The sequence below is a fragment of the Rhinolophus sinicus genome, linkage group LG02 (genome assembly GCF_036562045.2).
Source record: "Rhinolophus sinicus isolate RSC01 linkage group LG02, ASM3656204v1, whole genome shotgun sequence".
NCBI lineage: Eukaryota > Metazoa > Chordata > Mammalia > Chiroptera > Rhinolophidae > Rhinolophus > Rhinolophus sinicus.
The window spans coordinates 148,448,510-148,518,143 of NC_133752.1; the positions used below are offsets into that span (position 1 = coordinate 148,448,510).

Below are 69,634 nucleotides of genomic sequence, written 5' to 3' on the forward strand. Positions count from 1 at the left end.
GTCCTCCGACTATCTAGGTTCGAATCCATCACTGATAAATTGCATGACCTTAGACAGGCATTCAACCCCTCTGAGCTTCCATTTTCTCCTCTGTAAATCGAGGCTGATGAGAATTAAAGCATCTACCTCAAATGGCAGTTGTCATAAGGATTAAGGGAGCTAATTTGTGTAAAGCCTTTAGAACATACCTGACGTGCCGGCTGTTATTTTGTCACTGGCTGGGGCCACATGCCATTGCCTGCCCCCCCCCCCAGAGTACACAGGGGTAGCTGGGGGGAAGGCAGGGTGCTGAGTCTGACCACATGTCATCCAGATACCAGTTCAGAGAGACTAGAGTAGGCCACGCAAGTGGGTGCCGAATGGCAGAGGAGGCAGCACATGTCAGAAGTGGAAACAAACACCAGTGCAGTGACCCGGTCACCCAGAAGTACCTCACCAGCCTACCCCAGCATCACAGCCTGGGACCCAGCTTCAGGATGGACTCATGGCTGCGGTACAGGTTCCTGTGCCCAAGTGAATCAGAAATACCCACTGTGTGGGGTAAGAGGTCTAGCCTGGGAAGCAGGAGGCCTGGAATGGGCAACGCAACCCCGGCAATGGCTCTGGTCTCCAGCCTGTCTCTTCCTCCAGTCCCAGAGGGCACTGAGATCTCTTCCATCTCTGATTACCTGAGTCTCTCCCAGACACTCTCCTCTCCCTGTGACCCCAGCACCCAGAGCGGTGTGCCAGTTCCAGGGAGGACACACAGAGCCAGACAGCCAGGGCAAGAACATCTAGGGCCATCAGGCCAGTGAAGAAGGAAGAGGCAGGCCCAGGAGAGCTGGCAGCTCCCTGGAAGTGTTAAGAGTGGGGCCTTCTGAACTTCAGGAAGGTGAGAGGGAGTGCCCTGAGCCAGCTGAGCCTTTTGCCGCCCCTCAGAGGCTCTGTGGGAGCAAATTGGTGTTTTTCTATTTCTACTTCATATTCAAGATGAAACAGGGGAAGGAGGTAGAGAAGAGAGGAAGGAGGAATGGGGAAAAGGGAGAGGGGGAGGCAGAGGCACATTTTCATAGCCCTTGAGGCAGGGCTACATTTGGTCATGGTCATGTCCCCCACCAGACTAAGCTCTCGGAAGGTGGGCACTGGTCTTAGCAACCATTTACTGAGGGCTTTGTGCTGGCCTTCCACTAAGTTCTCTGTATTCACCACCTCCTGGGCGTTGGTAGTTTCATCCCCATTTTCTACATGAGATTAGAATTCAAGTAATCAGGGTCACACCAGTGGTGAGCAGCCAAGCTGAGTCTTAAACCCACGTCTCACTTCTCCAAAGCCAAGAGCTCTTGGACTTAGCCATCTATTTCCACTCCAGCTTCTGAGATGGTAAAATACACATAGTAGGTGCTCAATAAATGGTAGATGGAAGGAAAAGAGGGAAGGAAGGAAGGAAGGAAGGAAGGAAGGAAGGAAGGAAGGAAGGAAGGAAGGCTGGGAAGGAAAGGAAAAGGGAAAAAGAAAGGAAGAAGAGAAGATAAGCCAGGGATACTCTTGGATAGCTGAAAAATAATAAAGGTGCTGTTTCCAATGCCAGGCTGGCACTGCGCCCCGGACAGCAGCTCTACCCTCGAGGAGCTCAGGGTTGGCGCTTGCCTCATCTTTTCCAGAAGTATGTGAGCCCACATACGTCAGCCTTCAGGTATGCAGTGAGGTCTGCGGTGAGAGGCAAGCGCTCCTCTGTCTCCTCTCTTTCTTTGTTGAATAGCCCTTCCTCTTGCTGTGCCTCCGCCCCCAGCCAGCCAGCCCAGCCTTGCCCCCCTCCCTGGAGCCAGGCCCAGCTAGATTGGGGGGCCTGTGAACAGCCCCCTCAGCAAGGCAGATCCCAGCCCTGGGAGGAGATGGTGCGTGGTGCTGGGGGAGGAGCGGGAGTGCCACATCATCTAACAGGTTGGTCAGGCTGGGAGCAGCCCCGCCCTCCCGAGCTAATGAGCACTGTACGACAGGTGTTTGCGCCTCAGTGCCCAGCTTGCCCTGCCTGTGACTGGAGCTAGCTGCCGCCGTCCCACCCCACGAAGGCTCCCTCGCTCATCTCTGTGCTCTCCCTGTTCCCAGGGCCCGGGGGCCCAGGATGGCCTGCCGCTCCTGCGTAGTTGGCTTCAGCAGCCTTAGCAGCTGTGAGGTGACCCCTGCAGGTGGCCCCCAGCCTGGGACCTTGAAATGGGACAGCTGTGGGACCCCTCGGCCAGGCTTCAGCTCCTGCAGCCTCACAGGCTGCTGGCCAGCTGGCACCATTCCCAAAGTGACCGTGAACCCCAGCCTGCTGATGCCCCTAGACCTCACAGTGGACCCAGCTATCCAGCAGCAGAAGAACCAGGAAAAGGAGGAGATGAAGGTCCTCAATGATAAATTTGCCTCCCTGATTGGCAAGGTGAGCAGAAGTGGGAGGGGGGCTCCTGAAAACTAAGGACTATCAAGAGGGGGCAGGTGGCTGAATTCTGTATTTCCTGAGCATCATGCCCCACCCCGGCCCCCAGCCAATGGGGATCTGGCATTGCTAACTCTAAAGGCTGGCTCTGAGCAGAGAAGTGGAGGGAAATCCCTGAGCCATCCTGGCACGGCGGGGAGAAAGGGACCTAGGATGGCCTCTGAGGTATGACTGGATAATAACATGCTGTGTGGCCTGGGGTCACGCTCCCCTCAGGCATGGACGAGGGAGGAGCTCTACGTGTGGCCAAGAGGGTGCCCCCTCGTTGGAATGGCTGATGAGAGCATGGCCTGTAGTCCTACCCCAAAGCAGTGGTCCACCCTCCTGTCCCCGCCTCTGGCCCTGTTCAGCTTCCCGTAGTCAGGAGCCAAGGGGACTGTGGGGCATCTGGAAGGAAGGAGGCTTCAGAGTGAAGATGCAGCTATGGCACATCCAGAGATAGGAATGCAGGAGACGGATGCCACGAGTCAGAAGCAGGCAGCTAGCCAGGCACCCACTTAAGCGGAGGCACTTCACACATTCTGACTTTCTGGAGGCACTTCACACATTCTGACTTTCTGGAGCCACTGCCGTGGCCAGGATGCTGGTCTGAGCATTCATGTCTACCTTTGCCCTCGGGCAAGAGCTTCAAGAGCTCCGAGAAAGTCCTATCTGCCTCCCAAACCTGCTCCTCACTCACTTCCTTCAAGCAACCTCTGCTGACCAGACCTCTCCGCTCTGCTCCCTCCCGCCCTGCCCAAGAATAAGAGTCACAATAGTACGAGCAGCTGTTAGTGAATCTCTTCCTATGGGCCAGGCACTGTGCTCGGTACTTCCATAGTTATCTCTGTTTCCCTCAACAACCTTGGGAAAGAAGTCATTCTATGCCCATTTTACAGATGATGAAAACAACCTTCTTGCCCTGCCCCCCAGTAAACCAGAGCCTCATCCCTCTGGCCTGGCTCAGCCCTTGTCTGCACCTTGCTGTCCCTGCTTCTGTGTTCCTCTGCACATTGCTAGTGTTCCCGCGAGGTGGGTGCTCCCAGAGAGGGGCAGAGGGAAGAAAAGAACACGTTTTGAGCAGCTGCGTGTGCCTGGCTCTGTGCGGGAACTTTGCAGACGCACGTTATCTAGCCCACACAGCAACATCCTGCAGTGGCTTGTCCCCCTACCATGCCCCTGAGGAGAAGCATGTACCATGCACTGTACATGCAGAAGTTAAGTGCCTGGACCAAGGTCACACAACCAGCAAGTCTACAGGCTGGATTTGATCTCAGGTCTGGGGGATACAAAGCCAGTAGTCTCTGAGATGGGAACCATTCCTTCCCCCCATTCATGTGCCCAGACCAGCATTCCTACACCCACACCTGGAGTGCCCGGGTAGGGGGGTGTGGAGGGGAAGTAACAACTGGAGGACATCATCCACTGAGGTGGAACGTCCCCTGCCCAAGCCCTTGCCAGTGGGAGAGCCCTGTATTGCTGGGCTGTTGGCCCTAGGAGACTAGCCCACTGCCCTGGGGAGGCAGGTCCCTGCAGAGCCACCTCCACTCCAAACCTGGGTTAATCCCTTAAAAGGAATGCTTCCTGAGCTATGTCATTTGGCTCAGATGGGTGGCTTTCCTCCCTGAACACCAGGGCTGATATTACCCTCTGCCTCTGCCATGGGGATGGAAGGTTGTATAGGCACAGGTTGGGGGCCCCAGAGGTCAGGATTCTGTCCCCAGGGGCCAGGGTGATGCCCTCTAAGGTCTTTAGCAGAACTGGAGCCCCCCAACTTTCAAGCCTGTGCCTTGAGAACCATGCTCTTCAGCATGGATGCAGGGAGCTGCAGAAGCCAGCCCACTGGGGGCTCTGATCGCTAGGGCTCTGCCCAAGGAGTCCCAGCTAACCCACCAACTCTATGGAAAAGGTCTGTTAGCTCATATCCCTCCCTGTCTCCTTGTAAAGGACGCAAGGGCCTGAGTGGACCCAGGCAGTGGTTAAGAGTACGAAATCTGGAGCTTCCTGGGTAGGGGTGCAGCACAGGGCTTGAAAGAGATGTATGAGCCCAGGGATTAGATACAAAACCAGTGCAGGGGTGGGGTCTCTAGGCAAAGAGAAGCGACAGGCAGGGGCAGGCCTGCTCCCCATCCCCTTCTGGCCCTCTAAGGCATGGAGAAAAGAGCACAGAGAAGGGGGAGGGGGAGGAGGACAGTTATTGGGGGAGACCACCAAGAGTTGGTGAGAGGCCCTGGAACAGTATTGGCTCTTCCACTTGCAGGCTGTGTTTCCTGGGGCAAGCCACTTGCCTTCTCTGTGCTTCACGTATCCTTCTGCTCTGCGGGTGGGCGTGAGCTCATGGCAGTGGAAGGACTGGTACAGCAGCAGCCATGAGAGCAGCAGGGACGAGCAGAAGCAGCAGCAGGAGAGGAAGCTGAGAGAGGCAGGGAGAGGGCAATGTGGGCACCCAGCAGAGGCTGCTGGCTGGGTCCTCTCACCTTCACATGCAGACAGCAGTAGGGATGGAGGTAGGACAAGCAGCAGGACTGCCAGCAGTCAGCTTAAGTGGGCTGTAGAGAGGGCGGTGAAATGCCTGGAGACAGAGACATGGGTACAATGTCTTCCCCTGGGCCTATGTGGCCTCTGGAAGTCCCCCTGCCCGCACGCAGGAAGGCACAAACCAACCCTTCCTGACAAGGAGACCCTGAGGCTCCCTGGGCAAAGCCAACTTCTGGGTTTGACACCCCTCCCCTCACCTGAGGAATAGGACCTGCAGGCCCCAGGGGCACCATCCTGTACGTTCATCTGCCTGGACTGTGGGCCCATAGGTTGGGGACCTGGGCTGCTCAGTTCCCTACAAAAAAACACATCTATCCCACCCTGGTCTGGGGCTCAGTACCATGGAGTTGCGTCACAGTGAGTTCTGTGCTTCTGGGCCTCAGTTTTCTCACCTGACAATGGAAGGCACGTAGACCAGGGGTTTGCTCTCTGAGGCCCCTCCTAGAATGACCGCCATGGGATCTAGGGTCAGGAGGGGTCAGCCAGATTGGGGGAGAAGGAGAATGAGAGGTAAGCGCTCAGCAGCCTTGGCAGGTTGGTGGCAATTAACCTGGCACCTCCCTAGGCCTTTGTTCCAAGAGAGAGGAGGTTTTCTGCAGTAAAGGTCCTAGGTTGGGGTTCAATTCCATCTCCATCCACTGAGATAACAGGTAGCTCCCCCAAGGGCAGCAGGGGAAAGGGGATGCCCAGATATCCCACAATCAAAATGCCCTGTGGCTGGACTGGCTGGCCAAATGCACTCCATCTCCCAGCAGGCTAGTGCTACAGCACAGGGTGTTGAGGTTAGACTAGGGGAAGGACTTCCTTGTGTAAAGGGTTTTTTGTTGCTTATGGGTGGAGGAAGCAGCCTCGCATCTCTCCTCTCACCCCACCCTCAGTGTAAACACGGGCTCCTGCTTGTCAAAACGGAGGGAAGGTGGGGCGAGCAGCTACCTCCCCCCATAAGCCCTCTCACACACACAAGACAGAAACCCTCTTGACTTCCATCCCTACTGAACCTGTTTGGCTGTGACTACAGCTGACTGTACACTTAGGTCAGCTTCAAGCAGAACTTACCAGTACAAATGGGAGTTGAGCAGAGGAATGACAGCCCACAAAGGCCATCGTCCAATAGTCTTGCTGATGGTTTCACTGCGAATGTCAAGGGGGACTTCCCAAGGGCATCAGAGTGTCTCAGGCAAAGGTGAGGATGTGGGCAGGGTAGAGAGACGAGGGCCCACGTAGCACCCAAATTTGGAAGGAACAGGAAGCCCATGAAGGTCCAGAGTAGGCAGCAGCCAGCAGATGGGCCTGGATGGGAAATCTGGCTACCCAGTTGCTGTGTGACAATGGACAAATCACTTGACTGCCCTGGGCCCCCATCTCCTCCTCTGTAAATGAAGAGTACAGACCAGCTGATCCGAAAGGCTCCTGGCTGTGATTCTGGTTCTTTCAGACTATGATTCTGGGCGCTGGTGCCAGCAATGGGCGGGAAGAGGCCCAGCTACTTGCCTGGGATCACAGGGGACATCACTGGACTGGTTATGACAACGTCCTCATGACAACAGCCCGCACTGCCCAGAAGCCAGGCTCCAGCCATCCTCCTCCTTTAGTAACCTAGCCCTGCCCTGAGCACCAAGGGGTTAGGGACCCCAAAAGGGGAGCAGATGGCTCTCAGTCTGAGAGGGAAGGTGGTAGGTCAGGACAAGGGAGGAGCAGATAAACGAGGGCCTCCTCCTGGAGGGCAACGGGGAGGCTTCCTGCAGGAGGGGCGCTGTGGCACACCTGGGGAGGGCCTGGGATGGTGGAAAGGGTGATGCCCGAGAGAGGTGGATCCTGGAGAGGACAGGCAGTGTGGGGAAGAGGAGGGGAGCCCCAACAGGAGGGAAGGATGGGACCCAAGGGTCCCTGACAGCCGCCGGTGGCTGGGATGGGAGCTAAGGACCTTGGGAGCCCGTGCAGCAGTCTGCACAGGAGAGCGTGAAGGAGGCAGTTTGAGAGGAACAGCTAAGCCCAGAAGGCTTGGGCCCCGTCATTATCTTCGAGGCAAAACAGGCCCGAACTACAGGCAAAAGCCAGCCAGGAAGGGCAGGTGGGCTCCAGAGCCCACGGTGACCCCAGCAGCAGATGGGGGTATATGTTGCAGTGGTTAAAAGATTCTAAATCCAAACGAATAGGATTCCACATCTGGCTCTTCCATTTGCTAATTTTGTGACCTTGGGCAAGTTATTTAAGCTCCCAGTGCCTTATTTCCTCATCTGTAAAGTGTAGCTGATAACAATACCTACCCCATGGGGTTGTTGTAGGGATTTCATGACTTAAAGATGTCAAGCTCTAGGGCAGGCCTGACGCCCAGTAGGGGCCACAGAAGCATTTGCTATTATTACTATAATATTCCAAAGTGCATCCCAGGCTCTTCTCCCAACAGCCCTCAGAGGTGGGCAGGGCAGGGGGCAGGGGATATCATCCCCAACTTTAGCTGGGGAAACTGAGGATTGGAGAGGCTGGAAGTCCATGGGTGCTGGGAGGATTAGCATGTAAGTACTAACCAGGCCCTACCCTGCTGAGTTTCCAAGGGAAGATGCGACCAGGCTTGTCGAGGGGGTGGCAGATAAGCCTCTGACACCTCGGGTTCCCTAGGGTCTCCCACCCAAGCCCCAGGCGGGCACTGAGTGCCTGTCACAGTCGCCCTAGTTACCCCTTCCCTCACCCAGTAGCTGGCCCTGCTCCTCCCCTAGGAAACGCTTGCTAATTGGCTCCACCTCTCTGATTCCCTCCTTATCGCACTGATCTTCCCCTGATCTTCAGTTTGAACAATCAGTAATTGGAGATGTCCTCTGAATGCGCTGAGTGAGGGTGGAAAGCAGATGAGCTGCCACTTCCCAGGGAAGCCCCTGTGTGGGCGTGATGGCTGTCCTGGGGCCCCTGTACCCCACCAGTCCGCACCTTGCCCTCTCACCGAAGCCTTCCTGCTCTCCCAGGTGCAGGCCCTGGAGCAGCGTAACCAGCTGCTGGAGACCCGCTGGAGCTTCCTGCAGGGCCAGGGCTCCGCTGCCTTTGACCTTGGGCACGTCTATGAGAAGTATCAGGCCCGGCTGCAGGAGGAACTGTGCAAAGTGAGCCAGGAGCGGGGACAGCTGGAATCCAACTTGCTGCAGGTGCTCGAGAAGGTGGAGGAGTTTCGAATCAGGTAGCATGCGCCCCACAGGGGCTGTGGGCAGGGACTGCGGGTGGGGGCCAGCCTGTACTCAGGGGCAAGGTCTGGGGCACCCAAGCCAAAAAAAGAGGAAACTTCTTTAAAGAACATTTCTTGACTTCAGACATACTTATTGAGGACTTATTCTGTGCCAGGCAGTCTTCTAGATATTGGAGGGATATAGTGGTGAATCCACAGCTCCCCCCACACCCCCAAATAGTGATTCTTACAACAAAGTCAGCTTTGTGGTGTCTGACAGCTAAGTCCTGCACTTGCTGGCCCCTGGGCACCATCGCAGCCACCATCTCCTATCCCCTCCTCTCGCGCCCATAGATATGTTTGCTCTTGTCCACATGTCCTGCTGGCAATGGGAAGTTCTGTCACCACCTAGAGTGACCGATGGGCTCCTGCTTAGGATATGGCTTGGCGTTTCAATCTCAATTAGGCTGGAAGGAGAAGCGGAAGGGTTAGGCAAAGGACAGAAGCAGTGGGTTTTGTTAGAATAAAGCCATCCCCTTTGGTAGTGCGTGCTGAACTCAGTGGCCAACTTGGGATGCAGAGAGATGAGGGAAACACAGCCCCAGCCTGCACATGCTTTTACAGCTTAGCAGGACAGACAGACGGGGACAAGCTGGCGGGCAGTACAGCCCAGGTTAAGAGCCCAGGCTTGCGCAGAGACTGATAGGGGTTTACTCCCTGCCCCATCTCTCCCTAGCTTTGTGACCTCGGTTAAGTTGCTTAACATGCAAACCTCAGTTTCCTGCTGTGTGCATTGGGAAGGATGATGGTTGATACCAACTAAAGCTGGTACGAGGAGGAAGTCAAGAGTTTAGTATGGCTGTAAATGACCACTCGTCTATCCCCTAGAAGACGGAAGTGCTCAGCACACAGTGCGGCCTTTGACACAGGTTTGCTGAACTGAATGGGCCAGTCTAGAAGGCAGCCAAGCACTTGGGTGGTTCAGCGAGGTGACCCTCTCTGACCACTCAGTGGCCAGGGCTTCAAGGACAAGGAGGCTTTGCTCCTACACCCCCTCCTTGGGTCTGGTCTCCTTGCAAGGAGGCCCCCAGCCTGGGTGAGGGAAGACAGGGTATGGCTGAACCCCACTCTCCTCCTCCAGGGCTTGAGCTCTGCCCTAAGTCCTGCTGACCTGAGGTGAGGCCTGTTGTCTCCAGAACAGCTAGGCAGGTAGGGCTGGAGGGTGAGGGCAGCCTGTCGGGTGTCCAGGGACCTGGGCTGGGGCTCAGCTTGCCCACCACGTCTGCATGACCTCCCTCCTCTACCCAGGCCGCATTCAGAGGGGATGGTCACACAGGAAACTCTCTCCACTCTGGGGCCTCAGTTTCCTTATCTGTGCATCTGGCTGGAACTTTCCATCCAACAGGCATGATCTGCAGCCCTGACCTGGGCAGTTCCTCATGGCGGGGCCCTTCCCTGGCCTGGGGCCACCTCTCCCCCAGCCCTGCCCTCCCAGGAACTAGGAAACACGTAGGGATTCTGATTGCCCATTCTGATCATGATGAGGGAAATTCATATTGGTACAGCAGAATCTGTGACTCATTGCACCGATATTTACTATCACTTTAGCCTTCAAAGGATCAGCAAATGGCAGAGCTGGAGGGGAGCCTCGGACCATCCTTTCATGGGGAAGGAAACACAGGTCCAGAGAAGGCAGGGACTTGCTGCCCTCAGTCACACCGCCACACGTCACACAGCCACGCGTGCTAAATCCCATCCCTCACCTCAGCCATCCACTGTGACAGGCTGCTCCTGTGAGCCCAGCCAGATCACATCCGTGGAGACACTTTGTAACTGGAAGTTCTGTACAAACACTACTTCATGTTCTAATCTGTCTCAACCCCCTCATTTGGCCTGCTGCCTCGTTTCCATCTGCTGCCCAACCTTACTATTTAGGTTAAGAGTCTCTCTTCCCCTCTCTGGGTAGGGAACCCACCTGAGTTGGGGGAAGCAAGGCTGGAGGGCTTCTGGGTCTGCAGGCCATAGCTGGGAAAGCTGCAGCCTGGCTGCGCGGAGCCTGGGCAGAGCAGAGGGGCCCCAGGAACCAGGAGACTCCAGGCCAAGCCCTGACAGGGAGGGGCGTGCCCCGCCTCTTTAAGGCTGATGAGATCAGCTTCACTCCTAGAAATAAACAAGTTGGGGGTGGGGGGGTGCGGGTGTGACAGGCTGAAAAGGGCTGAGAACGGGTTTGGGAGCTGGTGGCTGGCAGACTGACAGAGGCTTGGGGGTGAAGTAGGGAGATGGCATCATCTAAGCCTCTATAGGGATGGAGACTTTTCAAAGCTTTGATGTAGCCGGGACCCCAAGGATCAGTTAGCTGACTCTTCTGTTTACTAAGACCGAAGCAGAAGCCCAGCTAGGGGGAACTGCTTGCCCAGTGCCACACAGCGAGTGACTCAGGAACGCTGCATACAGTTGTACACGATGTTCACTGCACAAGAGCATCTGGTTGAAGGGGTGAACTGGGGCTGAAATCCAGTGGAGTCGATAAGAAGGGAGGAGGGAAGGCTGCACAAAAGGATGGGAAAGTAAGGAAGAGTAAGGAGTGAGGAGTAAGGAGGAGTTTGGCACCTCAAAGGACCTCCCCACTGGACAGCTCTCCCCAAGGTCCTGCCCCCAGGCAGGCAGCCATCCAGAGGGGAGGGGAGAAGGCGAAGTTTAACCACAAGGCTCATGTGGGGACGGCCAGTCCATCCACAAGGGACTTCTCAGGTTGGGGCTCCCCAGGTCCCTATCCCTAGGGCAGGGAATTCCTCAGAGGCCCCCAGATTCCAGAGGGAAGCCTGTTCAAGGCAGTCTAGCCATGAGGATTTGTGAAAGATGTGCAGAGAACCAGCCTCTCTCTCTCTCTCTCTCTCTCTCTCTCTCTGCAATTAGGCTTCCCATAGTTTCTCTCTTTGAAATTGTTAGAGGCCAAGGCACAGAGGCTGAGGGCCTGGGCCTGGTGTTGGGAGCACAGCGCTCAGGCGATTATAGCAGCAATAGGGTTAGTGGGCGCCACGCACTGTTGGAAGCACTTCATGTATTAACTTATTTCATCCTCACCATGATCACTATTATCAAACTGAGGCACACAAGTAGCTCATCCAAGACCATAGAGCTGACTAGCAAGGAAGCAGGATTAGAGCCAACTAGTCTGGCTCTACAGCCCCTGCTTCACCAGCCCACCACACGAGCCTCTTAGCCCTTCTTTGAGTCTCTATTTCCTCATCTGTGAAATGGGACCAACAGGACCTCCCTCGCTGGGGGCTCTGACGGTCACAGGAGAGGGTGCAGGTAAAGCTTCTCAGGCATTTTGTTCACCCTGGCAGGCCCCAATCTGAAGAACAGTCTCCTTGGCCCACCCCTCTGCACCCCCACCCCCGTGACCTGCACCATCACTTTGCAGACTCTTGGAAGCCAAGGCCATGGCCAGAGACAGTGTACATACTCGGCACACTGCGTTTCAAAGTCCCAGGTGCCTGCAGGCACTCGCTCCCCTGGGTCTGCTCCCCTCAGCTTCTCAGATAGGCTAGTGGAAAAGAAGGCCTGAGGGGTGGCGGGTCCGGCCAGCTGACGTGGGCGACATGACGCGGCCCCTGCCGTGAGGTCAGGGTCTGGGGCAGGCAGGCGGCTGTAATTAGAGCCGCCAGTGATTCAGGCATTCCTTGGAGAGGAGGGAAGGAAACAGGAAGCCACAGAATCCCCACATCCGCTGGGGCAGGCAAGGCTGAGGCAGGGAAGTCTGTGTCTGGCAGACCCCCATGCTGGGGGTGGGGTGGGGGGCCAAGACAGAAGTCTTGACTAGAGGAACAGGGTAAGGTCAGGGATCCAGGAATCCCATCTCCCCATCCAACAGTGTCCTTGTTCCAGATACGAGTGGACTTAAGGAGGAAGCAATTCTGAGAAGAGAGGGGACCCACCTTAGTTAAGTACTGACTGTACAAATCTGTCTGCACCAGGGTGGACTTCATCAGCCCCCACACACACATGCACACATGCACACAAATGCACGTGCAGACACACACACCCCTGGGCGACAGAGTCAGGAAGGAGGGGAGGAGTTACCTGCCCAAAACTGCACTCGGGGTCCGTCTGCCTGTTAAGTCCACACTCTTCCTCTCCTCCCTCTGGAGGGAACATGACGGAATGGTGTCCTACCATCCAATAGAGGAGAGAAGGGTGGGGTTGTGAGGTGGGTGGAGGTGGGAGAGGGCGAAGGGCGAGCAGGATGCTTGGCACAGACTTGATCAAAAGCTTATTTGAAACTGAGACTCCTAGGGAACAAAAGATGAGGGAACAAAATGACAGGGTGAAAAGACTGCACGATCAGGAGAGGCTTGGTGGAGGAGGTGACTGTGGAGCAGAGCCAGGGAGGGGACAGGTGCCACAGGGAGACGACTAGCTGATAATCAGGAAAGAGAAGAGGTTTGCCTGCTTCCCCAGCGCCAACACTAGGGTTTCACGTGGGAGAGGGGATATGTCATAGAAGACGGGGGGCTCCATCCCCCTGACGGAAGAGCCACTTTTTTCTAATAGGCACAGGGCACCAAATGAGACAGCAGAGGCCCTGAGCCCCACCCAAGGAGGGTTAACCAAACCCCAAGCTCCCATCACACCCAGCTGAGCAGGCTCCCTCTCTGTTTCTCTCTCTGTTTCTCTCTCCCTCCTCACCTCCCAGGTATGAAGATGAGATCTCCAAACGCACAGACATGGAGTTTACCTTCGTCCAGCTAAAAAAGGTAGCCTGCCCAGCCTGCCCCAGGGGCTCCTTCCTCATGGACCCTCTGCCCGCTTTCCCTCAGGATCCCCAAGCAAAGCCGTCAGAGGCTTGAGTCCCAGGAGCACAGACAGACAGACAGATACCTATCCCCACCCTGCTCGTGCTCCCAGGCTCTGAGCCAGGTCTCCTCTGGAAATCACCCCCATCTCACCCAGGAAGCAAAGCCCTCATACCCCACGCCTGCCCTGTGACCCCTCGACTTCCTCTCCCATCACTCACCAGTGCTCCCACCCGCAGGACTTGGATACAGAGTGTCTTCGTCGGACTGAACTGGAGACCAAGTTAAAAGGCCTGCAGAGCTTCGTGGAGCTGATGAAAACCATCTACGAGCAGGTAAGATGGGGCCAGTGTCCTGCTGAGCCAAGAGCTGACTGGTCCACGGCTAAGGGGTGCAGGGGCGGGAAGGCATACAGTGGGGTGTGGAACCATCGCAGTCACTCGCTACTTCTGGCCACAGTTGTAACGCTTTCCTAAACCCTTTCCTGCACGGCCGTCAATAATCCGACACTTCCCTTCATCACTCATTTCGTGGAGCGTGGGCAGGTTCCCAAAAGGCTACTCTCAGCCGTTCTTATTGAACGAATCTATCCCGGTAGACTAAGCACAGGCACCCACAGTTCCAGCTCTGATAGTCGTACACTTCACCCTTCCCTGTTTGGGAAAGGTGGGAAGATCTGTAATCGGATTATCTGGTTCCCAGACAATCCGAGCTTCTGCCGAACAAAAATGACACAGCAAATGCAGACAGAGGAGCCTCCACACACATTCTCATTTATCCCTAAGTCCTCAGCTGAGCCTGGTGGGGGATAGTGGCCCAGCAAGGCCTAGTGCGCTACAGGGGCAGTCAGCAGATGGGCCTGGCTGCTGGCTGCTGGACGCCACCCCTCTGCTCCTCTCTGCCTCCTGGGCATCCTTGGGGATCTGTGTTCCCCTCTCCACACCACCTGTTCCAGGGGTGAAGAGGTTTGTGGTGATGCTTCAATTCAGCTGGGAGCAGGCAGAACCATTGTTGGAGATGACAGGCCTTGGCAGCCTATGTGCTGCAAACAGTGGGTACCAAGCTATGGCAGAGCAGGGATCAAAGTCACCAATGCCATCAAAAAATTCTGCTACGATGGCCCTCGGGACTGCTGACCACAGCTTCATGGCCTCTTCCTGTGGAGAGGGAGATTGGGTCTCGTGGCTGCACATGGGCCACACTCCTTTCCAGTAAACTCAGCCCCAGAGGGGCTTTCGTGGGCCTGAGATCTGTTTGTGGCCCTGGGAGGTAGCAGAGCAGAGAATATACCATGGCCCTTTGGGAACAGCAGGGAGGCCGCCCTCCCAGGCAGACCACCCTCATCAGCCACCTGGCAGAGCTTCATGTCCCTGGCAGAGCCCTCCACAGGAAGGCCAAGCCCTATGTGGATGACCAGGGGCACCACTGATTGGCTTGAGAAGTGAGTTAGGGGTTCCTCTGCCCAAACTCACTGCGGGTGCCACCCAGGCAGACAGCCGGACCAATGTTTCGGAATCTACCCTCCGCTCTGCTCACCCACATCTCAGCAAGCCCGGGGCCCAAGCTCTAAGCTAGGACAGAGGTCCTCGCTATGGAGATAGACTAGAGGAAGGCCTGGCACAACCAGCACTATACCTGAGCATTGCCAGAGTCACAGCTACACAACTTGGTGTCCCGTGCTCCATTTAGATTTTGCAGCCCTTGGACCCCAATCTGACTCTACCTTTTTTACCATTTCTGTGACATTGGGCAAGTTACGTCTCCACTCTGTGCCTGAGTTTCCTCATCTGTAAAATGGGGAGAGTAGTATTACCAGGCTCACAGGGTTGTGATGAGGACTAAATCCATGCATCCATTTCACATATGTTTACTGCGTGCCGGCCAGGTACCAGGCCCTGACCTCACAGCAGTAAGCCAAAGCTCCTGATCTCAGGAGGGTACAGCTTAGCTCAGGGGGGACAGGTAATTAGCGGGTAAACATACATCTGAACAAGATCTTTTAGGAGGGTGAAAAGTGCTGGGCTACAGAGAAACCAGGTGATGCGATATTGCTGGAGAGAGGGCAAAGCTTCAGACCCCAAGGTCCGGGGGTATCTCAGAAGAGGTGCAAGCGAGAGAAGGCTCAAACTGGGAAGATCCAGCCCAGTGGAGGCTTGAGGAGGCTTTGGGCAGAAGAAGAGCTGTGCTAAGCACCCACAGCAGGAGTGGGTTTGGTGATGAAAGGGAGAGAAAGGAGCAGCTGTGGCTAGGGCAGAGCAGACAGGGGCCATGGGCACTGGACTGGGCTTTGCACCTTATTCTAAGTGTTCCGGGCTGCCCCTGGTGGGTACTGGTGAGGGGTACTGCCGAGGGGGTGAAGGGTATGGCTTGTGCTGGTGTAAGATGGCTGTGGAGAAGGGACTGCAGTGAATGCTGTAGGTGCTCAGGGCTTTCGACCAGTTACTATTACTTTGGGTGGCAGCAAGATGTTAGGATGTGAGGTTTGCCTTTCTCTCCATGTACTGCTGCAGGCTGAGAAGGCAATTCTGGCCCTTTGCTACGATTCCCCACACCAGTGGGTCTCTAAGCCGGCACTAATAGAAATATAATGTGAGCCACATATGTCATGTATTTTAAGTAATGTTATGCATAATTGTGTAATTTAATAATATGTGATTTTAAGTTTTCTGGTATCTACATTTTTCAAAAAGGAAAGAAACAGAAAGAACTCATTTTAATAATATATTCTATTTAGCTCAATATATCCAAAATATGATTATTCAGCATGCAATCAATACTTAAAAAAATGAATGGGCTATTTTACATTCTTTTGCTCATACTAAGTCTTCAAATTCTGATGTGTATTTTACACTTACAGCTCACCTCAGTTTTGACTAGCCACATTTCAAAGTGCCTACAACCATATATGGCTAGAGGCTACCGCATCAGACAGAGCAGGTCTAAGCAAAGGAAGGTGCCAGCCATGGCCACCCAGGTGGAAGAAAAACATGTCAGATGTGAGTAGCCCCAGGAGGGCTGGACACATTGATTTCAACTTTAGAGCAGACACTAGATCAGAAAAGCATGGCTGTGCAGGCCCACCTCTGTGTCCCAGGAAACAGCTCTCCCTCCTGTACACATATGCACATTTGCAGGGATAAAGCCTAAAAGCCTTTCCCAGGAGCTCAAGGCCCTGGATTGCTCAGGGCCTCATCTATACACTACAGCCTCCCAAGCAACCGCCTGCTCCCCATTTCCAGGGACACAGGGTTTTAAGAGAAGCCTAGGCTAGCTAGCAGAGGCTCACGTTCCCCCTCAGCTTCCAAGGTACTCTCCAGCTCCCAAGTGCATTTCGGGCCTGGCTGCTTCCAGCCAGAGCGCCACCTGCCCCACCTATAAATACTGGTTCCAGGGAGATTAGCTACGCAATCTGCTGACACCCCCCTGCAGCCTGACACACCTCCTGGGATGCAGAGTTCTGCAAAGAGAACCTGCTGTGCCTAAGCCACTTTGGCGCCTGCCCTGGTGGTGCCTCGGGGAGGCTGCTCCAGGAATAGGCTGCTCTGCCTGTGGACACTGCACCCCGTTTCCATCACTGTCACCAGTTAAGATAGTATCCCTAGCTATTGTTTATTGCGGGCCTACTATATGCCAGGCAATGTGCTAAGTGCTCTCCAGACATAATCTCATTTAATCCTCACAACCCTATGAAGTAGGGATAATCATTAGGAGAACACAGACTTTAGAGCAGCTTGGATTTGAATCCTGGCTCAGTAATTACATAAACTCAGCAGGTTCTTTTATCTCTCCATGCCTCAATTTCCCCATCTGTCAAATAGGAAAAATAATAGTGCCTCGCTCACTGACCTGTTGTGAGGATTTATTTTGTTAATATATCCTAAAGCCCTTAGAGCAGTGTCTGACACATGGTAAGTTTTTGTAAACATTCGCTGTTTTCAGTTCTATATTTATACCCATTTTTCAGGAAAAAAACTGAGGCTCAGAGAGGTTTAAAAACTTGGCCAGGGTTACCCAGCTCATAAAAGGTAGTGGCATTCAGAGCCCAGTGCCATTACACACTGCATTTTACCAAGTAGCATTAAGTTTTCCCCTCAGTGTCACCATCTACCCTGACCTTGGGGGACCACAGGGAGAGTAGTCACACACGTGGTAGTGTCTTCAGGCTCTGGTTCCCTAGAGAAGCTCTAAATTGCACCTCAGCTTAATTCTTGCCAACTTGGAGGTGTACATCACGTTAGCACTTCCACGCCACACAAGGCAGCATTGTTGAACCCTCTGCAGTTCCGCGGGGCTGGCATGTCTGAACAGGTCTGCAGTTGTTCTAAACCCTCCATTTCCTGCTTCTGTTTACTGAGCTCATGCTTACCCTACCACTTTCCAGAAGGGATCTGAGGCTGCTCCACCAGCTGTGTTTTGCCAATTCCTTCACCCTGATGAGGGAAGCCCTCCTCTAGTGTGTTCTGACAGTGCCCTGGCCGTTTCCTGGCCCGTAACAAATGCCAGCTTAGGCCTGGGCTAGAAGGGCCAATGGAGGGTTTTATCTGGAACTCCCTATACTCACTGACCCCCGCAATATGTTGACCAAGGAAGCCCCAAAGTTTCTGAAACTGTCCACAGCCAAGCAGCCCTGGTCAATATGTTGCGTCTGTGTGGGAAATGTCAGTCTCCGATGATGACAGAGGTGGGGCGTGAGTCTGTAGACACCATTACCTTATTCTGGCATGGGTGGGGCCCGCCCCTGCTTTTGCCCAGAGATCGCTGTTAAATTTACTTGAAGATCAACCGAAATCCCTGGTCGGGAGTCCCCCAAGGGGCAGCTAGCTGGCCACTAGGTTCAGGGTCCTATTGGCTCCAGGGCAGAGACAGGTTGTCCCTGGAGGGGCTCCAGGACTCCCATCACTGCTCAGGCTTCCTTTCCCTCAGCACCAGGGATGCTAAGTGGGCGGGGTGGGCAGTGAGCAAACGGGAGAGGTGGCCTCCCCCAGCTGGCCTTCCAGCTGCCCACGTGGCTCTAGCTGACCCACCCCAGCCCTGCAGCCTATAGCTACAGGGGTACAAGCTGTTGGTCAGAAGTACCCGCCTCTGTAGGTACAGACTCCAGCGGCTCCACCACAACCTCTCTGAGCATCAATATGGACTGAGGGTCAGGAGGGGCCCAGAGTCAGGAACCAGGATCAGAATGTAGTCATGAGCCAAAGAACAAACCCGGATCCAAGGAGGCTTTCAGATCCACCTGCCTGTTTTCAGGAATGCAGAGGGCAGAGGCGCTTGTTAAACACTAGCCCATGGAGCAATCAGTAAAATCTAGACTGTGGGGAATGTTCCAAAGCAAATAACCGGATGTTTTCAATTAAAAACAACAACAATAGCAAGAAAAAAACAGAGACAGAGAAAGATGGAGAGAGTCTCTATAGATTAAGAGACACTTAGCGACATACAGACCTTGTTTGCATCCTGATTCAAACAAACAAGTTAAATAAATATATATATACATAAATGGGAACACTGACCAAGATTTGATGATGGAAATAGGGGCCCAGGGGGGACTGTGAATACCAGTAGAAGTAACTTACATCCACGCCCCGCACCTTCCTCCTCCCAGTGAGCTCCACCCCCCTTCCCAAGGGTACCTGGCCCCCCACCCTGCCTTCAGAGTCCTGACCACCTGACTCACTCTGTACAAAGTTGGCCTCAGACAGCTGCTTCCACCCACTCCTCCTCCTCCCCGCTGGGGCCCCTATCAGCCCCTGACAATTGTTTAGCACCTCCAGGGAAAGCAGCCCAGGGCCCCAGAGGTGACACCTTGTAGCACCTTATGAAGACCCCTATTCCCCACCTGCCTCTCTACACACTCATGAGCATTCAGGCCAGAAGCTGTCAGGCATGATAGAAAGCCAACCTGGGGTAGAAAGACAGACAGAGGCTTCAGCTCCTGTCTCCGCCCCTCTAAGGGAGCTGAGCTGGAACAGCAAGGGCCCTGCACTCACAGCTGCTTCCATACACTCTTGGTGCCGCAGTTCCTTTCCCGCGTCTGAGAGGGGCTAACGCACATGCCAGCCTGGGGAGGATGAAATGTGAGGCTGCCTGGAAAGCACTCAGCTGACAGCCGGGCCCAGAATGAGCCCCAAGAAAATGAGAGGCTTTACCACTTCCAGGGGTCTCTGAGGATGGGGGCTGGCACTTTCTAAGCAGAGAAGAGGGACCCTAAAGCATAGGGAGAAGATCAAAATATTGAGGCGAAGCCCTATTTTTGCCAGGCAAGCCCTCAGCTAGATGGAGAGGGTGCAGTGAGTCTCAGGGTGACCCTGCAGTCACCTCAGCCTGCCTCTGGCAGCAAGTAGGGTACAGACGTGTCAGCCTCTAGGTCAGCTCCTGCCCCTCATCATTTACGGGCTTTCATTCCAACACTTAGACGCTCCCTTGCCAGATGTGGGGGTCTGGAGATGAAAATGGCTCTGCCAGACCCTCAGGCGGCTTCCCAACCAGAGGGGAGGCCGAGCTGCACCCCACTGAGCCATAATGGTGCAACAATGAACAGAGGGGACAACTCCCCCAGGTCCCCTCATCAGCCGGGAGGAAGCTGTCCCACAGTGTAGACAGTGGGAACAGTGAAGAGGAATAAGGCTTGCGGGGTGAGCCTCTGGAGCCAGGAGGCCTCCCTGCGCCCCTTCCCTCCGCTCAGAGAGGGAGGCCAAAGGCGGGGTGAGAGGGGCTGCGAGCTGCTTCCTGAGTCCAAGCCCTAAGCCCCCCACTTATGTGCCTGGCCAGGAGCTCAAGGACCTGGCAGCCCAAGTGAAGGACGTGTCGGTGACCATGGGCATGGACAGCCGCTGCCACATCGACCTGAGTGGCATCGTGGAGGAGGTGAAGGCCCAGTATGACGCCATCGCCGCTCGCAGCCTGGAGGAGGCCGAGGCATACTCCCGGAGCCAGGTGTGAGGCTGAAAGCGCACAGTAGAGGGAAGCAGCCAGGACAGGAGGGGCTGCACTCAACGCTGAGGTTGCCTTCGGCTATGTGCTGAGATTCGGAGAGGGGAGTGGGGAAGCACAGGGCAGGAGACCACAGCAGCTGGCTCACAGGCCGGTATAGAGAACTTGAGAGCCCAGCACTGTACTGGGCCCCGAGGGGTGACGGGAGCAGGGCAAATCTGCACCCTCCAGAAGCTCAACAGTGTTGCTGCTCCCAGCAATGCCAGGCCACGTGTGGGCACAGCCCATGGGGCTCAGTCTAGGGCAGGAGGACTTGGTGAGGACGGGAGAGGGAGGTAGGAAGGAGAGGCTGGCCTGCAGTGGTGGCTGCAGAGAAGGAGGTGGGGCTGGGGAGTGAGAGAAAAAGGAGCAGCAAGGGGCGAGGCACAGGGGGAACCGGGAGGGACACAGTGAGTGTCCTCTCACCAACACCTCCTCCGCGCCCTCCAGCTGGAGGAGCGGGCTGCCTGCTCCGCTGAGTTTGGGAACAGCCTCCACAGCAGCCGCAGCGAGATCGCGGACCTGAACGTGCGCATCCAGAAGCTGCGATCCCAGATCCTCTCCATCAAGAGCCACGTGAGTTCTGGAGGACCCACCCGGAGGGGGAGGGGCGGGAACTCCAACTCTCATACTCTTGCATGCCGAGCACATGCAAGACCTGACCCAGTGACCTGGGCAGGTCACTTAGCAGCTCTGGGCCTGAGTTTCCTCACCTGTCCACCTACGATAGCTGAGGATCACATGAGCTTTGTATGTGAACGTGCTCTGTAAACTGGCTGGGGCTGTGGGAACACTAGACCGCCCCACTACCACTCACACCCAGAGCCCATGGCCTCCCGACAACTATACAGAGAGTAGGGAGTGGAGACCTGAGCCCCAGCTTCCAGCCAGGATGAGCCTTCAGACGACGCTGCCCTGTCAGGACAGCTGGGACAGGCTCCTGTGGGGGCTTATGGGACTTCCCTCTTTGGGGGCCTTGGGGAAGTGTCTCCTAGGTCTATTTGGACTCCCTCTTGCTACAATGCAACCCAATACCGTACCCGGAAATGCGTTGCTTAGCCCTCCCTCCACCAAGGACAGAGGTGAGCTCCTGGCCCTGGCCCGCTCTCTCCCTCCCACACCTGCTCCCTGACTCCTTCCTCTGTCCTCCTGGCTGCAGTGCCTGAAACTGGAGGAGAACATCAAGGAGGCCGAGGAGCAGGGTGAGCTGGCTTTCCAGGACGCCAAGGCCAAGCTGGCCCAGCTGGAGGACGCCCTGCAGCAGGCCAAGAAGGACATGGCCCGGCAGCTGCGCCAGTACCAGGAGCTTATGAACACCAAGCTGGCCCTGGATATTGAGATCGCCACCTACTGCAAGCTGGTGGAGGGCGAGGAGAGCCGGTAAGGGGCCGCAGCAGCAGGGGCGGGGGGAGGGGAGGAAGGCCTGAAGGACCAGCCCCACACAAAGCCATCCTCCCCTCCCAGCAGGATACTGTGAGCTAGCAGGCCCGGGTTCCTGTCCCGGCTCAGCTACTTATTACAAACTGGGATCTTGGCCCAAGTTCATTTAATTCTGTTTTTCCTTCTGGAAAATGGTCTGATCATAAACACGGCCTACCTGTGGTGGGAAGGATTAATACGATTCTGCATGCAAATGCCTGTCACGAAGAATGGCTCAGGAAATGTTAGCCATTTATACAGGGAGAAGGGACAGAGGCCCAGCGAGTACAAGCCGGCTAGCCAGGGTCACAGAGCAGGGCAGTCCAGGACTGGGAGTGACAACCAAGAATTGCCCTCTACCTACCAGTCCTCAGACCCCCAATCCCAGGGGCACATAAGCCACAGGCTCCCTTCACATCCCACCATTTCCCACCTTTCCCAGGATGGACTTGCCTTCAGCCGCTATGGTCAGCACTATGCAATCCAGATCTAGAAGCGGTGAGTCTACTTGCCCCAAGAAGCCATGCTGGGGAGGGGGCAGGTTGGGGTTTTGACCCTCAAGGCATCATTTTAAGTAGCTCTCACACCTCCAGCCCCTCCCCTCCCCCACCGCTTCTGTTCCCTGTAGTTGCTTCCAAGTCCCACCTCACAAGCGCCCCCTCCCGGAAGAAGAAGAACTGCAGAGGCCCTGTGATCCAAATCACCGAAATGTCAGAGAAGCTCTTCTTGCAGGAGTCGGAGGCCTCAGATTGAGGCAGCTGGACCCCAGGGGCCCCACGTCACTCCACTGCAGCAAGAGGCATTTAAGCTAAACTCAAGAAAGCAACTTGGGGCCTCCAGGTTGGGAGGGGAGGCAAACCTGATCCTGAACTGAAAGTTCAAAACAATGACTTTTTTGTGGGTGCCAGGGGTGGGACAGGACTGTCACCAGCTGTTCAGAGTCACTCCACTCCATATCAATATGTCACAATCCCACCCTTCCAACCTTCTGGCCAGTGGTTTCCCAACTGGGTAAACTGGATTTGGGGTAAGTTTTGTCTCCACCTCCTTGCTTTCCTGAGACTCCTCCCCCAACAGAGGGCTCTGAACAAGGTCCCTTGGACCCTTTTGCCCAACCCTAGCTCTAAACTCATATCTCAAGGCTTGCCTTGCCTGTGCCTTGGCACCGAGGCCAGTGCCCTCGCTTGCCCAGCCCAGCGAGCAATGGACCAGGGACTGATGGGGACTACTTGGGCCCCTCCCCATATCTGGAGTTCCTGGGGAGAGGGGGGCGAGGTGCTGAGTATCCCTGGCTTTCCTGTACCACTTGGGCTCCCCAGACACCTGACAGTATTAGAGAGCGAGGGGAAGAGGCTCCCCTCAGGTTTAAGACCTGAGTCTGGATCTCTGAGATCAACCCAGACACCTGTGCTCCTTCCCTCCTCCTGTGGGCTCCTCCTAGCAGGTCACAGTCAGAATTAGACAGGCTGCCCAACCAGCTACAAGCACCTTCCCCAGAAGCTATTCTTGCCATGAAAAATTCCCTTGGGGAAAGGCCGGATGGCAGTCTGAGACCAGGCAGGAGAATCATACCCTCCCTTCTCCTCCCTGCCATCCTGGGGTTCACCACCCTCCAGGGGATCTCAGCTCCCTGCCCCCGCCTAGGTGTTTCCCAGCCTGAAACCTGACTTTGGTGTACCAGGCCCTGGAGACCCCTAGCCCCACCCCTGCCATGAAACCCCAGTCCATTTCCCATGAATCCCTTCTCAGGATCTCTGTTCTCCCCAGCAGGCCAAACAACCTGGCCCTGCTCTCCTTTGCATTCATTCATTGAGGAGCCCAGAAACACCCCACACCTGTGGGGTTATAGCTCCTGCTTTTCTTCCCCCTCTGCCCTCCTCCCTCCTTGCCCGCTCCCCTGCCTCCAGCAGGGCCATGAAGAAGGCATGGTCCAGGCAGGTCTGAGAGCTTCTGAGCCCTTGAGGTCAGGCTGGGGAGCCCCAATGACAACCAAAGAGAAATTCTGCATCCAAAAAGATTTGAGGCTGAGAGAACCGCTCTTCTTTTTTCCTCTGGGCTCTTACTTTGGGGCTTGCAGGGGGTCCTGACAGCTCTAGCCTCTCACTGCACAAGCCACCTCCTCTCCTTCCCTCTTTTCTCCCTGCCTGCTCCTTGCCACCCCTCCTCTTCTGGCCCCAGCCTTTGATTCATTCATCTCCTTTTCCAGGAGGCGTTGGCCCCCGTAGGCCTCAAGGTCCTCCTGGCCTGTGGGGGACGCTGAAAGGCTACTGACTCTCAGGCTGCAGGGAACTCAGACATATATGTACTCAGCCCTGAAGTCCCAGAAGGGTGCTAATTGCTGCTTTTTCTCTGCCTATTTATTGGTTTCCAAGGGAGCAAGTCCTCAGTGGGGATACAAGATATATAAAATATATATATTATTTTTCATAACTTATGTGGCTTTTAACTTATTGCTTCCCTTCCTGTTTCTGCGTAATCAGTGTAACATACTATACTAACTGGATAGACAGCACATATCCCAGCCACCCCACTTGACTGGCTGACTCTTTGGGGGCAAGGCCCCTTCTCCCTGCTCAGGGATGAATAAATGCTGAGATTTGTTCATAGATAAAGCTGTGTGTCTGTGTTTATCTCTCCTCTTGGTATTGGTCAGTCACTGGTCAAACAGTTTGACCACAGGACTTTGGGAATTCTTTCGGGGAAAGGGGGCTAGGGACTTAGTTACACTTTCAGACCAAAGCAACTAGGACACGAAAAGGTCTCCTGCCCACTATCCTACAAGGAAACTGTACCACTGTTGACCTATGTTCCCAGTGCCTCCTGACATGTCCAGGCACCATGTGGACGCCTTAGCAAGCATAGCCACAGGGGATTCCCCCAAGTGGTGGCAGGTTCCTTCTCAAGCACAACTGTGGGGGTTGGCACAGCCCAGAATATATTCTGATGGGTACAGGCCTAATCCTGCCAAATCAAATTCCAGATCAACAAACAAGGACTGAGGACATTCTCCAAGCCCAGCCCTGCACTAGGACACCTACGATTGTTCCCCACCCCTCCACCTCAGGAAACCCACAGTCAGGTTGAGAGAGAAGCAATCAACCCCCGAGAGCCATCCTGGACTTCCTAGCCAAGTGACGAAGGTCAAAGAAAAGGGGGCCTTGTGCAAGGCACTCGGGAATCAACACAGGCTGCTTGGAAGTAGTGGCTAGATAGACTGAAGGAAGAATAGGTGTTTCAAGGACAGAAATCTTGAGGGAAAAGAAGGGACTTTGAAGCACTGAGACCTCAGACAAATGAGCCTCAGTTTCCTCATCTGTATAATGGAGCACACACCTTCCCTACTTACCTAATACGGTGTTTGGGAATCTGATGTTTGTTCCTATCAAGGATACCACACCTCTTGCTTCTGGCACTCTGAACTGTAACAGTTCAACAAATATAAAGGATTGTTAGTTATGTGTTATTGTTATTACAGCATATATTATGGATTAAAGACAACCCACTAGTCAGTAGACCAAATTCAGGCAAATGGGCCTGCTAGCTCTCTCAAGACTCAGGAGAGATGATAGATAAACCACATTCCCATCCAGGAGGGGCCTGGAGCCAAGACCAACTTCTACTTATTTTATGTTTGTTTTCTATTCTGTTAATTTCTGAATTATGACTTTCTGAGTACTAACTTGAATTTCTGAATATGAATATGAATGTCATAGTCAAAAATATATAACACATTTGTTATTTCCTGCCTTCTACTTTCTTTGAATTTATTATTTTTATCATTGTCCAACTTCTTGAGTTGAATGCTTTAATTCTCCATCTTTCTGCTTTTTCAATATACGATTCTCTGAAAACCATGAATTTCCTTCTAAGTACCATTTTGACTGCCTCCGATCATCTTCATAGGCTAGTTTAGTGACAATGATTTTCTCCTTTGACTCATAAGTTATTTAGAAATTTCTCCACACATGGCTCATTCATGTCACAAACATTCATTGAGCACATATTTAGTCTGTGCCTGGCCCTACGCTGAAAGCTTAGGAAGACATTAAATTCACCCCAGACTCCCTAATCCTCTGCTTTAGCTGTGCCTCAGTTGCCTACTTTTGTGCCCTCTAGCCCCAGAAGACTCTAAACTCCATGGGGGCAAGAATTGCATCCCATTACATCCCAGGGATGTAATGGTGCATAGTAGGTTTTCAATAAATGTCAAATTAATGAAAGAATGAATGAATGACGTACCTCCCTGACTGAGGTCACCTAGCTTAAATGTCCCATAAAAATGAAGGCAGATCTCCTTGACCTTTGTATCTCCAGTGTTAATGCAATGCCTGACACATTGAAGCAGCAGTCAGTGCATGCAGAATTAAAGGAAGGAAGGAAGGAAGGAAGGAAGGAAGGAAGGAAGGAAGGAAGGAAGGAAGGAAGGAAGGAAGGAAACAATTTATCTACCTAAACAAGGAAACTCTCCTGCCCCTTTCCTATGGCAGATCCTGAACAATTCTCTGGAAGGCTTGGAGTCTGATTCCCACTCCTTGTACAAGGTCCTTCTTTCCTCCTCTTTCCCACGCCTGCCCTCTGGAGTGACTCAGTGAACATCTGGCCAGGGGTGCCACCCCTGCTCTGAGTACAACAACAAAAATAAGCCCCTACCTGGGTTTGTTTTGTGTTTTTCTCTTTGATCTCTGGTCCTACTGAGATGGGTAGGACAGATATCATTAGCTGAAGCCCAGAGAAGCCAAGCACTGTAACTTTGGTCACCCAGCAGTTAAGGGGATGCATTTTGGTTCCACAGAACCATTTTTAACCTGCAGACTGCCTGTCATAGGGGCAGTAAAAATGACCAAACCCAGGAGTTGGTGAAGTGGAGACTGAAGGTCCCCACCTTCAAACACAAAGGGCAGTGGGGTTGAGTAGGTACCCAGCAGTGAGCTAGTGCGGCCTGATTCCCCCAGGCTCAGCGTGAAAGATCGGCACTCAGAGATTTTTAGGCCAGGACTGGCAAGTCTGCACCCTGTGGCTCCAGAGAAACCTTCCACTAAGAGGGTCCCGGGGCCAGAGCCCAAGGAAGGCCCTGTGTGCTGGGGGTTGACTGCACAACCTCCCTTCCTGCCTCTTCTCCTGGACTATTTAGGCCGGAGGAAAGACAGCTACTGTGTTTCCCCAAAAATAAGACCTACCCCAAAAATAAGCCTCAGTTGAGAGTGTCAGCCAAACGGATGCATTTAGTACGTTATGACGATGTTCCAGAAGAAGAGGACATGACTGTGTTTGAATAAATATAGATTGTTGTACATGAAAAAATAAGACTTCCCCTGAAAATAAGCCCCAATGCGTCTTTTGGAGCAAAAATTAATATAAGACCTGGTCTCATTTTCAGGGAAACACGGTAAAAGGGAGGTGGTCCCTGTGTTTGGGAAGCTCTAGATGCTGATGGGGGGAGGGACCCACACAAAAACAGAGATACACAGAACCAGAGATACTTGGGCAGAACTCAAGACCTCAGCACTGGGGCGTTCGGAGCAGCTGGGGGACCTTCGTCAAAGAGGGCTTCCTCAAGGAGGGGAGGGAGGAAGCTTGGAAGGAGGTGGTGTTAGGCTGGCAAAGAAGCAGGGAGTGGAAATGGCTTTGGGGAGGAGAGGGAAGCAGATTTGCTCAGCTTCCAGCCTGGGCAGAGAGCAGGTTGCAAGTTACCAGACTCAAGCAGAGGAAGCCTGAGTTGAGAATGAGGAAAACTATGGGAGCATATGTTGTCATGTGGAGTTACCCCAAGCCCCCAGGACAGAAGCTAAGCCAGCCACGTGCAGGGGCAATGTCTTATTCACTATGCATCCCTGTCTCTAGCAGGAGGCCACGCCCACAGTTGGTGCTTACTAAATGCTGGATAAATGAATGAAGACATGAATGGCAGGTGATTGCAGCTACTGAGGGGTGAAAGCTGCACCCATTATGAAGGATTTTTGGGGCACCTGCTCTGTGCTGCACCCTCTGCTAGGCACAATGGGGAGGGGGGAGGGGATAAATGGTACAATGAGACCCTTGCTCTCCAGGAGCTTCTGGCTTCTGGCCAGGATCCAGCTCACGGTCCCCTGTGGGGCAAAAGTCACTTCTGTTATGGTGGCGTATGTGCTCTCTGTGGGACCTTGGGTAGGGCATGTCCCCTCTCTACAGTTGTTTCTTCATCTGTAAAATAAAGGGGTTAGATGAGTGGTCCTGCAGATTTCTGCTACGTCAACACATTGATGGCCTGCCGTCCCCTCCCTGCTCACCTCGATTCCCTGGGCAACGGTGCCCTCCTGCTTCTAGCTGTGTGGTCTGGGCAACATCTGGAAGACACGGCACCTGCCTCATAGATCTGTTGTAAAGTTTTAAAGAGGTGATGATTGATAAAAGAATGATCACAGTGCCTGGCACAAGTTAAGTGCTTTAAAATAACAATAATAGCAAACAGGCTAATTGTGAGAGCCTTGCCCCTTATATCAGTGGAGTGGTTAGGGAAGGTCCCCACCACCTGTCCAAGCTCACTGGCACCTCCTCCTACCCCATCCCCTCCAGGAGAGGCTAGGGCTCAGAGACTCACTTGAGGGCAGCTGAAGATTAGAGAGGGTAAAGGAAGTGGCCCTACCCTCCTGTGCCCTGGGGAGCTGACAGCCCACATTCCTTTAGGGAACAGACAGTGCCGGCCTGGCCAGCCTACACCACAGCAACCACTGCCCTCTGCCGGCCACAGCAAGACCAGCGCTTCTTAGGAGCCTGAGCCCCGTGGGACTTCACCTCCCTTAGAGAGGAGGCAGGGCTGCGTTTCCAAGTGATAAACCCAGAACTCAGATGCCCACACTCTTAGCTCTAATATCAACCTAACCGTTCAGAGGCTCCCAGGGCTGAGCCCCCAGAGCTGGGGCCACAGTCTGAGCCATCTGCCCTCCCGCTCCCCCCTCACCTCAGCAGGAGCAAGCTCAGCGCCTGCCACTGAGGGGTCTGCCACGGCCCACAGGCTGCAGAGACGCGGACCCCACCTGGAATACTCCCCGCAACCCCCAGCTCTGGGTCCTTCTCATGTGTCAGCTCACATGTCACCTCCTCAGAGAGACCTGCCCATCTAAAAGAGCCCCCTACTACCTCCACACTATTTATTTCTACTGTGGGGGCTAAAAATAATAAAATTAAGATTTTCCTCCCCCTTCTAAGTTCTTCTAGCTGGGCTAATAATCCAATTAGTAGAGACAGATTGTGGGGGCAGAGCCCCAGAAAGTAGTTTCCAGGCTCTCGGCCTCACATAGACAGGTGCTGGCTCAGGTAGTAAATGGCCAACTGTGATTGCATGGTCATCAGCTGTGGCTAGTTGGCCGTCAGCTGTAACCAGTGAGCCATTGGCCACAATATAACTGCTGTGGCTATGCTAGCAGAGAGAGGGAGGAGAGTGAAAGAGAGACGAGGGAGAGAGGAGAAGAATGGGGGCTAGCAAGAAGATGGCGGCTGGGCTGGCAAGTGTGGATGGCGGTTTGCGGACAGTGTGGATCCAGCCTCCAGTGAGAGTATAGTGCCGCCAGAGAGAATATAGTGGTATGACTCCCCTACCTATGGCTCCGTGGGTGTTCCTTTTTGGCCTCACCATATCCTGCGTTCTTGTGTGGGGAGCGGGAGCAGAGACCCCGCCGGACGCCCTGCATGACAAATGGCGCAGCGAGCAGGGTCTCCCGCATGACACAGATTAACAGGAGAAAAATCAAAATTTTAATACATGAGCATGGAGAACTCACATAAGCGTGAAAATTCCAAAGACAGTGAGGCTAAGACATTTTGGACAAAGGAGAAAAGAGGGGGAATGGGGTGTTCGATTTCAGAAGTGAGAATGGGTGATTTACAGGTAGTTGAGGGAGAGTGGAACATAAGTGGCAGGAAAATTCTTTCTGGGCAACTCAGAAACCATGGGACACAGTGGGTATCCAGCTAACAGGCTCCTGCCTGATGTCCTCTTACTTACCAGACTTAATTCAAATTAGGCGAAGACAGCATTCTAAGATTTCCTTCCTGAAGCACATTTCTCTGAATCTCCTGTGCAGGAAAGGGGTTGGGGAGGAGAAGTGGGGGGAAGGCTCAGAGTTTCTTTCCGAGTCTTGTTTCTTAATAAACAGCTTAAAGTCAATATCCCAAAAGGCAGCTTCAGGGTGGCAAAAGTTTGCTTCCCTTCACTACTTTGTTATTACCCTGTCTTGTGTTCTTCATAGCACTTAGCACAACCTGCTTTGTCTTGTTGATTTTTCCTTCTCTAGTGTTACCAGTTGGATCCAGTCAGGAAAAGAGAAACCAGACTAGGTATTTCAAACAGAGGGGATTTGATGTAAGGAACTGATAGTGTGAGTATTGAAAGCAACAGGGGAATGCTGAGGTGTTCTAGAGACTGGTAAACACAGGAAGCAGTACCACCTCCAGGGCTGAGAGAGCGGCCTTACCCAAACCCAGAAGGTCAGGTGAGGGCCCCAGGGGGCTGGTTCTTGGACATGGGGCAGGGAGATTGGACAGAGTAAAATCTTTTCCTTCTACTGAGAACAGTTGGGACTTAAAGATTGGGAAATTGTTCTGACAAGGTGGCGAAGGCCCATGTAGGCTTCCCAAAGGTGGACTAGACATGTGCCCCAGGTGAGAATGTGTAACACCTGCAAATCCCCTGCTGGAACCCCTGTTCAGAAACAACAAACATCCCCCAAAAAATAAATAAGTGGAACTAAGTTAAACTAAAAAGCTTCTGTTGGGGTCGGCCCGGTGGCTCAGGCAATTGGAGCTCTGTGCTCCTAATGCCGAAGGCTGCCGGTTTGATTCCCACATGGGCCAGTGGGCTCTCAACCACAAGGTTGATGGCTCGATTCTCACAAGGGATGGTGGGCTCCGCCTCCCGCAACTAAGATTGAACACGGAACCTTGAGCTGAGCTGCCGCTGAGCTCCCGGATAGCTCAGTTGGTTGGAGCACGTCCTCTCAACCACAAGGTTGCCAGTTCGACTCCTGCAAGGGACGGTGGGCTGTGCCCCCTGCAACTAACAACAGCAACTGGACCTGGAGCTGAGCTGTGCCTTCCATAACTAAGATTGAAAGGACAACAACTTGACTTGGAAAAAGCCCTGGAAATACACACTGTTCCCCAATAAAGCCCTGTTCCCCTTCCCCAATTAAAAAATATTTATATAAAAAGCTTCTGCATAGCAAAGCAAGCCATCAACAAAATGAAAAGGCAATCTACCAAATGGGAGAAAATATTTGCCAATCATATATCTGATAAGGGGTTAATATCCAAAATATATAAAGAACTCATACAATTGAATAGCAAAAAAAAATCCAGTTTAAAAATGAGCAGAGGAACTGAATAGACATTTTTCCAAAGATACATACATTCCCAATAGGTACATGAAAAGGTCTTCAACATCACTAGTTATTAGAGAATGCAAATCAAAACCACAGTGAAATATCACCTCACACTGTGAGTATGGCTACCATAAAAAAGACAAGAAATAACAAGCATTGGCGAGGATGTGGAGAAAAGGGAACCTTTGTGCACTGTTGGTGGGCATGTAAATTGGTGCAGCCACTGCGGAAAAAAGTGTGGAAGTTCCGCCGAAAATTCAAAGTAGCACTTCCTTATGACCCAGTAATGCCACTTCTGGGTAGTTTCTGAAGGAAACTAAATCGCTCTCTCTAAAAAATATCTTCACCCCCATGTTCATTGCAACATTATTCACAATAGCCAAGATATGGAAACAACCTAAGTGTCCATGTATGGATGCACGGATAAAAAAGTTGTTGAATAAATATATATACAGAGGGTGCCAAAAAATGTACACACATTTTAAGAAAGGAAAAACTATACTAAAATTGTAATATTCAATATTACCGATAACAAAAGATGAATACAAGTCACGTTTGACTTTTGACTTCTGCAGTTACAAGAGGTGCTCAAAGTGTTACCATCAGCATCCAGACACTTCTGATTACAGCAAACTACTGCTTGAGCAACGTTGACCAAAGTGGCCACTTGTATACATTTTTTGGCACCCCCAATATATATATGTATATATGTATATGTATACACACAAACACTCACATATATAAAATGGAATACTAGTCAGCCATGAAAACAAGGAAATCCTGCCATTGACAACAACATGGAAGGACCTTGAGGGTATTACGTTAAGTGAAATAAGTCAGAGAAAGACAAATACTGTATGATATCACTTACATGTGGAATTCAAAACAAAAGGGAACTCAAAGAAACAGAGAACAGCCCGGTGGCTGTCAGAGATAGAGGTTGGTGGGGGAAATGGGAAAGGAAAAAGAGAGAGAGAGAGAGAGAGTGAGAGAGAAAGGGGGAGAGGAAGGGAGGGAGGCAGGGGGGCAGGGCAGGAGGGAGGGAGGAAAGAAGGGGAGAAAAAAACACATCTCCCTCTTTTGATTGCTAGATTTTTTACATTTTTAAATTTTTTCTAAGGGAGAAAACTGCCTCTCCTGTCCCAACTAAGGCATGTGAGTTTGGTGGATGTTACTATAGTTACTCAACTTCTGTCCCAAAGAGAACAAGAAAGAACCAGACTCCTCCTGCCTTCTCCTCCTCCCCCACCCCACAACCCCCCCCCTCACAGGTTTGTGCCACCTGTGGCTCAGCTGCAGCCTCAAAGTTGGGCACCTCCAACACCAAGATGGGTGCCACCTCAGAGCCCGCACTCAGCATTCATTCAACAACTGTGTATTGATGTGCCAGGCTCCGGGGATGCAACATAAACAAATCTGCCCAACGCCCTGCTCACATGGAGTTTACAATCTCATGGGGAAACAGAAAAAGAAAGAAATGTGTTGTACACAATATAGTCATCCAGATGGCAATAATAAATGCGATGGAGAAAAATAAAGGAGACACATGCGTGGGTGTTTTGGGGGAGGTCGAAGACAGCTTCACTGAGAAGGGGACATCTCATCAAAACCCAGGAGGAGATGAAGAAGCAGGCCACGCGGATGCCTGGGGACCAGCATTCCAGCAGAGGAAACAGCAGAGGCAAAGGCCCTGAGGCAGGACCCTGCCTACCGTGTTTGAGGATCTGCAAGGCGGCCAGTGTGACTGCAGTGGAAGGACGAGGGGAGAGTGAGGAGACTGGTCACAGGTGGTGGCCGGACTGTGCCAGGCCTCACAGGCCATCGCTGGACTCCAGCTTTGACTGGGATGGAGGATTTGGAGTGGAGCATGAGTGGATCTGACTTCTGCAGTGAGAGGCAGAGGGCCAGAACAGAACAGTAAGATCTGGAATTTTCCCAGCCCGACTTTTGACAAGAAATAAAAGAGTGAAAGGGCCTTCTCTGCCAGTCTTTCTTTTACCCCATAATTTCCATCTCAAAGAATCAAAGGGGGATTAGTTTTCATTTGGACAAACCCTAGGACACCCCCCCCCCATTAGAATGTTAGCTCCTTAAGGCAGGTGCCACCCTGTGCGATTTGCTCATTATTGTGCCCCCAGTGCCTCACAAGGGGCTGGAACTTAGCGGGTGCTTGTTAAATATTTGTTGAAGAAGAGTGCAGACGTAACCGTGAGGGCGGCTCCAGCAGCTCGTAATAACCTCCACTGCCACTTCCCATGTCAAGGCCTGCGCGGGGCCCCTAGCAGACATCGTCATTTCAGGAGAGCTTGAATGACTTGCCCAGGGTCAGCCCAAGGCACAGCTGGAATCAGACCTCAAGCCTGTCTGACTCCAAGGCCTTGGCCCCCTTCTCACTGTCACAAAGGCCCAGCCCCTGTCAGGCCAGTGCAGTCCCTCCCACTTCCATCCAGCTCACCCAGAGCCCTCAAACACCAGCCCAGAATGTTCCAGAAGGGGAGGGTCTGCACTGTGCCAGTCCCTCTGAGGGTGTGTGAGTCTATTAGTGGGGTCTTGGGAATCTGTCCCTCTGGGAAGAGGGTGTATACCTGTCCCTCTTGGTGTCTGCCTCTCTTGGTGCAAAGCCCATGCTTCCACTCCCACTCCCAAGCCACCTGTAGGTGGGTGCGTCTGTACCTGTGTTTCAGCCCCACCGCCCAGATTACTACACTGCCTGCGTGCAACCCTTCTCCCCTCCATCCGCGGGCCCCGAGCGCCCCCTGCTGACCGCTGCTCCTCCTGCACCTCCATACGCAGCAAGAGTAGGGCGTGCCCGTGCAAACAGTACAATGAGCAGTTCCCCGGGCTAGACCTCAGTCCTTCCCCCCACACCCACGAACCACAGAGGATTCCCATCTTGGGCCCCTCTCACCCCTGTGTTCCCTCAGGTGTTGCAGGGGGTTGCCTGGCACACATAAATGTGGAAACAGGGCACAAGCACATCCTCCAGAGCCTGGAACCCTCCTGCAAGAGCCCTGGGGGAGTTTCCTAGGCGGTGGAGGCTGAGCCTTGAGAGAGGTGGGTAGAGGAGACAGTGGCAGGACCGGGCTCCCTGGGCCAGTCCACAGTGGGTCCTCTGCCCCTGCTTGAAGAACACCCAGGCCACTCCCCACCCCCATCCTTAATCCCTCTCTTCCCATCTGCCTTCCTCTTATTCAACCCCCATCCCTGCCAATCCTATCCCTCCCCAAAATGCCCTTCCTTCAAATCTCCCAAAGTCCCTGTGCCATCAACAAGGCCATCACACATCCTGCCATGGCACTGACCCATGTGCTCAGTCAGGAGCCTGAAAAGGGAACTGGACAGCAAGATCGGCCTGTGGAGAGGACCACATATGCGCAAGCACACGGCTATGTGAAGACATCCATGTACACACATGCACAGCATGTGCACATATGAATGCCAGTGAGCTCACTGTGTACATGCGAACACACATGCACAAATATACACACGTGTACACACTGTGTGCCACATGCTCACACATGAGCATGTGTGCACACCTCCATGCGTGGGCACATATATTCACACCTACCAGTAGGCATCCTGAGACAGATACAGACCTACCCAGGCCCACCATGAAAGCCCACAGCTACATACACACCCATCGGTCATGCTCACGTCCACACACATCACACACGTCCACACCTGCCTGGTGGTAAAGCCACTCTCTGGAGTCAGACAGACGTCAGTTTGAACTGTGGCTTGGCTTTACCACTCACTTGCTCTATGACCTTGGGTATGCGCAACTTTTCAGAGCCTCAGTTTCCCTATCTATGAGAGTGGGTAATCAGGGTTGCCATGATCAAAGGAGCTAATGAATGGATCAGGACTGGTACATAGTAAACACTCAGCAAGTGCCAGCAGGCAGAACCCCCACCCTCAGGCCTGCGTGTGACTGAGTATAAAGTAAGGAGAAGGGCTCCCATCCACGGTTTGACGCAATGAGTCCCCTGAGCCTAGAGGCCTCGGCACAGGCGCACACATGTGCATGCACACAGGGGGTGCTCGGTGTGTTTCTGCTGTTTGCACAGGCTGCTTAGCTACGAGCTGAGCATGAGCACGTGAGCCCAGCCCTCCCACCCCAGCCTGTTGGGACAGGGCCTGGCCAAGATTCCTGCATTCCTGCTGCCTTCCCTCTCCTTCTTGGCCACAGACAGTAGGATACAAAATGGAGGATGAGGGAGCCTCCAAGCCACTATAGGCTTGTCCTGCCTGCAGTGACTTGCGGGTTCTTTAGGGGGTCCTCCCTGAGACTGGGAGGACCCAGGGGTCCTCCTGGGGACTCTCCAGCATACCTGATAGCCCCCTCCCCAACTTCACCTCTCCACAAGCCCGAGGCTCCTCAGACTATATTCTAACAGTGTGAGAGGTGGGAGGCGCGGCAGGCCTGTTGTGCTCTGCCACCAGCCACCCCACACACACCCATGGCCTCCTGGGAAAAAGCCGGTCAATAGCCCCAAGGCCTGCTCTCCTCAGGACCCTGAGTGCCCTCATAAAACCTGCCCCGCCAGGCCACTGCCCCCGACCCCCAACCATGGCCACCCCAGTGCCTGGGCCTGAAGGGAGAGGAGCTCCCTGTCCTGGTCCAGGGCACAGTACAACCTGGACTAATAAGCTACCTCTTAAGAACTTCCCAGGGATCAGGGACAGCCACGTGGCAGGTCACGTGCCTTTCAGTCACCAAGCCCCCAACCCATGATCTGGGACTCTTCCCCTACCTATCCTCACCCTCAGGTGGGCAGGGAACACCTGGCAGGAGCTGCTGCCACACTTAGCAGACATGAGAGCCCGTTTTTGTCCTCTGGAAACTAAACCAGCCCAAAAACAGCTGGTGCAAACACTTAGGCCCTTCCCCTTCCAGGTCCCTTCAAAATAGGTCAGGGCCACCTCATACCTCAGGTATGAGGGTAGAGAGGGGTAGCACAGGGACCCCAGGGGCAACATCCCAGCACATGAAAAGAGTTTACCACCTCATTCTACAGATGGAGAAACTGAGGCCCAGAAGCAGGGCCTTGCTCTTTGGGCCAGGACCTGGGCCTCCTGACCCCTCCCCACCCTCTTTGGAAACAGTCAGGTCCCCAGCAAATCTCTCGCTCTGACCTCTGCTTGTTTCCTGGATTGTCCACCTGGTGGGATAGAAAGGGCAAGAGGGGGCACACACACCAAAATCAGCTGATGTCCTGTTGAGAGGAGAGGCTACAAGGAGACTTCTTCCCAAGGCCCAGCCTTTGGGCTAATAGGATTAACATTGCCCAGACAGGGTCCCTTCTGGAACTCTGGGGCCTGGACCATGGCCAGAATGAAAGGCTCAGTGGTGTGACCACAGACAGGACTGGGTTTGGGAAAGGGAATGCTGAACATATTCTGAGACCCACACCCTTTTCACCACTATGGCTTTAAACCAATCCCAAAAGTGTGGGGACAAGGGCATGAAGGAGCACTGGACTGGGAGTTAAGGACCCTGGTTCTGGTTCTGCTTCTGCCACTAACTCACGGGAGGAACTTGAACCTCAGTTTACCCATCTGTCAAATGGGGTTTGTCCTCTCCCTGTCCTCCACCACCCCATGCTGCCAGAGACTGCCCTTCACAGTTTGAGTCCCTCCCACTAAGCCATGAATGTGCCTCCCCATTCCCGTCTTGGCCCAACAGGCCAAGGGCAGGGTCAGCAGAAGTGAGGGGCTGAGCCACTCAGGCTCCATGTGCCTCGGCTTCCACTCAGAGGCAGCAGACAGGAGCTGTTACCAGCACAGGCCAAAGCTTGCATTGCACTTCTCTGTCACTGTGCCTGCCCGGCTACCCCATCATCCACTCCCAACCTGAGGGCCACCACCAGCTATGAAATGGGGTGGGGGACCATGAGGCCCCTTTCTGAGGAGTCTTGCCTTGGGAAAGCTGCCAGACTGATGGGGAAGGTAGTCAGGAGGTGTCCTTTGACACTGTGGCCACTGTCCATGAGGCTGTCCTATGGGTCAGTGCTCACAACAGCACTGCGAGATAGGGTCATTGCCCTCTTTTAGCACATGAGGAAACTGAGGCCTGGAGCCAGGACTCCAGCACAGTGCCCACTGCCTCCAGCAGGACAAGTAGGAGACCACTGAAGAGGAGGCTAGGGGCCTGGCCCCCCAGCCACCCACCCACAGGACAGGTGTGTGTCATGCTGCTGCCCGCGGAGGGTCCCCTGGACTCCAAAACTCAGGAATTCCGGGCCTGTGTCCCTGGCAGCCATTCCCTTGCCTACCCCCCAACCCGCAGCGCCCAGACGGGGGTTGGGCCGGGTGTGGCGCCAGGTCCCGGGGCGGAGCTCGGAAGCCTCTGTTCCTGCTGCACCAACACCTGGTCTCCACCCGCCCGACAAGCCTGGGCAGGGAGGCCGCTCAGGGCAGCCCAGACCGGACGGGACAGGACGGGACGCGGGCGGCGCCGCCACATCTGAGCTGGGCTGCATTCCCGGACGCCCCGCCCGGGGTAGGGTGGGGAGGAGGAGCCCCCAAAAAACCGGTCGGGCACTGCCCCCTGCCGGCCGCCGTGAGCTGCTGCAGGTCCCCAGAAAGTGGCAGCAAGTACTGCCCTGGGGGGGCCTCCCACGGCCCCACCACCCCCATCAGTCACACATCAAACACTTCCTGCCTGTGCCTAGGGCAGGGGAACTTCAGAAGGACAAAGCCAGAGCCTTGTAGAGGCCCTCTACCCTCTTTGACCCACCAAGGCTCTGAGCCTCACTGTCAACACCCCCTGGAGCACACCAGCCACACCCTCACAGCCTGCAACCAGGCTGCAGAAGTGGCCCCCACTTTCTGGACTCTCCTCCATCAGGTCAGGCTCAGTACCTGGCCCTCACCCTGTCCTCTCCCAGCTGGGCCATCAGGGTGCACTCACCAAGCAGAACCCAACACCCCTCAGGCCCAGGCCCGGACAGACGGGGAGGGAGAGGAAGCTCACGCAGTCTGCCCCCAGGAAACAGGGCAGGCCTGGGGGTCATGAGTCCTGGGGTCTAGTCCCAGCTCGGGGCCTCAGTTCCCACGCTCTGCATTTGGAGCCTCGTTGTCTCCCTGACTCTGATCTGCTCACATGTCTTCCAAGCCCACCTGTCGTGCCACCTTCGGTGCCCACCCCTCCTCTTGCCCACAACCCAGCCAGGCATGCCCACCGGGTCCTTGCCTGCCTACTCTAAGACCCCTCAAAGTATCAACAGCAAAATGTTTATGCAGCACTTATTAGGGACAAACACTGGTCTTCCTGCTTTATGAACATTCACACACTTCACACCCCTGCCCAGAACAAACAGTGGTTGGCGGCCCCTGCCACACACACATGTGCCTAGGGCTGGGCTTCTGTGGACTTCCTGTCTGGGCCCCCCACTGCTGGCAGCTGCGTTTCAGAACATGGGGCACACCTGTCCTTCCCTCCACCATTATACCCAGTACTCAGGCAGCCCTGTGGGCAGCAGATGCGGGGGAAGGAGTATGGACTCTAGTCCCAACCACCATGCACTGCTGTGCGTCCCAAGGCAGCACGTGTCCCTCGGCAAGCCCCAGGATTCTGAGCTGGTTGGAGAGGCCATTTCTAAGGCCATGTCAGACCTGCCCATCTGGGGTTCAGGGTGGGCCCTGGCTTTTTCACTTCACAATGTGCTCTCTTCTCCCAGAGTCATGGTGCTGTGTATACAGTAGGTACTCACTAAATGCATGAACTAACTAACAGTTGTTCGCTGCCTCTGACCCTACTCTCAGCCCCACTCTCAGCCTGGTACCTGGGAGAAACCATAGTCTCTATCTCTCATGCCCTGGCCCTCCTGGCTTCCGGAACCTTCTAATGGATCCTGGTCCAGGCCAGGAAAGTCAATGACGTGGAGAAGGGGATGATCTGTAAACAGGCCAGGCAGTCTCCTCCTCCCTCTAAGCCTCTCCAGGGCCTAACACCAGCCTACAGGCAAGGAGAAACAGATAATTCAAGTTCAGAGGTATCAGATACCCTCATTAGAGCACTATGAACCAAAGGTCCCCGTGGGTTCAACCTACGGGGTCAACCCTGGAGTTTTCCATTTGGAGAGTCAGGAAGAGTCTGCTGACCATGGTTTTCAGCATTTACTTGAAGAGCTGCCCTTAACAAACCCGTAACAGACACTTACAGAGCACCAACTCATGTTAGGCACTGCCCAAGGCACTGGGAACACAGGCAGCACAGGACACAGAAAAGATGCCGGAAACCAGCTCAGATGCAGGGTCAAGGACAGCATCAGGGGCAGCAGGCAGCACTTCCTGGAGAAGTGAGCGTGCGTAAGGTGGGGAGGCCAGGCCAGGGCCAGCAGGCTGGGGAAGGGTGTGGAGAAGGGCATCCCCAGTGGGAATTCAGAATGTAGCCTCAGGTTTCCCCAAGCCCCACAGCTGGAGTTGAGCATAAGGGCACTTGCCATCCTGACCTCCACCTTCCTGTGGCCTGAGCCCTGGGCATTCTGCATCCTCCAGTGAACAAGGCAAGAAGAAGGGAGGTTCAAACACAGCAAGAGAGACTAGACCCAGGAAACAGGCAGAATTTCCTGCTAAAAGTGTCTGAATTCCAATCTGGCAAGAGGCCAAGGAGTTCCCTGACCCCAGGGCTTTCAAAAAAGAGTGCCACGACAGGGGCTTCAGGAGGTCTTTCTGCACTCAGGCAGGGGTCTGAGGGCAAGCTGCTCCACACAGTGGGGGCTGGGAAGGAGAGAAGACGACTCAGCCATTCTCACGTGTTTGGCCTTGTTTTCTTCATAGAGCAGAAGCTGCTTTGTCAGCTCCCTGGAAAACTTCTATGCAATTATTGTGTTGGGAGTGGGCATATCAGGAGTTCCTATACCAGAACAGAGGGCGGAGGAAGAGAATGGCCCAAGACGGGTTCCTCCATCAGGCCAGGCTCAGTACCCGGCCCTCACCCTGTCCTCTCCCAGCTGGGCCATCTAGGTGCACTCACCAAGCAGAACCCAGCGCCCTCAGGCCCAGGCCAGACAGATGAGGACAGAGGGAGAGAGCACTCGGTCTACCCCCAGGAAAAAGGGCAGGACTGGGGGTCAGGAGTCCTGGGCTCTAGTACCAGCTCTAGGCCTCAGTTTCCAGACTCCACGGTGAAGGGCCAGACTAAATAATACGCAAGGACACTCCTGGCTCCTATATTTCTAGGACCAATGGGAAGACACGCTCCCTTCCCTCACTGTGCCTACAAGGGGTCCAGGGCAGAGCTGCCTTCAGGCCCACCTCTGCCCCTATTGCGCTGTCAAACCTCTCTGTTAAACTCAGTTGCCAATGTGTCCTGGTAGAGGGGTTGATGCCAGGGTCAAATTAGATAATGCTTAAAAAACACTTGGAAAATGTGGAATTGGTGGTTTTATCTCCAGGTTGAAATTCCAAGAGGGTGCACGTGGCACACAAAGGACAACTACACAGGACAACACAAAACATGATGCACCCCCAATGGTTGGGGCGGGCTGGGGGCTTCTGGAGAAGGACAGCTTCTCAACAGAGGCACCACTGACAGCAGGAGCTGGAGGCATTCCAGGCAGGGAGACAGGTCTAAGGGGGATGCAACCCATTGCTCCGAAGCAGGCAAACCTGCCTTACCTGGAGAACTGACCAGGAGAACTGCCCTGGAACTCCAGCTCCCTGGGAACAGAGAGGGTGGTCTCTTGCCTAGAGAGCCCAGGGGGGCAGGGAGGGAAACCCTAGGCATGCGGAAGGGGGCCGGGGCTGTGCCTAGGTGTGGCTGGTGTGGCCTGGGCCTGTGACGTGTCCGTAAGTGAAGGGACACTCCATGGGGCTCAGGATTCTTAAGTGAATTCACAGCCTCTAGCTGCCTCCACGATGTATGCTGCATCCACAATGTGTAAAAGAGGAAACTGAGGCTAAGAAAGGAGTGGTCACTTAGCCAAGGTCACACAACCAGCGAGCTGCCTCTCTGAACCAAGCTCTGAACCACGGCTGCCTCTTCTGCCTCCCAGGTGAGGAGGGCCAGATCTCCCCCATGCCAGGTCCGGGGCGAACAGCAGGGGCTCCGTGAAGTGAGGGTGATTGGGGTGGGGGTGCTGGGCTCAAGGCCAGAGCAGGGATAGCACCGAAGCCACCCACAGAAGCCACTGCTGTGTGTGGGTGGGGCACAGGGGCCTGGAGGCAGGGAGGTAGCCTATCCTCTCCACCTGGCAGACAGCACTTGTTTCCTTATAAGGTGCTTTCTCCTCTCCCTCAAACAGCTTCTGACAAAGAGCAGGGTGGGGTTGTGGGTGGAGGGGCTGAGGCCAGCTCTGGGAGCTGCACCCTACTCACCCACCCAATTGCGCCAGAGTAGCCCTGTCTGGGGCGGCAGAGTCCCAAGCAGCTCCTGGTCTGTTGGAGGCTATAGCCTACAGGTGGCCTCTGAAGACCCAAGCCTGGCCTGGGAGCCAGGACCCCTGGTTTTCCTCGCCCCTGTAGGAGGGAGCTGTCCACATCCCTCACTGTGCCCACAAGGGGTCCAGAGCAGAGCAGGGGCTGCCTTCAGACCCACCTCTGATCCTACCCTGCTGTTAAAACTCTGTTAAACTCACCTGCCAACGTGTCCTGATACAGGGCCCACGTGCCCTTAATCTGCACTGCTTCACCTCACTTCCGGTTTCCTGCCAATCTGGCTCTCCTGCCACCTCACACTCATACACGCCCCCCCCATACACACACACACATACACACACACGACATACACACACTCATACACACTCACATACACACACTGTGTATATACAATATACACACGACCGCCTGTGGGGAAAGACTGGTGGGCATGTGGAAACCCACTTCCTGTCCTCCCCTGGGGGGCAGTGAGGCCTGGCTCCCCAAGGGGGGAGCTGCCTCTCAGGACCCCAGAGCCTCCTGCCCCTTGTCCAGTGAAAGCCAGTCGGGCACTGCTCGGGAGTTCAGCTGGGCCATGTGTGTCTCCATCCTCGGAGGCATGGAAGGGCCAAGGACCCAGGCCCAGTGGCTGGGATGGGCAACAGGGCTGCTCATTTGCCCTGGCCCTGTGGGCACCTGCCTGATTCTGAGTGAAGAGTGGTATCCAGGTGGTCCCAGTGATGAGCTGGATTGAATCAGAGGGCAGGGGCCAGGCCACCCTCATGGAAGTTCCCACGCCTGGCACAGGGCAGGCCATCGTGAATGCCCAAAAGGAGGTTAAAGGCTGGCTGGCCACACACTAGCTTGGTGGCTTTGGGCAACTATTAGCTTCTCTAAGCCTGCAGTTCCTCACTGGTAAAGTGGGAGTGATAGTTTCCTCCTCTCAAAGTTGTTTTAAGGGTCCACCAGGTTGATGATTTGGATGGTGACACATAGTGCCCTGCCAGTGTCCTTTACTTGGCAGCTGGGGAGCTCGGTGTGCCTCTCAGGGTCTCTGGTTGTGTCTGTGGGTGCCACACCTCATTTCAGCTCCTACAGGCCCTAACAGGAGGGAGCTCCAGGGACATAGGGCCTTTGGTCACCAAGGGACACCTTGGGAAGGGCTCACAGCACCCGAAGAAAAGGCACTGAGGACAGTACCCATGGCAGGCAGGCCCCTCAGCCCCAGTCGCTGTGTCCTGGCCCCAGGGTGTGGCTGTCTTGCATATGGCTATGGGGGGGGGGGGCCCCTGCCGCCAGGCAGGCTAGGCCACACCCTGGTGACTCAGGGCTGCAGCATGCACCCTGCCCAGCGAGTGGGAGAACAAAGCCACCAGCTCAGGGCCTTGGCATCTAGCCTGAGTCACAGGCAGACACACCCAACCAAGGGCCCCCATGCCTCCCATGCCAGTCCCACCCCAAGGGGATCGTGAATACTCTCCCAACCCCCTCCTGCAGCAGTGGAACAGAGGCAGCCCAAACCCTGACCCAGTGGCATGCCCGGGTGCAGATGGCTTAAGGACAGGGTTGGGGCCCAGGGAAGCCTGGAGGTCATGGGCTCAGACGAGGACCACCAGCCTCAGCCCACTGCTGGGCCCCTAGTCTCCAACTCAGCCCAGGCAGCAGAGTACCAGTCCCTGCAGAGCCTCAGGCCTGGCGCCCAGGAGGCTGGCTTTCAGGGGAAGCTAGACTCAGAAAGAGGGAAATGGAACACAAGGGAGAAACCCTCCAGGAGGGACATGGACCCTGGTCAGTGTGGGTCAGGAACATGCTGTGGAGACAGCTCTGACCCTGGGCCCCCAAGTCTGGCCCTGAAATATGTGGGAATCGTGAGAAGGTGAGACAGCCAGGCCGTCTGGTTAAGGCCAAGTGAGGAGCCAGCCCAGTTTTGCCACCCGAATCTGGGAGTGGGGTTTGTCAGGAGAGGCAATGGGGTCTACCCTGCTAAGCACCCCTACCAGCAGTGGCTCAAAGAGGTTCTAAGACAAATGTCAGAATGAGAGAGAAGGTTCAGTCAGGAGGACAGGTAGCAAGAAGGGGACTGGACTGTGTTCACTGGCGGGAAGGAGTCCCAAGCCCCAGGCCCAGGCCAGCGTGAACTGGGGCCTGTGCTTTCGCTGCCTCTGAGGCCCTAGAGAGTCTGGGGTTCAGCTGCAGAATGCCACCAGCTCCTTGGGCCTCTGCTCTGGCCTCAGAGGGTAGAGGAGGTACTGCCACCACCAGGAGCCAGAGGGCCCAGTCCCCAACCAAGGTTGTAGCTGAGAGCAGCCCACAGAAAAGGGAGAAGACAGACCCAGCAGGAACCCCACAGGGCAGATAACCGGGTCCCCCAAACCATCAACAGGCCAACCACGTATAACCCTAACCCTAAGCTGACCCTGATCATGACCCAACATAACCCTAAACTGTGCCTAATGCTAACCTGTGCCTGCCCCCAGGCCCCTGAACCCATCTCTAGGTCTGACTCTGCACTAACCCCAACCATGACCCCAACTCTGACTCAATAAACTTCACTACAAATCTGGCTGCTTCCCTATATCTAAGCCCTACCTCATCCCAAACCCCAGCTCAGACCTGCACCCACTCTCGGGCCAGACTTTGCCCAAAATTGCAATGTCAGCCCTATTCCTGCTCCAAACCCACAACAGTCCTCCAGCCCCAGCCTTCCCAGGCCCGACCCCAATCCTAATCACTGGTATACATCCAGTGTCGCCCCACGCCGTGCTCTACCCTCACCACCAAGCCAACCCTAAGCTCCCCACAGACCCACTTCTATCAACGTGCCCACATTGCGCCCTCTCAGTGTTCACCGTGTGACAATCAGGGATCTCTGCTGGGTGAGGCTGTGCCTGAGACCACCAGGCCAGCCACAGACCCAGAGCAGTGGGGCAGGTCCCGCATGCCCAGGCTGGGAATGCAGGAAGATGGCAGGGGCTGCAGTCAGGATGGACCCCAGGTGAGAACAGCAGGTACTATGCCAGCACCACCAGCCCCTGCAGCCAGGGCTCCCAGGGGCCCCGTGTGAGGACTCATAAGAGGGGTCATTCAGACTCTGGGCTGCCCCAGCTTCCCTGTCCCCCAGTGGCGCAGGGTGGGGGGGGTGCCCACTTCCCTGCCCAGGTCAGGACCCCAAGGCAGAACAGCCGCAGCCCACTCCTACACCCCAGACCCTGGGCTACATGCACCTCGGGGAGGAAGGGAATCAAACCCAGGCGCCTAGAACTGTGCCAACCTTCCCAGGGGCCCCAGCACCCCCTCCCAGCACCCCAGCCCCTGTCCCTGGTCTGTAGGTCCAGCGGGGGAAGAGGAAGCAGGGCTGGCTGGCGTCGGCCCTCTTCTCCTTCCTCCAGGCCCAGGCCACATTCCCAGCAAGCCAGAACCTGCCACCCAGGTAAACAAGCTCTGCACCTCCTCCACCCGTCCTCCCAGCTCCAAGGTGGCTGCTGCAGCTCGATAAGAAAATCTCTCCCTCAGCTATAGCCTGAGGCCTTTGTGCTGCAGTTTCTGTCTCAAGCTTCCCCAGGACCCTCTCAGGCAGCCCCAAGCGGCCGAAACGCCTCCGGCCCGCACAACCTCTGTCACTCCCTCTGCCCCCCCACCCGAGGCCCTGCACCCACAAGGGCAGGACAATCATGAATGTGTCCTTTTTTTAGCCTGTTGCCGCTTTCTTGTGAGGAGGCCCAGCCTATGGAGTGGAACTGTCAGGAGCTGTGGCCCCACATCCCCCACCACCATGGGCAAGGGAGACCCAGGGAGGTCACAAGGCATCACACATCACCCAGTAGGGGTGGGGCATTGGCTCCCTTGCCCTACCTCAGGCCTTGGTCAGTCCAGGGCTCATCCCAGAGGCCTGGATAAGTATATGGGGTATCTGGAGGCAGTGGGAGATAGGGAGAGGCAGGGAGACTCAGAGACGGGTGAGGCAGCGCCAGGACTCTGGGCCAGGGCTTCTCCAGACCTGGCCCAGGAAGTTCTTCCAGTCATTTGCCCTGATTCCTCACAGTGCAGTCCATGGGAAGAAGGCCATTTTCCTCCTCTCCATCCTTCCAGGAGCCAGCTAGGTCCAGGCCCATGTGCTTCTGGCCTGGTGACCGCTCCACCCCACCCCACCCCAGCTGGTCTACCTGACTGTCCCTGCCCCTCCACTCCAGCCCCCATGCTGAGCAGAGGGACCCAGCCCTCCAGACTACCCAGAGTCTTCCCAAAGCTCCCCTCTATCCGGGCACCATGGTTTCCCGACCCCAGACACTTCTCACAGTTGCCTGCTGCCTGTGGATTCACTGTCGGCCTCGTCAGTAGCAGTCAAGGCCCCCCACAATGTGCCAACCCATCCCAGCAGCCTGACCACCATCCCCTGGCCTGGCCACAACAGCCCCTGATGCTCTGCAGAGAGGTCCTGCAGTTCCAGCCTCCCGGCTTTGCTGCGCTGCCCACGGACTGCCCTCCACCTCTTCCAGGCAGGAAGGAATTTCTGTCTGTCTTTCACCGGACCATCTGTGGCCCCCACCTCCTCAAGAGGTCTTTGCTGGTTCCCTCCTCCATCGGAGGGGAGTTTCCCTTTCTCTGAAGCCCAGACCACTGTGCTGTGTCTGATGGCCTTTCCAACTCCCCACCCTGCAGCTTTGTGATGGGTCTTCACAGACTTCCAGGTTTCAAGGTCACAGACTATCCGAGCACAACTCTCGCTCCCTGGAGCAGGAGGTAGGAGATGGGGCTGTAATTTGACGGTGGCCTTGTTTGACACCTCCGTCTCTCCCCTCCTCACCTCAAGCTGTGGAGCGGCCCCTAGGTCCTTCACACAGGTAGCTCTAGTTCTCACAATAATCTTGTGGCATTGCTGTTATTGCCCCATTTTGCTGACAAGGACACTGAGTCTACAACAGGGTAAGTGATTGCCCAAGTGGCCGAGTGGGAATTAGACCTCAAAGCCCGCCCTCCAAAGAATTGAGCACCTGCCCCAGGTGGGTGTGGAGGTGGGGTCCCTGGGGAAGGGCCAATGCCAGACTTTCACCTAAATCCTTGTAACCCTACCACAGGGTCCCCAGGCCTAGGGAAGGTGGGAGTCAGACCCCAGGGCAACTCCACGGCAACCCATAAGGCTACTGATACCCAGCCCTGCGCCCCCACCATATACACACCCACAGCCGCATGCACAGGTCTGCACCCACGCACCCTCACTCCCGCCCGCCCCTACTCAGCCTGGCAGGCAGTCCACACCCAGACCAGACAAACTGGCTGGGCAGGCCCAGGCTGAGAGAGGCTGCAGAGGCTCCCCGCCCCCACGTGCAGCGGGGTGCAGGGATTCCATGGGGCAGGAGCGCCCCCAGCTGACCAGTGTGGGACAGGCAGGGCACGGGGACCCAGTGCAGGCCCCCCCCCCCCCTCCCGCCACCCGGCCAGACAAAGGAGTGTTGCCCCAGGACTCCTGCCCACCCCACCATTTCCTGACCTTCTTACACACCCAGGGCCAAGTCAGAGAGGTCAACCAGGAACAGAGAAGAAACGGCAGACCTGGGACACCAGGAGCACAAACGTGGCGGAAGGGGCAGCAGAGCCAGAGACAGATGTTTGCTCTCCTCCCCGCCAGCTCCCCTGCCCCCGCCTTGGGCTTGGTGATAGATTAGGTGAAGGCTAGAAAAGAAAGAATCCAACGGACTCCCAGATTTCTGTCACTGGGTGGACGATGAGACCAGGCCGGAGCCACAGGTGACACAGGTCTAGGAAGGCAGCTAAAGGACTGGTCTTGGACATGTTGGCCTTGAGGGACGTCAGCGACATCTGACGAACCCTCACCTCTGAAGCTCTGGACATGACAGGGAAGCAAAGCCATCCATTAAAGTGCTGTTCCCCTTTCTGGCATCTGACCCCATCCTTGGGCAAATCTCTTCTCAAAAATGGGCTTGGTGTGGATAAGCAGCCCCTGAGGTCCCTTCCTGCCCTTTACTTGTCATTACCCACCCAGCCTTTCTCCTCTGGGCTTCAGTGCCCTGGAAAGCTCTCCTGAGAACACAATGAAGACACAGATAATGTAAATTCCCATTTATTGAGCACATACTAAGTGCAAGACACTGTGCTAAGGTAGCCTCACCAGCCTGTGGGTGAACACTGGCCATTTTGAAATCAGTGCCCAAATCAGAGGGGCTGCTGGGACCCCCCTGTGTGTATCAGGGCCTCACACTGTGCCCTGAAAGCCCCCCGCCCCCCCGGTATTTCCAGCGGCCCTCAGGCATGCTGCTGCGCACACGAGCATGGGAAGGCACTACGCCTTGACGGCCAGTGTCCTCCCCGAGAACTCTGCTCGGCACAGCACCCCTGTCCTGCGCTCATGGCCAGCTGAGTCCTCAGACCTCAGAGCCTTACGTGGTCTGCAGTAGGGTGCTGAGGAAGAGACATGGAGAGCAACGGCTCCCTTTCTAAGCAACCTGCTCCCCAGGCCCTGAGACCACACCATGTAGGCCCAGAATCTTAGAGGTCTTCACAAATGAGGCTCCTTCATCCCCAGGTGCCAATCCCCTGAACCGCTCCCTCTGAAGGGACCCCACAGCAGCCCTCCAGGTGGGTGGGACTGACACTGAGTGGCTCCATCCCCTGTCTCCGTCCCCATCTCTCCCCAGACACCTTGTGCACAGACCCCCCATCCTCTTACCAGCGCAGACACCAAATACCCCCCACACTGTTAGTACTCTGTCCTATACTCTATGCTGTATGCTCTGCTATACCCTATGTGATTTTCGTCATAAGGAAAGCTGAGACTGAGAATCACAGAAGTTGAGTACCCTGCCCAGGGTCACACAGATAGACTGGAACAGAGGCACTTCCCACCCAACCACTCAGGGTAACGCCTGGCACAGTACAAGGCCCTTAGTGAGCTGGCTCCTGCCGGGTTCCAAGCAGCAGCAGGGCCTGCGGAGCCACTCGCTTCCCCTCAGGCTTGGGCTCGTTGTCTCCACAGGCTGCCCATGCCCCCACTGGCTTCCCCCAGCCCCCTTTCCAGACCGGCCTCCAACGTGCCTCTTCAGGGAAGCTTTTCCCTGCATGTCCCAGCTGGGGGAAGAGCTCCTTCTCTGTGTTGGTCCCGAATGAACAAATACTGAGCACCTACTACGTTCTGGAGACTGGGTACCACTGTGGACAAGCCTGAGACCCTTCCCCTCATGGAGCTTACATTCCAGTCAGGGGAGGAGGACAGTAGACAAATACCTATAAGACTGTCAGAGTCACTTCATGGCCAGTCGCCCAGGGCCCCACACACAGAAGGTCCTGCACTTGGCTCAGAGCTTTGCCGTCACTGTCTTGGAATTCTTCATAACTTTTTAACAAGGTGCCCACATGTTCATTTTGCACTGAGCCTGCAAATTATGTAGCTAGTCCTAAACATAGTGTGTGAGATGGTAGTTGCCGTGGAGAAAAATAAAACAGGAAAGGGGGATGGAAGTCACAAGGAGGAAGGATTATCAATTTAAATGGGGAGGTGAGGGAAGATTTCATTAGAAGTCACGTGACGTTTAGTGAAGACCTGTCCAAAGAGCATCAGGAAAGGGCAAGGGGAGAGGTCCTGAGGGGAAAACATAGCTAGTGTGTGCGGCCAGTGTGGCCAGAGGGGAGCGAAGGAGAGAGGGCTGGTAGGAGGTGAGACCCCAGGGGTCGGGTCAGTGGGGCCTGCAGGCCAGGCCAGGACTTGGTTGTACTGTGAAAGAAACAAGAAGATACTGGAGACGCCTAACCAGGGAATCGGTGTGATCCGACTTATGGATTCACCAGGAGCCCTCCTGCTGCCCAATGGAGAAGAACCTGCAGGGGTGGAGACAGCAGCAGGGGGACCAGTTCTAACACGTCGTTGGAACCCCTGTTACTTTTCTGTCTTCCCGCTAGACCCGGTGGACTGGCGTGGACAGGGGGAGTGGGGACATGAGAGATGCCGCCCAAGTGTGTGGTCTGGGCAGCAGGTGGGTGGAGGAGCCATTCCACAAACCAGGACAGGGCCCATCCGAAGAAGGCAGCGTGGACAAGGTGGATGAGAGATAGGGGGTCCACGTCTGTAACTTTTCACCTTAGAAGCTGGACACAGACCCAGTTTCCACTCCTTCTTTTTGAGGACAGCCTTGTAGCCTCTGCCCCGGCTGCTGGGAAACACTGACACTCGAGTCAACAACTGAGTTAATACTGACACTCAGCCGGCCCGGTGGCTCAGGTGGCTGGAGCGCCGCCATGCTCCTAATGCCAAGGTCGCCAGTTTGATTCCCACATGGGCCAGTGAGCTGCGCCCTCTACAGCTAAGATTGTGAACAACAGCTCTCCCTGAACCTGCCAAGGTATCGGGTGGCCCGTGTGAATGGCGACCGACGACTGGAGACTGACTGCCTCAGCTGGGGGGGAGCGCAAGGCACATAATACCAGCATGGGTCAGGGAGCTGTGTCCTACGCAACTAGACTGAGAAACAACGGTTTGAACCCGAGTGGGGGGGGGGAGGTGGAAGAAGGGGGGAAAAAAATACTGACCTTCTAGTACAGCAATTGGAACCACCCCTTGTGGCCACCAGTTTTGTTTTCCTCCCAATTAAGGGGTCTTAGTCTTCCATTTTATCACTAAGGATAGCCTGCTTCTTCCTAGAGAGAATGTGGAGGCAAAGACCAACACATAGAGCTAAAATCCCAGGCCCACAGAGAACAGATTTATAAATGGTTGGCCAAGTGGCAACAGATGCTGTGATTAAGCCTCAAGGCAGCCTGGGCGGACAAGGAAATCTGATCTGTTACTATCTGCAGGAAGCAGATTATGTCCTCTGTGGGGACAAAGTTTCCCCCTTATAATAAATTCTGATGAAAATTACTCACATGGGCCTTGAGATAGGGAACACTGAGTGATGCAGTTGGCTACGTCCTGAAAAACCATGTTTGCTGAGAAAGAAAAGCATATTTTATGTGACTGTTGACCAAGGCCAAGGGCATCACACCAAGTGATATTTGGGGAGGGAGACCAACATGGCCCAAGGACAGAGTCTCCCAAGGCAGGACAGCCCAGTCAGAGCCAGAACTTGGAGACCCAGTTCTGGCTGGACAGCTCGGCCCCACAAAGCTGTGCCCTAAACACCCGCCACCGTCTTTGGTTTGTGAGAAGCTGGTTGCTTGCTGAGGGCAGGGTCCAGTCCTTCTGTGACTGTAACCCAGCTCCTGGCTCAGCGCCCTCAACAGCTGAGCTGAGCTGGCTGGAAAGGTGGGCAGATGGATGGTTGAAGCCAGTCCCCACACCCTCTTGCCTAGTGTGACAGACACTTTCCTTGTCACCTAATCTCTGCTCTCCTCGTCTATAGAAGTAATGGAGCCCAAATTTGTGGTTGAGCCCAGGAGGTGAGTAGCGGTCATGTGTTCAACCTGCGTTGGGAGCACACCCTCTCCCTCTGGCTGGAACCCAGAGGAAGTGGTGGCAAGTCAGCATAGCTCACACTCGCCCCTCAGCCTGTGGAGCAACGAGACCAAAAAAGCCTGACACCCCATTCTGTGGAGCTGCTGGAATGCTCCTGCCAGGATTGCACCTGAGAGAAAACTGAGGTTCCATCTTTTTTAACCCACTGTTATTTTGTGTCTCCGATGTAGTAGGCAAATCAATAGCCCAACTAATATTCCAGTGAACCCAGGAATTAGGATGAAACGCCATTGCCCATCGTCCTGGGCACTGGGTTCAACCACATGTCTCCCGCTGAGGTTATTCGATTATCAACAGCTCCAAATAGAAGTTGGCTATTCCCACGGAGGCCAGTCACTGTGCTTGAGGCTTTTCACACAGGACCTCCTCCTCACAGCAACCCTGCAAGGGACGTGACACTACCCTGTTTTACAGGGAAGGAAACTGAGGCTCAGAGACATGAGCAAACCTGCCGAAGGGCTCACAGGCACTAACTGGTGGAGCCAGTCTCAAAATCCAGGTCTGCCTGCTCAGTCTTCGCTCCCCTGACAGAAATGAGAATTGTTGTTCACCCACTCCACCAAATGCAGACCAGTTATTCTCTTAGCGGGAGAGACCTGTGTTTGTAGGAAATGCCTTGGAAAGCCTGCCTGGAGTTTAAGTTGAGACGCCCAATGTCTGGGTGGCGGGTTGTGACAGTTAGTGAGCAGGCCTCACAACACGCGCCTGGGCTTTGCGACTCCAACACCTCATTCCCCACAGCCACCCACTGAGCATGGGACTTGGCAGGGACCCCCCAGATGCTGGTCTTCCTGCCAGCTTCTGCTTCACCCCACCTGCACTCTCCCTGTCTCTATCCCACTGGCTTCTGGAAAACAGGACCCCTGTCCAGCCCTCTACCCCTGAGGATTCCTCCCACCTCCCATCCCCAAGCTGGTGTGGCCCAATCTTTTAGAGCCAAGGTCCCCATAGATCTGTTTTAGGAGTAGATTCAACATTCTGCTTTCATGTATTCAAACCAGCCTCCTCCGTGTGTCTACTGCACCCGCAGTGCAGGAAACCAACCATTCTAGGTTTTAAAAAGAGGGATTCAACACAGAGAATTAGATGCTTATAAAACCATGGGTGGAGGCAACAGGCAACAGCTGGAGAGGTGGGAGACAGGGGGCTTCCAGGGGAGCCGCTGAGGTCCAGGACATGCTAACATACTACCACATCACCATCCACAGGTCAAGAGTCTGTCGCCGATGCTGCCATCACAGCTACCATCTGTCACCCAGGACCAGACACTGGGACACAAAGGTCAGATGCCACAATCCCCTTCCACAGCCTTGCTGGTTAGCAGAAACAGCGACAGGAAGACAGTCCCCACCACACCGCCCTCTTCCAAACCCTGCGGAAGCGCCTCTCCGTGGCAGCACCTAATGCACTCTAGCTGCAAAGGAGTCTGCGTATGTGGTGTCTGGCATTCTGGCCTCTGCAGGACAGAAGGCACATTGGAGGGGAAGAGAATGGATGCTGAGAGCTTGTGCACTGTGCCAGCACAGATGACAAGGCAGGAGTTCGCTGTCACCTCCTCTGGGGGGGGGGGGGGGGCGGCCGAGCGCCCTGTTCTCTAGGCGCAGTGAGAAGGTTGGGTCTCTTATCTCCCCAGCACATCCTCTGGTTTATTTTTCCTGCCATTGCTTTGCCACCTCTAGAGCCATCGATCACCCTGTGAAGCTCTGGGCCTCAGAAGGCTGACATCTTCTCTGTAGGAAAGTGGGAGATAGGGTGACACTGGTTCTCTTTGCCACCGTGTCCCTTAAATCTCCCCCAAAGATGATTTTACTCCATATGCAAATTTCTTTACTGTAGTGTTTGCATAAAAGGAAATTACCTCTGCTGAGAGGAAATGGTTAAAGCCCCAAATGATTTGGACTTTCCCTTGCTTCACTAAGCAATGTACCTAAAGACATGGGTCTTTCCAAGGAAGGGACTCCCCCCCACACAGAGTTCCCCCAGCATCTCCTCCCCTCTCCCTCAGGCAGCTGCTCCTTCCCTCGGGAAAGTACCTTGCTTCCAGCATCATTCTCCTTGCACCTTTTCATAACAGCCTCAGGTCTGACTCCAGCAACTGCCCAGGGTTCAATGGGGCAGGGTGGGTGGGGGCGAGGAGGCAATGCCTGGCTGCCTGCCCTTACAAGCGCTGGGGGAGGGGGCTTAGAGGAGGTGGGGTACAGTCCCCACAGTGACAATCACTGGAATCCTCCTAGTACTCAGTTCCTTTTCAGGATTCCCACTAGAGGGAGCTAGAGACCCACCAGTTATTTCTTGGGTGACTTCGGCCTAGATGAACACCTAGAGCATCTCCCCAGGACAAGAAGTTCAGAGGAATGAGATTTCAGGAAGAGCATTTCCATATCTGTAAGGCACCTGTCCTGCTCCAGAAGTCATCAGACCCCTTAATTCTGTCCAGAATCTTTCATTGCTTCCTGGTCCCCCAGGGCCTAGTGCAATCAGGAGAGAAGGACTCTGAACTGGATTACATTCTTTGACTCAGAGAGTCCCTATAAAGAAATGAGGGGTGTTTCAAAGTGTCCCCTAGCACATTTTCAGGGTGCGTTGGGGACTTATACAAGGGAGTTTAACCTGAGACAGGTGTCCCTCCCTAACTACTAGCCATTGCATAAGAGGTCACAGGCGGTATACAGCATCTAAGGGAAAGGTGGGGGGCCTCTGATCGCTCCCCTGGCATGAGCTTCCCAGACTTCTCCATTAAGTAGCTGTGGACAGAGGCTGTCCGTCCCTGAGGCTGGAGGAGGGAAAAAACGAGTTGATGCTCCCATTTTCACCCACTCCTGAATGAGAGGGTTCTGCTGCTCTGTGGCTAACCCCCGAGGGGAGAGCTGGTACACTGAGGTGGCCCTCAGGTGCCTCCCTAACAATCGTTTTCCCTTTTCTTAGAAACGTTTCTAATTTTATCTCGTGTTTACACACCTCCCCAAGGAACCGTGTGCATTGTGAGGAACTGACTCTTCCATGGGTTCTAGGGTGGGCATACAAGACCATGCCCATCCCCTGCCAGTTACAGTCGGGGTGGGAATACGACCCATCTGGGCCAAGGAGAGTTTTGCTGTGGGTTTCTTTGAAAGTCGTTTCTTCATCTTCCTAGGAGAGCCTCCCAAAATCACCCTCCCTCCTGGACCTGGACAGAGAATGCACGATTCTGGGAGCTGCTGTACCCCTTTAGGCCACACGGCGGCGCCAGTCTCAGGTTAATGCTGCATCACAGCGGCCTGGAGAGAAAACCACACTCTCCAGGGCCGCTGGGCCAAGACAAACCAGCCCTGAGGTCCATCCTTCTTCTGCACTGGCCAGTTCGTTGAACTGATAAACCCCCTCCACGGCTTAAGCAAGTGTGAATGGGGAGTGTCCTTGCAAATGAAAGCCTCCTGCTAACTCTGGGTGCTTCTCAAGATTGTGTTCCCCAGTCTCTCACCGCCCACCCCACCCCGATAGCTTACTCCTGGAGCAAGCTACTGGGCTAGGCCTGGGCAGTGCTGACAGGCGGGAAGCACCGCAGGACTTCACACAGAGAGGCAGACAAATTACCAACAGAGTGCTAAGTGCTACAGTAAGGCAGAGCCACAGGACTGTGTGTGTGATGCAGGCAGGCGTGGGGGCCTGGGATGGAGGACTACAAAACCCCAAAAAAGAGCAGTGTTTGAAACGAGCCTGGGGTTATGCAGGAAAACCAGAGGCTCAGGCTGCAGGACCAGAAGTGCCCAAGCATGAAGGCAGACGTCGACACAGGAAGGGTCCTGGGCGGGATGGAACAGAGGGTGCATGTGGGGACAAGGTGGGCGGTGCAGCTGGACAGGTGCCCCCAGGCAGGGTGGAGGTGTAAACTAGGTTGAGGAGACGAGACTTTATCCAGAGGGAAATGGACAACCAGGGAGGTTTTAGGCAATAACGTGATCACAGAGCAGCAGGGTCCACTAGAATTTTCTGCAGTGAAGGAAATGTTCTAAATCTGTGCTGTCTGAGATGGAAGCCACTAGCCAACTGCGGCTACTGAGTACTTAAAATGCAGCTACTAAGACTAAAAACTGAAATTTCATATTTTATTTAATTGTAATCAATTTAAATAGCCACAGGTGGCTCATGGCAACGACATTGGACAGCACAGCTCTAGAGGAAGGACTGGGAAGGAAAAGATTTGGAGGCAGGGACACCCGTTAGGAGGCTGTGGAGATGGTCCCGATGAGGGAGGATAAGGGCCTGAAGATGGTCTGTGGGGACAGAGCCCCAGAGAGCAGTTTCCAGGCTCGCGGCTTCACGTGGAAAGGTGCTGGCTCGGGTAGCAGATGGTCATCAGCTGTGACTGGGTGGCCATCAGCTGTTACCGGTTAGCCATTAGCCACTGATACAACTGCCATGGCTGAGCTAGCAAGCGCGGATTGCAGTTAGCAAGTGAGGTTGGCTGGCAGAGAAGCGGACGGCAGGTTGCGGATCGTGTGGCTCCTGCTTCCTGTGTCTCCAACCCAGCTGCCAGCGAGAATATAGTGGTATGACTCCCCTGTCTATGGCTCCGTGGGTGTTCCTTTTTGGCCTCACCATATCCTGCGTTCTTGTGCGGAGAGTGGGAACTGAGACCCTGCATGACACAATGTCATGGAAATAGAGAGGAGGGCAGGGATGTTTGAGACGTAATAACTTGAGTCAGGAAGTAAGTCGTGGTGACGACCTGGGAATAAGGTTGGGGGGAGGGAGAGGCCAGCAGGACTCCCGGGGTGGCCTGCGTGATTGGATGCGTGCTGTATCATCACTGAGGACAGGAACCCAGGATGAGCAGGCATGGAGATGACAAGCTCAATTTTCGACAGGTGGAAGTTGATACATCCAGCTGGAGGCCTCTGGTAGGTAGTTCAGTCCATGTCTCTGGTACTCAGAGGGAAATTAAAGCAGGAGATAGAGATGTGTTCATCAGTGGTCACAAATGGGCAGCCCATGGGTTAATTCTTCCAAAGTGTTACTTTTTAATAAGAAAATAGTTCCATAAAGAATCTGTTCGGGCCGGCCCGGTGGCTCAGGCTGTTAGAGCTCCGTGCTCCTAACTCCGAAGGCTGCCAGTTCGATTCCCACATGGGCCAGTGGGCTCTCAACCACAAGGTTGCCAGTTCAATTCCTTGAGTCCTGCAAGGGATGGTGGGCTCTGCCCCCTGCAACTAAGATTGAACACGGCACCTTGAGCTGAGCTGCCTCCTGGATGGCTCAGTTGTTGGTTGGAGCGTGGGCTCTCAACCACAAGGTTGCCAGTTCAATTCCTCGACTCCCACAAGGGATGGTGGGCAGCGCCCCCTGCAATTAAGATTGAACATGGCACCTTGAGCTGAGCTGCCGCTGAGCTGCCGCTGAGCCATCCGCTCAGTTGGTTGGAGCACGTCCTCTCAACCACAAGGCTGCCTGTTCGACTCCCGCAAGGGATGGTGGGCTGTGCCCCCTGCAACTAGCAACGGCAACTGGACCTGGAGCTGAGCTGTGCCCTCCACAACTAAGATTGAAAGGACAACAACTTGACTTAGAGAAAAGTCCTGAAAGTGCACACTGTTCCCCAATAAAGTCCTGTTCCCCTTAAAAAAAAAATCTGTTCATTTCCATTATTTTAGTCCAGCAACAGAGCTAACACAACCACCTCCAACCATAACCACAGTGGCCAGAGTCACGACTCAGAAAGTAAAGTTCAGAATGTCTAACATGATAAAGCATACCAAGGTAAGCTGAGATTAGTCTAGTAAAATATTACTGATCTCCTGGCCAGTGTAGCCAATTTCCCTGCAGAAAGGGTATGTCAGGTCCTCGGGCTCCCTCGGCTTGGCCTCCAGTCCCCGCTCCCCAGACAATAGCCCAGGCTACTGACCCTAGTTCACTTCAGGCAACAAGAGCGCTGGGCGGCTGGAGGGATTGGTAAAACCACAGCAAACAAAAGAGCTCTTCGAGGAATGGCTTTCTTTGTGACAACCATGCTAAAGGAAACCCAGCCAAGATGTATTGCGTCACAGGAACCATGGACTACAGTGAACTTTGGGCAAAATAGTTGTGGCAAAATTGAAATTCTGGGTTCCCATTTGTATCCTGCATAAAATTCATGAACATATTTGGCCATTGCTCCCTGTAGAGGTTTTGTTCCACATACGGAATGGTTCCAAATTGTGTCTCTTAAAACACTCTTAGGGGGAAAAAAGTGAGTTTAAATTTAGTAACGTGGTATTACAGTCCTTGGAAATAAAATTAATTTTATACTGTTGTTCTGACAAAGTCAGGAAAATGCACTATCTAAAGTAGCATGATCTAATTTTTTCTAAAATTTTTCCAAAATGTTTCTTCTTTTCCAAAGGGAAGATTTTAAATGATATTTCCCAAAGTGTGTGTATTGAAACGGTGGTCCCATGAGAAGCTCCTTTAAAAAAAGAGGAGGAAAAAGAGGAAGAGGAGAAAAGGATTCTTTGGTCAAATCCGCATGGAAATCCTCTATGCCTGTGGGCACAGCACCTCTTAAGAGAACTGCAATAAAGAAGCCTGTTTAACTTTGCTTAACGCAGTAATCCCCAAATTTATTAGACCACAGTCTTTTTTTTTTTCAAGTAACACCCACTAATGTCCCTTGAGGCTAGAGGAGCATGGAACCCACTTTAAGAAACACTGCCTCGGCCGCTGGGAGAGGGCAGGTGGGACATCACTGCTTCCTGCCAAATGTGTTTTGAAATATTCACCACTTCTCTCAAAGGACAAAGAACAAAATATTGTTTCTAGTTTTAATTAATTTCACCTACAATTCCTATAACATTTGGTATCTGATAAACACATTTTCAATAAAAACATACATTCAAAATCGGGAACCAACAAGCTGCATACTCTTCCATTCACCAGCCACCTGTGCTTTTGAAGCAGCTGGCTCTGCCCCCAGTGTTTCCATAGCCTCTGGAACACCTTCCCAGGTGTAGAGTGTGCTGTTCAAATCTCCAGCCAATCACACTGCTCCGGCCCTGTCCACTGAGCTCGCACACTGGGAAAACAATGTGCTGATTTTCTGTTTTTTCAAACCCATGGAGAGTGGTGTCTGAAGAACTAACAGTATTGAAAGCCTTTTGGGGTTATTTGATTTCTTCACAAAATGTCATTGTTGCCAAAAGATAAGCATGACAATATCTGGAAATCGACCAACTGTCCCCTTAAATGTTGCTGTCATTTCTTCAAAGCTCCCACTCACGCCAGCAGCATGTCATACGATCAATGCCAGCGAGCCTCAGTTGGGTTCTAGCACATTTCTGGGAATTGACACAGTTTTCGCTCGAGAAAATGAAGGGGTTATGATGCATTTATAGTTTCTCCCTCCTCCCTGCCCTGTGATCAAAGAAGTTTAAGGGATGATGCTACTCATTCAAAAATATGTTTCCTGACAGCCCTCTATGTGCAGTGAACAAAATAAGAAAAAACCCTATCTTAATGGAGCTGACATTTGAGCAGATGGCTCAGGCAGAGAAGATGCCAGCTAATACGGTGGCTCTGATCATGAAAACCAGTCCAAGAAAGAGGCAAATCTACCTTCAGCTGGGTTGTTGTTTTGCAAGGAAGAGGATCAAAGTCACACAAAAAGGAGGGTTCACGATAAGGGCAGCTGTCATCAGGTGAAGGTGTCTAGGTTGCCCAGGAGGAGACAGACCCCAAGAGAAATGGAGCTGGGGTGGAAGTCCTCAAAATCTCCTCTGGGGAGACTGGGTGAGAGGTGATGGAACCAAGTGAGAGGTGAGGAGGTGGCCAGGGAGATGGAATGAAGCTCCAAGAGGTGTCATGGACCATATTTGGTGATGGACTGGCTGTGGAGGGAAAGGAGAGGGGAATCGAGGACGGCTGCTAGGAAAGAGGAGGTACCATGCCCTGAGAGCCAGAAGATGGCAAGAGCAAAGGTCATGCGCTTGGAGCAGGGCCACCCCCACCCTGTCCCCTGTGCTCTGGCCGGGCCTTCCTCCCCGACATGCTGTTCTCTCGCTCATTAAGCTCCAGCCATACTAGCCTCCTTTCGGTCTCTCAGACCAGCCAACCTCATTCCTAGGGCAGGATCTTTTCACGTGTTGTTCCTCTGGCAGGAACTCTGTGCCCCAGCCCTTCGCCTGGCTGGAGCCTCTGCCTGGGTCAGGTGTCAACTCAAATGCCACTTCCTGGGAGAGGTTTTTTCCCTGACCACCTCCACCTAAAGTCACCCCACAGGTCTCTGTCCCATTGCCATTTTATTCTCTTCACAGCACACTGTGTGCAATTACCTCGTGTACTTGTTCACGTGTCCACCAAATGTCCCTTCCCAGCAGAATGTGGGCTCTGTGGGCAAGGACCCTCGGTCTCGTTTACCATGTATTTGCCTAGAACAGTGATTGCCCAGAGTAGCTGCTCAGTAAATCACTGTAGAAGAGACTGAGGGATGAATGGTCACTCAGGGGCCAAGTTAGGCTGGGCCTGCAGATTTCAGAGCCATGGCATAGAGATGGCGATTTCAGCTCCTGGATACAGGGAGCACCCAGGGCGAGAGGGCAAGGTAAGAGGAAGGCCTAGGACAGAATCCCGAGCACGCAACATGCAAGTGCTGGGAAAGAGGAGGTGCTGACACAGGACCCTCAGAGAGAGGTGAGACAGGGACAGGCAAAGCAAGACGTCCCCAAGGGCACGCCGCTGGGAGCAGGGCCTGGATTCGATCCAGGCAGGCGTCCATAGCCCAGGTTCCCACACGGAAGTCGATGACACCTGGGGGAAAGGGTCCCAAAGTGGGCAGTATCCTTATCCCATTTTACTAATGAGGAGAGGACTTCCATTACCCAGTAAGTGGCGGCCTCGGGGTGTAGACCCTGTGCTGTTCTGGAGCCCGGGGTCTCAGCCTCTCCTCTCTCCTCTCTGAGCTTCTCAGGAAGCTGTCACAGGAGCCACAGGAGAGCTGTGAGGAAGAGGGAGGTCTTGGCAGCCATGTGAGTGGCCAGGAGGGTCGCTGAAATAAGAGCTGAAAACCAGCTTCAGAGCAACCACCCAGGGGCTGGTGACCTTGACCCCCCCAGTGTAGACAGAAGCCAGGCAAGAGAAGACTGAGGAGGAAGCCGGAGGCGAGGATGTGGGGTGGCCGTCACGGGTAACTTTTTGGAGAAGTTTGGCTGCAAAGACAAGTGAGACACAGGGTAGTAAGTGGAGAAGCACTGGGTGAGAGGAAGGCTATTTTAAGGTGGAAGAAACCTGAGTGTTTCGCAGCTGGGCCAGCAGAGAAGGCGCGATTAAAGGAGCAGTAAGGAAACTGGGGTGAAGGAGAACAATTGGCATCCAGGAGTTGGAGGGGTGCAGAGGTGGAGAGCGAATCCTCTGTGAAGGGCAGAGGGTCCTCTCCGGGGGACACGTGGAAAGCCCCTGGCTGCAGAGGAGATGGGCTTGCAGGGCTGGGGCACACATGGAAGGAGTCCTATCTGCTGGCGCCTCTCTTCTGTGAGAAGCAGGAGGGGAGGGCATCTGAGCAGAATGCAGGGGAGGAGGGAGGGCAGGGATGGAGAGTGGGGGCAGCTTGCAGTACTTCAGCACTGGGAGAGAGCTGGCTGGAGCGAGGGCCAGGCCTGGCAAGGGTCCAGTGGGGCCTGGTGACCATTCTTGGTGCCATCAGTTTGCCCAGGGCTGTGATGTTCTTTGGGGGCATTCAGCAGCCCAGGTGCAAGTTCAAGGAACAGAGAGTCACAGCCCTCCAGGGCTGAGGTTCTACCAGGAGGGCTCCATAGGAGCTGCGTCAGGAAATGGGCAGATGTGGGATCGAGTAATGCACCATTATCTAACCTGATGGGGAGGGCAGGGGTGGGTAGACGGGGTTGAGGGACAGAGAAGAAGGAGAGGTGGGCAAGGTCCAGGGACCATCATGAGAATGTGTGAATGAGCAGCTTGAAAGAATATAAGGTCTGCCAATAAAGCACAGCATCTTAAATATGGGTTCAGAGGTAAACAGAAATCGAGGCTGTGGGAAGGTGGCTGCAGTCTCAGGCCTCCTGGCAGGATGTGGGACTCATAGAAACCTGCCTCAGCTTGGAAGGGGAGCTCAGTAGTCCTGGAGAAGGAGGTTCGTGTGTGTGGTTTTTTATTGTTTTATTTTGCCTAGGTAAAGCATTCGCACAGTCCAAAGGCAGGTCCTATAAAAAACAAACACACCCCTCTCGCTACGATGAGTTTGCTGGCCCAGAGGGAGCCATGCTCCTTTTCACCGAGGCTGAGGGTCGTGGCAGGGGTAGCTCAGGTGGGCTGTGGGGTCCAGCAAGCGGCCTTCCCCACCGAGGTCTTGGGTGCAGGTCCCTTCCGAGCACGCCGGAACAGCGGGGGGTACGGACATGCCTGGCTAGCCCCTCGGCTCCGAAATCCTTCCTTCCCTGGGTCCCACCTCCTGGTGGCCCTCCTCCGCCTCCTCGCCACTCCTCGTCTCCCTGCCTTTAAGGGGCGGCCTGCCAGGGCAGCGTGGTGTCTTCTCCCTCTCACCCCAACCCGATCTGGTCCCACAGCTCCCTTTTCCATCTGTAGCAACACCACGGCCCAGAACGCCCACTACTGAGCCCCAGCCCCACATACTAAGTGTCCACCTGGACGCTCCCCTTGGCTGTCCCTGGCTCAACACACCAGCCCTGGACTCATCAGCCGCCCCCCATGCCCCCCCATCTGCAGCAGCCAAGTTGGCTTATGGCCACCCAGCATCTGTTCGCCCCAGTACTGAAACAGGCCTAGATTTGATGAGAAGACAGCCCCCTCCTTTGGGCCCTGTGGTTTGGGTGTCTCGCCACCCCTCCCCCCAAGTAGAGCAGTGACTGAGGCCTAGAACATTCCATACTTACAGTTCAGCACTTCAAGGTTAGCACAGAGTCAAACAGGCCCAGTCATAGCTGATCCCGGGGTTTGGCCTAAGTAACCTGGGAGATGACACCCCTCTTTCTTGATAGATTTGAACTTGAGAGGCCATAAAGCCAACAACCTGCCTCACGTGGAAGCTGAGACTAATCCCGTGCACTCTACATGCGTGCATCTCATTCTGTCCGAACATAAAACATACTAGCCAGGCCCTGCTTTTCCCCTCTGTAAGGAGGAGGGAATGGAGCCACAGAGGGGTTAAGCACGTTAGGCAGGTCACACAGCTCGTGTGTGTGGTGCCAGCATTCACATCCGGCAATGTCATTCCAAGTCTTGCTCTGCCCACAAAACGGTCTGCCGAGCAGACCAAGCCACAAAAGGGAGCGAGACCTCCCATCATCAGAAGCCTGACTCACTGCAGGCCCGAGGCCAGGATTACCCCTAGGCTTCTCAGCTACCTGGGCCAATATTTCCCTTCTGCTCAAGCCAAGTACCATTGGGGTTTCCTGTAAATTCAGACCCAAACAGTCCTGATAACGCATGACTTCGGTGGATGGCAGGCATCACCACCCCCTCAGTTTTCCAGGCCAGGAGCCAGGGCGTCATCCGCCCTCCTCCCTCGCCTTCAGCCTTCTCTTCCCACTAGGGACCAAAGCCTGAATCCCAAATATCACTTGGATCTCTCCCCCTCCTGCCCACACACGTCCAGGTCACCATCATTCTGCCAGTGTTTGACTGCAGCCTCCTTCCTGCCTCTACCTCCAGCCCGCTCCCGTCCCGTCCCCAAACTTAACCCCAGTTCCCTAAGATCCAGATCTTACCACTTCTGGCCTTGAAACCCTCCAGACACCTCGATGCCTCGAGGGTGAATTCCACTCCTCTCCGGGCTGCCACCCTTTTCGTCTCACCTCACCCCCTCTAACCGCCCTGCTTCTGGGCACCCCTGGTCCACACCCCTTTGTCTCCGACCAGAATGTTCTTCCTCCCGCCCTCGCCCCATGAATACCCATTCAGTACGCCCCCTCCTGTGAGCAGGTCGCTCTGAGGACCTGTGGATGCCAGCACTTGTGATCCTCTGCGTTAACTGCAGTTTTGTCAGCGGCACTCTTTGCTAGACTGTGAGCCCCTCCAGTGCAGGGGTTCTGTCTCATCCACCCGCTTTCCCAGCCCCCAGGGGGTGCCTGGCACAGAGTTGTTACTCAGTAAATACTCATGGCAAAGATGAATACATGAAGCGGTCCCAAAAACAGAGTGGGTAACTCTCCACATCTTCCCTGGGAGGGTCCAGTTCGGGGAAAAGAATACCAACGTCACGTGATAACTGCAGTGCAGAAAGCCTTTTATCTACCAGTAAGCACATTACCTATTTGATCCTCACAACGATATTGTTGCCTCCATTTTATAAATGAAGAGACTGGGGTTCAAGAAGGGTTACAACCTAGAATTCACTCACAAAACCCACTCTTATTTTGAGGCACCTGCTAGGGCTGAATACCGGTCAGAGAGACCTGTTTATGGGGTTGAATGAAATGGGGTTCTTGCCTACACTGGCCACATGGAGGCAGCAGAGGGCCGGGTGAGACTCCGTTTGCCTCACCTCCTACCACCCTTAGATTTAGATCTGAGAGTGAAAGGGAATAGCCACCACAGGGGGGAGACCTGGGAAAAGGGGTTCCGGCTGGGGCTGCTATTTCAGTATCTGCCAGAAACAGTTCAAACTGGAGATAAGGGGTTACCACTAATGCCAAGAGTCAGGAGCTGGAAACAGGGCATACCCCAAATCTGCTTCACCAGCATATTTAATAAGCCACAGGAAGTGACGGGGCATTGCTGGACCACGCCGAAACTCCAAACGGGTAACACTGACCCACAGGGTATGTGGCCACTTCAGTGCTCAGGGTCCCCAGCAGTCACCAAGGGGTTTTCATTCCTGAAGCATTGACCTCACAGCCCCACACCCACGAGTCCTTCAGAAGGTTGAGTGGAGCAGACGGGAGGCAGCAACCAAGGGCAAGGATCTCCAATGGAGGTCTCACCACAAACCAGGTTTCTCCGAGTTAGTCATCTGTACCGCACATGAATCAAACGTAGCAGAGTTCCAGGATGGAGAAGGCTGGAGGGAGTGCTCTCTGGAGGACAGACCACGCAAGGCTCAGGAATCTGTAAGAGACAGCCACCCTCATCTTTGCTGGGAAAGGAGCTGTGCTTTGTGGAAGCCAAGGAATGAATTGGACAAACCCCAACAACTTTTTCCAGCTCAGGGTGAAACTCAGGGGCTGGAGGAAGGTTAAGGCAAGATCTCCACCTATCTGTTGCCCCAGCCTTTCCCCCAAAGACAGTGCAGGCTGACAAAGCTTGTCGGGAACCCAGATGCCCAGCCTCACTCCACAGCACTCAGTTCTGCACCCAGGCCCCTACCTCTCACTCCCAGCTGGAGCCTGAGAGATGGGGGTGCAGCGGCACCCATTTCCCGATTTTTTAAATACTTTTCCTTCCCACTCAGTCTGACAGCCTTGACCAGGGTCAGAGTTCCATAGCAAACATCTCAGTATCTTTCCCCAGGAACATTGAGGTCCCCAGTTCATGACACACCCCAGCTCTCCAAGCCATGAGCTGAAGGGATCGTAACGGCAGGAAGTTGGATGAAGAAAGCCTTTGCCTCTTCTCCCCCCCGCCAGCCCTGCCTGGGTGGCAGCAGACACGATGATGCTGGGGACTAGCCCTTCCTCTACCAAACCTCTCCATCCCCCTAAAACCACTCAGGTTTGAACCCGAAGGCCAATACAAACTTACACCCTTACTTCTGCTGCCTCTGCTCTGACCACTGGGATTTTTTTCATAGATTATAGTCCAGCGGACCTTCTGAGCCCACCCGCACCCCTCAGGTTTAGGCCAAGAAAGCTGAGCCCAGCTGGGGCACTGCTGCAGCATCTGGAAAGCTGTCCCCATTGGCAAGAAGGTATCTCACAAGACTACCAGGGAAGTGGGGACAAGAGGGACAGAAGAACAGGGGTTTGGGGTTCCAGTTGCTTTGGGGGTGGGGAAGAGGCCATATTTTGCATCAGCATCTCAAAGAGTGGTGGGAAACTGAGGTGGGGGAGGAGGACAGAGGAAGAGGGATAAACCACGAGGCGACATCTCACTCGGATGCCAGCCTGCCTGCCCAGGCTCAGAAGCAGGAATCGCTGGGCCCAGCTCCAGCTGTCATTCACTTGGGCGCCTCACTCTTTCCTCTCTGCACAGTGGACATGGAGACTCCTCCATCTCAGCTGTGGAATCAGAGGAGAGCACAGAGAGAAAGGGCAGGAAAGCAGCAGAAGGCACGGGCTTCATCCCGGGTGGATGAACCTGGACACAACAGAGGGCGTTCCTACCCCTTCCCCCACAACACAGCGTAGGGAGGTGGGGGTATTCCCCGGGGCACAGCCTGCTGCCCATGTGCCAGCAGCACACACACACACCCCTCACGGCCGGCCAACCCTCTCAAGGGGCTGAGGGCGGCATCCTGAGGTGAGAAGTCCACAGCTCAGCAAGGCCAGAGTGGCAGGCTGCCAGGATCAGCAACAAATCCTGGGCTGCCCTTTGCAGGCATCACGCGTTGTCAGCCTCACAGCTGTTTGGGCACCCTGCCCACACTGTCCCCTTGCCCAGCACCAGCCCCTGCTCACTTGCACTGACTCCCTTCTCAGAGGGAAGCTGGGACCCTGCCTCTGCCCTTGGCAAGCAGGACAGAGGCTCTAGTGGGGAGGTGAGCAGTCAGAGGCACCCCAACGGACAAGCCCCACCCACAGAAACCTAAGAGGAGCACCTAGGTACAAGGCTGAACAGAAGAGAGAGACAGTGAAGGCTTCCCTGCCCAACCCCTGGGCTCTGCCCAAGGTGGCCTTGGCCTGGAATTACCTTGTCTTTAGGCCACCCAGACCCTTCCCTCCAGATGGTTCCTGTCCTTGGAGAGACAGAGGCAAGAGAGCCAGATGGAGCCCTCACAGCTGGGAATCGTCAGTCCCAGCTTACTGGAGAACTTGCTTGTGAAGCCCCCCAGCTGTTGGCAACCTTGCCATCCACTGCCCTCCCCCCCCCCTCCCCCACACACACACGCAGACCATACAGCTCCTTGCTCTGGGCCACCTATCCAGCCCCAACCTGAGCAGGGGCTGGGAGAAGGGGCCCCAGCACACTTCCCTATCCCCCAAACCCCCGGATATGCCCTAAAATACGACCCACACTCCCATTCCTGCCTCAGGCGGGAGGTCACAGTGAGGAATCTTATTCAAACCCCTTCAAAGGACAAGTTTCAAGAAGGAGGGGAGGGAAAGACAGAAGCCAAAGGCGGAGGTGGTCTGAGTTTCTGCTGCAGTGTCTCTCCTCACTCTCTCAGGAATGAGCAGTGCTGGGGCACCACGGAGTGGGGCTCAGTCCCAGGTAGGGCTGCAGCAAAGTGGGGGCCGGTGTGGGTACAGGGAAGGAAGGCTCCCAAGTACACTGCGACTCCTTGCTCTTCCATCTGCCCTGCCTCCCCCTCTCCCAGTGACCTGAGTAAAAGGACTTAGGGGAGGCCATTGCAGGAGAGATGATGGGGGAGAGAGAGGGAAGGCTCTTCCCTCAGATCCCCGCACACCTGAGGCAGCTGCTGGCCCTACCCTGGGTGTTCCAGCACCGGAAACCAGAGGCGCTGAGAGCTGATTCTGTGGCTGTACTCGTCAACATAGAGGTGACCCCTCGGCAAAACAGAGGTGACTCTCCCCCTTTGCCCCCTCTCTCACCTGTGCGCCCATGGGCCTCGGCAAAAGGCCGCAGCCTTCTCTCTGCAGCACCCATTGGCATGTTCCCAGCCGCACGGGCACCCAGGACAGCTCCCTCGCAGTCAGACGCCGAGTCCCAGGGTCTCTTGGACTTCGCAACCCCCGAGCACAGCCAGGCGCCTAGGAGTCCTCGTCCCCGCTGCTGGCGCCGCCGGATTCGGCCTCGCGCGATGCGCGCCGCTCGCGGGCCAGCATCGCTGTCAGGCCCTGGGCGCGCAGGAGGAGGCCACCGCCGAGGAACAGGACCCCGCAGAGGACGAGCAGCGACAGCACGCCCAGTACTGCCGCCTGCACAGCGCGCGACCCCTCGGGGGGCTCTGGCTGCACCCCCGACTGGTTGCAGCAGCTCAGCCAGGCGGCGGGGGCCGCAGCGCCCGCCTGCGAGCCGTTCATGCTACGGTACCGGCTGACCAATGTGCCCAAACGTGCGCGGGACCGTCAGATGTGCGGGAGCCCCGCCTGGAGCTGCGTCAGGGAGGAACCTGAGGGGCGGATCCCAGGCACCCTAACCCCCACCCCTTGCGCACAGCGCTCAGGCCCTCCCTAGACAAAAGGCTCCTCCAATGTGAACTATGGCCCAGACTTCCGGGCCCTCGATCTTCTTGCCCCAAAGGCTCACACACCCAAACACTTACTCAAACCCGCCCCATGCACCCAACCAGCCAAACCCAGGATTCCTGTCCCCAAGGCTCTCTCTCCTACTTGGCAAAGGGAGTGAAGAGAGAGCACCTCCCTTAGAACCCCGGAAAGATCTTCCAGACCCCATCCCAGGTGCTAGTTAGGGAGCTGCCCCCACCCAGCAGGACGCAGGACAAGCAAGGGCCATCCCCATTCCTGGGCTTCCTGCCCTTGGGCCAACTCAGTACTGCTCCGGAGCCCAGGTGGTCGCTGGAACAGGAGACAAATGAGGGCCTCTAAGACCTGAGCCATGCATATCCTTCCTTTCCCATCATCTCCTTTGGGAGCCTCCTGGGGCTGGACAAGCAGGCCAGTGCCTCCTCCGCCTCACGGCAGCAAGGGGGGGAGGGTCGAGAGACTTCAAGGCCTACTCCTGTTCCTTTACTCAGTCCCCAGAAATCCAGGAGAGTTACAGACCAATGGGAAAGCAGAGATTTGAGTCACCAGGGCTCCAGTTCTGATCTTGAATAAATCAGTCCACTACCTCTAGGAAATCAAAATTCCAAAAGGGATGGAGATGTTACTGTCCTGTCCACCAGAGAGGTCACTACCAGCTGGGAGCCATGGCCAAGCCAAGGTGGGAGAGTGGAGCAGAAAAGGAGAAAGCCTGGGGAAGCTGGGATGTAGGGAAGACCTTCCTGCCCAGCTCTCCTAAAAACTCCTGTAGCAACCTTGAGCTCTCTTTAAAACAAAGTCACTGCTAGCAAACACCGGTATCGGCCAACCCCTCAGTAGGGATTGGCTGATGGCCAGCTAACAGGTAAAAAAGGTCCCCTGGACCGCAGCAGGCCAGGTTGGGGTCACACATCAAGGACTTGCTGGGAATGGGCCTTCCCCATCTCCAAACTCCTGAGAACCTTCTGACTTCTCCGATACCCCACAGATCCAGGGTAGGACATTACAAAACCTGTCATGAAACATCATGTGGCCAAAGGTGGCTTGGAATGAGAAAAATGTGCAAACACTTCCTGGTCATCCTGGCTACCTACCTGCTCCAGGATCGTGGGCAAGACCCCTCCCCTCCAACCATTTCACCCTCAGCACCCCTCCCTACACACAGTTCCTTTACTCTTTGAGAACTGGCTCAGGATATAACCAAAAAGCACTGTAAAATATGGACTAAATCCATAAAAAGTACACAGTGGAGTTCAATTTTAAGTTTGCTTGTGTAGAAATGTGTGTTAACAAAGAAAGCAATGTTCTAACAACCAGCAAGGGCCAGCCCAACCTGGAAGTGTCACCAGACACCAGTCTCAAGCTGGCCCATCTCTCTCCAGAGAGAAACCCCAAATCAAATGAGCTTTCTGGTGCACACGGGGACCTGTGTGTGCTCTATGAAGACAAAAATATTTTTCGGGGCCATCATAAAGCAAGACCACATGATATAGAGGCCAGGGATGTTACAGCTTCCTTAGGAAGAGAGGACAGACAGCGCGGCCACATCGAAAAGCAACAGATCCTGATCTGTGTCCTCATTCAAGGGACACAGATTCATGGTCACACCTGGGTGGATAACACCAGCTTACATGAACGTCCTACGTAGTTCAGTATCGGTCAGCTTTACTCTATCTTTAATCCCATCCACCCACTCCCCTCACTTTGGAATAATGCCCTCAATGCACACCTGTGTCCTCACAGGTCTGTCAGAAAGTGTCATGTGTCAGGGCAGGACACAAGGCAAGGGAGAGATGGCTCAACCCAAAGTCACATTCTTAACTTTATTCCCCATCCTAGCGATGGCGCTTCTGGACAGTGGAGAAGGGGGACCCCACCATGGGTGTGGTGACATCGTGTAGGCCGGACTTGACCGTCAGTGACGATTATGAGGTTGACCAGCCTGGCAACCACAAATCGAGGAAGCCAGGGGATGGCCCTTCCGAGTCTCACCAAGGACCTGGAGCAGGTTCCAGAGCCCCAAGGGCCTCACAGTGCAACCCCTGGAGGCCACGGTCTGCGAGCCATCGAGGACGCCCGAGGCCCCAGGAAGGCCTACAGGGCCAGTGTGTCTTTGATGAGCCTGCGCATGGTGGTGGTGACCGAGGTGCCCAGGGCGTCAGTGATTTGGAAGGAGATCTTGTAGAGGTAGGGCTGCACGTCCCGCAGGCCGGTGTCAAACACGTTGTCCACCTCTGACTGCGTGGGCATCTTGGGCAGGTACTCGTGCCGGTTCATCACCTCCACGATGTTGATGATCTTCTCACAGAGCTTCTCACCCACCTTCTCCCGGCAGATCTGCCGCTCCTGCTCCGTGGCCAGCGCGACCACATGCACCTTGACCGTCCACACTTCCCAAGGGATGCACTCATCTGAGAAAGGCCAGCGAGACTTCTTCTTCTGGTAGAACTCCAAGGACATCTGCCCCAGGCCATCGCCACCAGAGGTGCGCAGTGCATCCTGGGAAAGAAGGCAGAACAGCTGAGCAGGCCACGACAGGCGTGCTCACCCCATGAGCGCCTGCTTCCTACGCCCCAGGAAACTACACTCTCCTCACTCTATTAATCCTTCAGGGAGGGCACGGAATGAGACCCAGAGAGGGTAAAAGGATTTGGGTGATGTGACACAGCAAATCGCCTGCCTAAAATTGAGTGGTTCAAGCAAAACAACAAAATGTGTCTCCTCGCCCAACTCCTCCAGCTTTGCTCAGAATTGATGTTTTTTAAGTACTTATTCTGGGCCAGGCACACTACACACACAATCCTACTCATTCCTCTCAACAACTCTGGGAGGCAGTAGTATTACCTCTAATTTATTGAGGCAAAATGAGGCTCAGAGTCAAGTTATCTTGCCAAAA

General features: G+C 54.6%; 3 protein-coding genes across 5 annotated transcripts in view; 1 reads left to right on the forward strand and 2 right to left on the reverse strand.

Annotated features, from left to right (window-relative positions):
• Positions 1-738: 738 nt before the first annotated feature.
• Positions 739-23,910, forward strand: KRT80 (keratin 80). 2 transcript variants are annotated; one of them, XM_019724516.2, is made up of 9 exons: positions 739-2,401; positions 7,936-8,144; positions 12,829-12,889; positions 13,168-13,263; positions 19,697-19,861; positions 20,348-20,473; positions 21,057-21,277; positions 21,759-21,814; positions 21,945-23,910. In XM_019724516.2, the coding sequence occupies exons 1-9, from the start codon at positions 2,102-2,104 to the stop codon at positions 22,067-22,069; spliced, it is 1,359 nt and encodes a 452-aa protein (XP_019580075.2). In that variant the 5' UTR covers positions 739-2,101; the 3' UTR covers positions 22,070-23,910. The 2 variants fall into 2 exon arrangements, with proteins under 2 accessions (XP_019580075.2, XP_019580076.1); XM_019724517.2 differs by having other exon boundaries at positions 740-2,401; positions 21,910-23,910.
• A 39,234-nt stretch (positions 23,911-63,144) lies between these two features.
• SMIM41 (small integral membrane protein 41) lies at positions 63,145-66,871 on the reverse strand. The gene is made up of 2 exons (XM_074325658.1): positions 66,127-66,871; positions 63,145-63,523 (listed from the first exon to the last, which is right to left on the reverse strand). Exon 1 carries the CDS (start codon positions 66,556-66,558, stop codon positions 66,286-66,288), a length of 273 nt encoding a protein of 90 aa, XP_074181759.1. The 5' UTR covers positions 66,559-66,871; the 3' UTR covers positions 63,145-63,523; positions 66,127-66,285.
• A 1,676-nt stretch (positions 66,872-68,547) lies between these two features.
• ATG101 (autophagy related 101) overlaps positions 68,548-69,634 on the reverse strand; it is a 6,087-nt gene continuing 5,000 nt past the window's right edge. For both annotated transcript variants that reach the window (XM_074325657.1, XM_074325656.1), the window contains exon 4: positions 68,548-69,237. In XM_074325657.1, the coding sequence (XP_074181758.1) occupies positions 68,833-69,237 (405 nt within the window). In that variant the 3' untranslated portion in view covers positions 68,548-68,832. The remainder of the gene's footprint in view (positions 69,238-69,634) is intronic.

What these genes read in the sequence shown, in the direction of transcription:
- KRT80 (XM_019724516.2), top strand. Translation starts at nt 2,102, where the DNA reads ATGGCCTGCCGCTCCTGCGTAGTTGGCTTCAGCAGCCTTAGCAGCTGT. An exon ending in GTGGAGGAGTTTCGAATCAG is followed by an intron (nt 8,145 to 12,828) that starts GTAGCATGCGCC and finishes CTCACCTCCCAG; the next exon opens with GTATGAAGATGAGATCTCCA. An exon ending in GTGGAGGGCGAGGAGAGCCG is followed by an intron (nt 21,278 to 21,758) that starts GTAAGGGGCCGC and finishes CACCTTTCCCAG; the next exon opens with GATGGACTTGCCTTCAGCCG.
- SMIM41 (XM_074325658.1), bottom strand. Translation starts at nt 66,558, where the DNA reads ATGAACGGCTCGCAGGCGGGCGCTGCGGCCCCCGCCGCCTGGCTGAGC.